The 72,089-nt window shown below is 44.1% G+C and overlaps 2 protein-coding genes across 3 annotated transcripts; both read right to left on the bottom strand.

Moving 5' to 3' along the window:
• Window positions 1-20,870: 20,870 nt before the first annotated feature.
• On the bottom strand, window positions 20,871-25,689 carry LOC122931474. Its single transcript, XM_044285540.1, has 2 exons — window positions 25,008-25,689; window positions 20,871-21,562 (listed from the first exon to the last, which is right to left on the bottom strand). The coding sequence occupies exons 1-2, from the start codon at window positions 25,687-25,689 to the stop codon at window positions 21,453-21,455; spliced, it is 792 nt and encodes a 263-aa protein (XP_044141475.1). The 3' UTR covers window positions 20,871-21,452.
• Window positions 25,690-29,805: 4,116 nt separating this feature from the next.
• Window positions 29,806-60,900, bottom strand: LOC122931115 (coagulation factor X-like). Of its 2 annotated transcripts, none has more exons than XM_044285066.1 (9): window positions 60,737-60,900; window positions 59,255-59,365; window positions 57,056-57,216; window positions 53,232-53,256; window positions 52,562-52,675; window positions 50,521-50,652; window positions 36,018-36,277; window positions 34,384-34,501; window positions 29,806-30,818 (listed from the first exon to the last, which is right to left on the bottom strand). In XM_044285066.1, exons 2-9 carry the CDS (start codon window positions 59,322-59,324, stop codon window positions 30,271-30,273), a joined length of 1,428 nt encoding a protein of 475 aa, XP_044141001.1. In that variant the 5' UTR covers window positions 59,325-59,365; window positions 60,737-60,900; the 3' UTR covers window positions 29,806-30,270. The 2 variants fall into 2 exon arrangements, with proteins under 2 accessions (XP_044141001.1, XP_044141000.1); XM_044285065.1 differs by lacking the exon at window positions 60,737-60,900 and adding an exon at window positions 60,081-60,211.
• Between the last annotated feature and the right edge of the window lie 11,189 nt (window positions 60,901-72,089).

Raw genomic sequence — 72,089 nt, 5'->3', positions numbered from 1 at the left:
TGAGCAGTCTTTGCACCCCGGTTCCCAACCAATTATGCCTGAGGGTCGGGTGTTTGTTGGTCCATAATAGTACGTTCCTGTGCGTCAAGTCACGTCCCGCTGCGGCGTACTATTATGGGCCGGTCGTGAATTGTTTAAAAGTGCCAACAATAAGGGGTCAACAGAAACTACATTACTAGAAAGCAAAAAAACTGCACCCTTTGGCCGCATGCACATGACCGTTTTGTGTTTTGCGGTCCACAAATTGCGGATCTGCAAAACAGGGATGGCGTCCGTGTGCGTTCCACAATTTGCGGAACTGCACAGACAGTCATTAACCACCTCAGCTCCCCTAGCTTAAACACCCTTAATGACCAGACCACTTTTTACAATTCTGCACTACACTACTTTCACGGTTTATTGCTCGGATATACAACTTACCACCCAAATGAATTTTACCTCCTTTTCCTCTCACTAATAGAGCTTTCATTTGGTAGTATTTCATTGCTGCTGACATTTTTACTTTTTTTGTTATTAATCGAAATTTACTGATTTTTTTGCAAAAAAATGACATTTTTCACTTTCAGTTGTAAAGTTTTTCAAATGAAACTACATTTCTATATAAATAATATAATATAATAATATACATTTTTATCTAAATGTATTGTTCTACATGTCTAATAAAAAAAAATGTTTGGGTAAAAAAAAAAAATGGTTTGGGTAAAAGTTATAGCGTTTAAAAACTATGGTACAAAAATGTGAATTTCCGCATTTTGAATCAGCTCTGACTTTCTGAGCACCTGTCATGTTTCCTGAGGTTCTACAATGCCCAGACAGTAGAAAAACCCCACAAATGACCCCATTTTGGAAAGTAGACACCCTAAGGTATTCGCTGATGGGCATAGTGAGTTCATAGAACTTTTTATTTTTTGTCACAAGTTAGCGGAAAATGATGATTTTTTTTATTTTTTCTTACAAAGTCTCATATTCCACTAACTTGTGACAAAAAATAAAAACTTCCATGAACTCACTATGCCCAACACAAAATACCTTGGGGTGTCTTCTTTCCAAAATGGGGTCACTTGTGGGGTAGTTATACTGCCCTGGCATTTTAGGGGCCCATAAGCGTGAGAAGTAGTTTGCAATCAAAATCTGTAAAAAATGACCGGTGAAATCCGAAAGGTGCTCTTTGGAATGTGTGCCCCTTTGCCCACCTAGGCTGCAATAAAGTGTCACACATCTGGTATTGCCGTACTCAGGAGAAGTTGGGGAATGTGTTTTGGGGTGTCATTTTACATATACCCATGCTGGGTGAGAGAAATATCTTGGCTAAAGACAACTTTTACCATTTTTTTAGACAAAGTTGGCATTTGACCAAGATATTTATCTCACCCAGCATGGGTATATGTAAAAACACATTCCCCAACTTCTCCTGAGTACGGCGATACCAGATGTGTGGCACTTTTTTTGCAGCCTAGATGCGCAAAGGTGCCCAAATTCCTTTTAGGAGGGCATTTTTAGACATTTGGATCCCAGACTTCTTCTCACGCTTTAGTGCCCCTAAAAAGCCAGGGCAGTATAAATACCCCACATGTGACCCCACTTTGGAAAGAAGACACCCCAAGGTATCAATGAGGGGCCTGGCGAGTTCATAGAATTTTTTTTTTTTTTGGCATAAGTTAGCGGAAATTTTTTGGTTTTAGTTTTTTCTCACAAAGTCTCACTTTCCGCTAACTTGGGACAAAAATTTCAATCTTTCATGGACTCAATATGCCCCTCAGCGAATACCTTGGGGTGTCTTCTTTCCAAAATGGGGTCATTTGTGGGGTGTTTGTACTGCCCTGGCATTTGAGGGTCTCTGCAATCATTACATGTATGGCCAGCATTAGGAGTTTCTGCTATTCTCCTTATATTGAGCATACAGGTAATGAAATGTTTTTTTTCCGTTCAGCCTCTGGGTTGAAAGAAAAAAATGAATGGCACAGATTTCTTCATTCGCATCGATCAATGTGGATGAAAAAATCTCAGCCAGAAAAAAAAGGAGGGGAAAGGCGTCTGCCAGGACATAGGAGCTCCGCCCAACATCCATACCGACTTAGCTCGTATGCCCTGGCAAACCAGATTTCTCCATTCACATCAATCGATGTGGATGAATAAATCATTGCCTGGATTTTTTATTATTTTTTTTTATATACAAAGTGTTTGCCAAAGCATAGGAACACCGCCACCTTCTCAGCTCATATGCCTCGGCAAACGTATCTTTTACTGCAGAGGAAAAATCTCGTCTAGCAGCGCCGCATACACCGACTTGTGTGTAATCTGACAGCAGCGCAATGCTTCTGTCAGAATGCACATCAGTGCTGCAGCTAGTCGATCGGTTGGTCCACCTGGAAGGTAAAAAAAAGAAAAAAGAAAAAAACAGGCCGCAACGCAATAATTTTATTAACTTTTGAACAGAACATATAAACTTTAACTTTTTGAACTGAACATTAACCTTTTTGCTTACTGGTGATTTTATTTTTTATTTTTGTTTTTTACCTTTATAGGACAAACCTCTCCTTCCCCATGGGACAATGTGCAAAGCGCAAATCGCCCAAAGATGTGGCAAAGTGCGTTATGCACTTTGTCCCAGGTGAAAGGAGAGGTTTGCAGCAGCTCTGTGTGAATGGGCCCTAATAGCCCTGTGTGCCTGTCCTGGTGAGATGTGATCCCTTTGCTAGGTGTACCTGTGTGTGGTACTTCCGGAAACACTCCCCTAAGCATAGGGCAGGGTGGTCAGGGCAGTCAGGACAGAAATAGCGGGTGTCACGCCTTATTCCACTCCTGCTACAGACACGACATTTTTTTCGGGGTGACGGTTGGGTTGAGGTACCGGCAACGACATTGGGGAAATGTCGCTCGTGTAGACGGCTCACTACACTGGTGGATGGGGCCACGGAACCTCCTGGGTACAGGAGGTTCTCGATGATCTCTTCCTGAAATTTGAGGAAGGATCGTGTTCTCCCAGCCTTACTGTAGAGAACAAAACTATTATACAGAGCCAATTGAATTAGGTATACAGACACCTTCTTATACCAGCGTCTGGTTCTGCGGGACACTAAATACGGAGACAACATCTGGTCATTGAAGTCCACCCCTCCCATGTGAAGGTTATAGTCGTGGACTGAGAGGGGCTTTTCAATGACACGGGTTGCTCGCTCAATTTGGATTGTCGTGTCTGCGTGAATGGAGGAGAGCATGTAAACGTCACGCTTGTCTCTCCATTTCACCGCGAGCAGTTCTTGGTCACACAAGGCAGCCCTCTCCCCCCTTGCAAGATGGGTGGTAACGAGCCGTTGGGGGAAGCCCGCGCGACTAGTTTGCGCGGTGCCACAGCAGCCAATCTGTTCTAGAAACAAATGCCTGAAGAGGGCCACACTTGTGTAAAAATTGTCCACATAAAGATGGTACACCTTGCCGAATAAGGGTGACACCAAGTCCCAGACTGTCTTCCCACTGCTCCCCAGGTAGTCAGGGCAACCGACCGGCTCCAGGGTCTGATCTTTTCCCTCATAGACACAAAATTTGTGGGTATAGCCTGTGGCCCTTTCACAGAGCTTATACAATTTGACCCCATACCGGGCGCGCTTGCTTGGGATGTATTGTTTGAAGCCAAGGCGCCCGGTAAAATGTATTAGGGACTCGTCTATGCAGATGTTTTGCTCTGGGGTATACAAATCTGCAAATTTCTGGTTGAAATGGTCTATGAGGGGCCGAATTTTGTGGAGCCAGTCAAAAGCTGGGTGGCCTCTGGGACGGGAGGTGGTGTTGTCGCTAAAGTGCAGGAAACGCAGGATGGTCTCAAATCGTGTCCTGGACATAGCAGCAGAGAACATGGGCATGTGATGAATTGGGTTCGTGGACCAATATGACCGCAATTCATGCTTTTTAGTTAGACCCATGTTGAGGAGAAGGCCCAGAAAAATTTTAATTTCGGAAACTTGGACTGGTTTCCACCGGAAAGGCTGGGCATAAAAGCTTCCCGGGTTGGCGGTTATAAATTGTGTGGCATACCGATTTGTTTCTGCCACAACTAAGTCTAAGAGCTCCGCAGTCAAGAACAGCTCAAAAAATCCCAGGGCCGAACCGATCTGAGCTGTCTCAACCCGAACTCCAGACTGGGCGGTGAAAGGGGGAACTACAGGTGCGGCTGAAGTTGGGGACTGCCAATCAGGGTTTGCCAGCACCTCAGGGATTCTAGGGGCTCTACGTGCCTGTCTGTGCGTTGGCTGCGACGGGGTCACTACTGCACGTGCCACCGTACCCGCTTCAACTGCCCTTCTGGTGCTCGCCACTTCACCATGTTGTACGGCAGTGCTGGTACTAGGTCCAGGATGGGCTGCGCTGCTGGTGTATGCCTCACCACGTAATCCGACAGCGCCAGCCCCACTCTGCTGCCCTTGAAGCGGATCCTGTGTAACCTGTAGTCTAGCGACACGGGGCCGGGTACGCCTGGTGATATCAGGGACTTCAGCCTCCTCGTCCGAACTTTGGGTCAGAGTGCCACTGCTTTCTACAGGTTCCCATTCCTCATCCGACTGGGTCAGAAGCCTATAGGCCTCTTCAGAAGAATACCCCCTGTTTGACATTTGGGCAACTAAATTTAGGGGTATTCCCTGAGACTACCCAAGAAAAAAAGCAAGCCTGTCTTACAAATTGGAGGCTAGCGAAGTACCGGAGGCCGCTGCGGTTGATAAAAAATATCAAAACAGATTTTTTTATCGCCGCAGCACGTGTAAAGTGATTGTGCAGTGATCAAAAAATATATATTTTTTGTCACTGCGGTGGGGCGGGCGTGGGCGAGCGCACGTGTGGGCGACCGATCAGGCCTGAACGGGCAAACACTGCGTTTTGGGTGGAGGGAGAACTAAGGTGACACTAATACTATTATAGATCTGACTGTGATCAGTTTTGATCACTTACAGACAGTGGCGTACCGCCCATAGAGGCAGACCACGCCACTGCTATGGGGCCCGCGGCACTGGGGGGCCCGTAGCGCAGATAAGGCGCACTATTTGGCCCCGCCCACTCATGACCTGCAGCCGGCTATGCGGCTGCTTTTCTCCCCAGGGCCCAGCCCCAACATCAACTCATCTTCCGCAATCTCCGCAATCGCCGCAATCACCGCGCCCCCCCTGACCTGAGGCTGATCCTGACCTCCTCCTGACCGTCTGCCGGAATCAGGATCAAACCAGCTCGCATGTGGCGCTCATGCCGCTGGCCAATCAGCACAAGGCAACTCTGTTGAGGCAGCTGCTGATTGGCCAGTGGCGCAAGGGGGCGGGCGGGAGAATCAGCTCGAAGTGGAACTTCGCCATCGTCGGCCGTCACCAGAGTCAGACTCAGTGCCTGCCCTGAGCTGAGGAGAGAGAGGGAGTCCGCTCAGTCCGGAGGAAGATTCTGAACTCTGAAGGCGAAGCAGTGAGTGCGCACAAAGCAGTGCACCGGTTGTGTCCCTGACCCTGGCTGCTGGCTGGCCTGAAGTAAGTCACTTGTCTCAGACTCAGTCAACTTAAGTGAAGTACTGTTCGTTGGTCCCTGCTGTGTCACTGCCTGCTGCACTCCCTGCAGCAGTGCCTGGCCCGGCCGACTACTCCAAATTCCGAATATATTATAGCACAAGCCACAATGTACAGAGATACTTACAAGTTACCACTCATGGAACCCCAGAAATAGTGCCCCAACCATCATGGGCTGATGTCCCATGTGACAGGTCCCAAAAATCTAGCAGATGTCCCGATTAAAGGGAATCTGACTGTCACTAGCAATTTACCAATTATTATTTTTTTCATGAATCCATGTTTAACAGAGTACCTTTTTTCCATCTGTCTTGTTCTTTTGATTGTGAGTCTTGTCATTTCTTCAAAAAATCGATTCTTATGATATGTAAATGACGCTGTAAGGAGCCCAGAGGGGCGTTATTCTTTCTCCACTGTGCCCAGGAACGCCCCTGTGAAGTGCCGTGCCCGGCTAAATTTGTAAACTAATAACGCTCCTCTGCTGAGACCAACCGACGAAAAGGACCAGCAGAGGAGCAGGGAAGCCATTTAACACATCATATTTACTAATATGATGTGTTAGCTGGCTTCTGATTCGATTTTTTAAAAATCAGCAACCTGCCAGCAACTATCATTGGCTGGCAGGTTGCTGACGAAATACTCCTTGAACTTTTGCCGGCCCGCGATGCGCATGTGCGGGCCGGCTCTGACCGAAATCTCGCGTCTCGCGAGATGACGCACGGATGCGTCCAGGAGGAATGAATCAACCACGTTCCGGACGCATCCGTGCGTTAGGCGGTCCGGAGGTGGTTAATGAAGCTGAGCTGCGATACCAAGCACAGCTTCAATACAATGTACGGCGCTGTGCTTGATAAGCACAGAGAAGACCGCAGTGCTCCCAGGAGCGCCGGTGCCTTCTCAAACGGCTGATCGACAGGGTTCCTGGGTTTTAGACCCCCACCGATCAGATACTGATGACCTATTCTCAGGATAGGTCATCAGTATCAAAATCTCAGAAAACCCCTTTGACATGGCCAAAATCAGGATCAGCCTAGTGAAATCCTTGTCTTCTCTACGTATATAGAGGGGGTAGTATGGAAGCTGAACTCTTCACTCTTTGTTCCTGTTTGCGTATTGATCTGATCTAGTTACTTGTGTACCTAGCTAACTTGCTCAGCCAGTCCATGACCTTAGACTGCTTTACATTACAAATCAATATTTCAGGTATGACATACAGGGATGAGTTTTAACCTCCTCAGGACCGCTGTACGCAGGATTGCGTCCTGCAGGCGGTCCTGCTCTTCTGGGTGGACGCATATACGCGTCCTCCCGCGAGAGCCGAGATTTCCTGTGAACGCGCGCGCACAGGCGCGCGTGCTCACAGGAACGGAAGGTAAGCGAGTGGATCTCCAGCCTGCCAGCGGCGATCGCTCGCTGGCAGGCTGGAGATCCGAATTTTTTAACCCCTAACAGGTATATTAGACGCTGTTTTCATAACAGCGTCTAATATACCTCCTTCCTGGTCCTCTGTTGGTCCCTTTTGTTAGGATCGACCACCAGAGGACTCTGGTAGGTCTGTACAGTCCCACCAAACACCACACTACACTACACTACACCCCCCCGTCACTTATTAACCCCTTATAAACCCCTGATCACCCCATATAAACTCCCTGATCACCCCCCTGTCATTGATCACCGCCCTGTCATTGATCACCCCCCTGTCAGGCTCCGTTCAGACGTCCGCATGATTTTTACGGATCCGATCCATGTATCCATGGATCCGTAAAAATCATGCGGACGTCTGAATGGAGCCTTACAGGGGGGTGATCAATGACAGGCGGGTGATCACCCATATACACTCCCTGATCACCCCCTGTCATTGATCACCCCCCTATCAGGCTCCATTCAGACGTCCGCATGATTTTTACGGATCCGATCCATGTATCCATGGATCCGTAAAAATCATGCGGACGTCTGAATGGAGCCTTACAGGGGGGTGATCAATGACAGGCGGGTGATCACCCATATACACTCCCTGATCACCCCCTGTCATTGATCACCCCCCTGTCATTGATCACCCCCCTGTCAGGCTCCATTCAGACGTCCGCATGATTTTTACGGATCCGATCCATGTATCCATGGATCCGTAAAAATCATGCGGACGTCTGAATGGAGCCTTACAGGGGGGTGATCAATGACAGGCGGGTGATCACCCATATACACTCCCTGATCACCCCCTGTCATTGATCACCCCCCTGTCATTGATCACCCCCCTGTCATTGATCACCCCCCTGTCAGGCTCCATTCAGACGTCCGCATGATTTTTACGGATCCGATCCATGTATCCATGGATCCGTAAAAATCATGCGGACGTCTGAATGGAGCCTTACAGGGGGGTGATCAATGACAGGCGGGTGATCACCCATATACACTCCCTGATCACCCCCTGTCATTGATCACCCCCCTGTCATTGATCACCCCCCTGTCATTGATCACCCCCCTGTCATTGATCACCCCCCTGTCAGGCTCCATTCAGACGTCCGCATGATTTTTACGGATCCGATCCATGGATCCGTAAAAATCATGCGGATGTCTGAATGGAGCCTTACAGGGGGGGTGATCAGTGACAGGGGGGTGATCACCCTGATTACCCTGATCACCCCCTGTCATTGATAACCCCCCTGTAAGGCTCCATTCAGACGTCCGCATGCGTTCTGTGGATCCGATCCATGTATCCATGGATCCGTAAAAAATCATGCGGATGTCTGAATGGAGCCTTACAGGGGGGGTGATCAATGACAGGGGGGTGATCAGGGAGTCTATATGGGTGATCACCCCCCTGTCATTGATCACCCCCCTGTCATTGATCACTCCCCCCCCTGGTAAGGCTCCATTCAGCCATTTTTTTGGCACAAGTTAGCGGAAATTTTTTGTTTGTTTTTGTTTTTGTTTTTTCTTACAAAGTCTCATATTCCACTAACTTGTGTCAAAAAATAAAATCTCCCATGAACTCGCCATACCCCTCACGGAATCCAAATGCGTAAACATTTTTAGACATTTATATTCCAGACTTCTTCTCACGCTTTAGGGCCCCTAAAAAGCCAGGGCAGTATAAATACCCCACATGTGACCCCATTTCGGAAAGAAGACACCCCAAGGTATTCCGTGAGGGGCATATTGAGTCCATGAAAGATTGAAATTTTTGTCCTAAGTTAGCGGAAAGTGAGACTTTGTGAGAAAAAAAACAAAAAAAAAATCAATATCCGCTAACTTATGCAAAAAAATAAAAAATTCTAGGAACTCGCCATGCCCCTCATTGAATACCTTGGGGTGTCTTCTTTCCAAAGTGGGGTCACATGTGGGGTATTTATACTGCCCTGGCTTTTTAGGGGCCCGAAAGCGTGAGAAGAAGTCTGGGATCCAAATGTCTAAAAATGCCCTCCTAAAAGGAATTTGGGCCCCTTTGCGCATCTAGGCTGCAAAAAAGTGTCACACATGTGGTATCGCCGTTCTCAGGAGAAGTTGGGGAATGTGTTTTGGGGTGTCATTTTACATATACCCATGCTGGGTGAGATAAATATCTTGGTCAAATGCCAACTTTGTATAAAAAAATGGGAAAAGTTGTCTTTTGCCAAGATATTTCTCTCACCCAGCATGGGTATATGTAAAATGACCCCCCAAAACACATTGCCCAACTTCTCCTGAGTACGGCGATACCAGATGTGTGACACTTTTTTGCAGCCAAGATGGGCAAAGGGGCACCTTTCGGATTTCACCGGCCATTTTTTACACATTTTGATTGCAAGGTACTTCTTACACATTTGGGCCCCTAAATTGCCAGGGCAGTATAACTACGCCACAAGTGACCCCATTTTGGAAAGAAGACACCCCAAGGTATTCCGTGGGGGGCACGGCGAGTTCCTAGAATTTTTTATTTTTTGTCACAATTTAGCGGAAAATGATGATTTTTCTTTTTTTTTCTTTTTTCCTTACAAAGTCTCATATTCCACTAACTTGCGACAAAAAATAAAAAATTCTAGGAACTCGCCATGCCCCTCACGGAATACCTTGGGGTGTCTTCTTTCCAAAATGGGGTCACTTGTGGGGTAGTTATACTGCCCTGGCAATTTAGGGGCCCAAATGTGTGAGAAGAACTTTGCAATCAAAATGTGTAAAAAATGCCCTGCAAAATCCGAAAGGTGCACTTTGGAATATGTGCCCCTTTGCCCACCTTGGCAGCAAAAAAGTGTGACACATCTGGTATCGCCGTACTCAGGAGAAGTTGGGCAATGTGTTTTGGGGTGTCATTTTACATATACCCATGCTGGGTGAGAAAAATATCTTGGTCAAATGCCAACTTTGTATAAAAAAATGGGAAAAGTTGTCTTTTCCCAAGATATTTCTCTCACCCAGCATGGGTATATGTAAAATGACAGCCCAAAACACATTCCCCAACTTCTCCTGAGTACGGCGATACCAGATGTGTGACACTTTTTTGATGCCAAGGTGGGCAAAGGGGCACATATTCCAAAGTGCACCTTTCGGATTTCACCGGTCATTTCTTACACATTTTGATTGCAAAGTTCTTCTCACACATTTGGGCCCCTAAATTGCCAGGGCAGTATAACTACCCCACAAGTGACCCCATTTTGGAAAGAAGACACCCCAAGGTATTCTGTGAGGGGCATGGTGAGTTCCTAGAATTTTTTATTTTTTGTCGCAAGTTAGTGGAATATGAGACTTTGTAAGAAAAAAAAAATATATAAAAATCATCATCATTTTCCGCTAACTTGTGACAAAAAATAAAAAGTTCTATGAACTCACTATGCCCATCAACGAATACCTTAGGGTGTCTACTTTCCGAAATGGGGTCATTTGTGGGGTTTTTCTACTGTCTGGGCATTGTAGAACCTCAGGAATCATGACAGGTGCTCAGAAAATCAGAGCCGTTTCAAAAAGCGGAAATTCACATTTTTGTACCATAGTTTGTAAATGCTATAACTTTTACCCAAACCATTTTTTTTTATCAAGGACATGTAGAACTATAAATTTAGCGAAAAATTTATATATGGATGTCGGTTTTTTTGCAAAATTTCACAGCTGAAAGTGAAAAATGTCATTTTTTTGCAAAAAAATCGTTACATTTTGATTAATAACAAAAAAAGTAAAAATGTCAGCAGCAATAAAATACCACCAAATGAAAGCTCCATTAGTGAGAAGAAAAGGAGGTAAAATTCATTTGGGTGGTAAGTTGCATGACCGAGCGATAAACGGTGAAAGGAGTGTAGTGCCGAAGTATAAAAAGTGGCCTGGTCATGAAGGGGGTTTCACCTAGCGGGGCTGAAGTGGTTAAAAGGGGTCATTTATAAAACAGAAATACGCCTATATTAGGCTTATTTCTGGCGCAGACTGCGGCGCAAAGGTCCTTTACACCGCAATCTGCGACTTTCCCTGCTCACGCCAGGTCTAAAAAAATTGGGCGTGGGGTGGGCAGGGAAGAGTAGGCCTGTCTCATTTACCATTTTCTACCCCTGTCGTAGAAAATGAAAAAATAGTCTTAATGTAAGACAGCTAAGAAGCTGTCTTACATTTAGAAGTGGTGGTGGATCTGCCAGTTATATAGAGACCAGTGGCTCTACATAACTTCAGCGGATCCACCGCCAGTGCAGGGCTTTATTAAGACATAGGTCTTAATAAAAGCGCCCCACAGTGTCTTGGGTTTTCTAGGGTCCTGATATTGATGACCTATTCTTGGTTACTGCAGTATAGCTCATATTCACTTCAATAGGAACAGAGCTCCAGTAACCCAGCATGGCCACTGCATGTTTCACTCAAAGTGCTAGCTCCTGTGGTGGAGTCTGCAGGTAACAGCTTATCAGTCCGACTTTCTTTAATTGAATATTAATGATCTATCCTGAGGATAGAGGAAAAAAATGCAGCAGCACCCTGCAAATCAGATAAAGTACAATAATGCCAAAAATTATAGTGCTAATGCTACGCTTATTTATAAAGTGAGCTGCTTGGCCAATGCATTTTGTACAAAACCATCTGAGCCCGTCTGCCGAACGTCAAGGCGATCTCTGTTAGACGGGTCCTAACACTAAATACTACCTGCGCCATAATGGCCGCCATAAAGTTCAGGGAGTGTTGGATCCACATGCATGCTGGATCCACTCTGCTTTTTACCATTTTTGGTGCCATAATGGCCTCCATTACAAGGGATGCAGGTACCAACATGCATGCCGAGCCCACTCTATACCTTTCCTTGTGCCAGACAGCTTCCAATGAATGTAGTGAGAGCAGGCAACAGCTTTATACTGAAACTAATTAAAATCAACCTATAGGGCAGACAGGCTAATCAGGAGTGCACGACTCGCTGGAGTGCCACATCTCCAGCATTGTAAATCTGCACAAACAGGTGGTTAGTCAGCACCTCCCAGTGCAGAGGTGCACGCCGCCATGGCAAAGACCTGGAGGAAAAAAAGAGACAATGCAGCAGCACCCTGCAAATCAGATAAAGTACAATAATGCACTCCTGATTAGCCTGTCTGCCCCATAGGTTGATTTTAATTAGTTTCAGTATAAAGCTGTTGCCTGCTCTCACTACATTCATTGAAAGCTGTCTGGCACAAGGAAAGGTATAGAGTGGGCTCGGCATGCATGTTGGTACCTGCATCCCTTGTAATAGAGGCCATTATGGCACCAAAAATAGTAAAAAGCAGAGTGGATCCAGCATGCATGTGGATCCAACACTCCCTGAACTTTATGGCGGCCATTATGGCGCATAACAGGTAGTATTTAGTGCTAGGACCCGTCTAACAGAGATCGCCTTGACTTTCGGCAGACAGGCTCACATGGTTTTGTACAAAATGCATTGGCCAAGCATCTCACTTTATAAATAAGCGTAGCATTAGCACTATAATTTTTGGCATTATTGTACTTTATTTGATTTGCAGGGTGCTGCTGCATTGCCTCTTTTTTTCCTCTAGGTCTTTGCCATGGCGGCGTGCACCTGCGCACTGGGAGGTGCTGACTAACCCCCTTTTTTTGCAGATCTATCCTGAGGATAGGTCATCAATATCATGAGCTGGAAAACGTCTTTACGGCTCATGCGCACGGCTCTTGCTGTTTTTGCGCTCAGCAAATTGTGGATCCGCAAAACACTGATACTGGCCGTGTGCCCTGCCCTATATAGAACTGTTCTATCCTTGTCCGCAAAACAGACAAGAATAGGACATGCTCTATTTATTTATGTGGCCCGCATAACAGATATATGGAGATTTTCCCGCTATTAGGCATTTTTACTTATGCCTAATAGCCTACAAAACGTTTGGAAGATTCATACTTAACTACTTCCTCCCACTCTGGTCCTGTGTCCCGCTCATCCTTCTTCTGGTCCCCAGCTTGTTTTCTTCCAGCTGGACATGGACATGGTCAGGTTCACAACACATCTTCACTGAAGCCAGTCATTGACTGCGGTGACACAGGTTACCAGAAAAGCATTTTTTTTTATTATTTAGCACGTGTGTTGGCATGGGAAAATGGAACATGATCTTTATTGTCACAATTGGAGTCCTGAGTGGTTCTAGAGGAGTTTCTGGATCCTTCATGTTGGAGAAGTGGCCCTGGTTAACCTCTTTCTGTAAATTTGGATGCCATGGTATTAGGGGTGTGTGTATATTTCCTCAAAGCTCGACCTTCCATTGCTCAATTTCAGTTCCAACTCATTGAATATGTTCCTCGCCCCAGGAGGCGTGACAATCATTTACATTTAGTTATAGAACGACAACAGGGATTTTGATGTACTTATCTAAGACCGTGTTGTTTTGCATATGATACTGCAGGATGCCGCCTAGGTAGTATGCACACTACCTCACAATTTTCTTCTCTTTCCCTCTTATCTTTTCTACTTTTTCCCTGTTCTTGTTTTCCTTTCTCTTCGTTCTCCTTTTCCTTTTTTCCCTCTTCATTTCCTTCTTTATTTCTTTTCTCTTACCTCTAGTCTCTGTCTTCTTTTTCCTCTTCTCTTCCTTTCTGTTATTTTCCCACTTTTCTTTCCCCCTCTTATTTGCCTTCCTTCCTCTTGACTTATCTTTTTCCATTTTCTCTTGCTCCCCCCTCCTTTTCCTTTTCTTTTCTCAAATTTTTCTTCCTTCCCCTTTATTCAGATTTTCCTTCCCCCTATTATGTCTCATTTATACTTTACATAGTTTTGTCTCTTCCTTTTCCCTTCATTGTGTTTCATCTTCATTTTACATTTTCTCTGCTTTTCCTTTATTTCATTGTTTATTCATACTTTCTCATCTCAAATTCTGCCTGCAATAATATCCATGTGGATGGCCCAAACAGGTTAATATTTCCTACTTATTTTTTCAGTTTCTTGTAGAGCTGTGCATTTTATTGTTTTTTTTCTACTTAAAGAGGCTCTGTTACCAGGATTAATCTTATTAAACCAGACATACTGGCTAGCAGGACTCATCATGCTAATTAAAACTATGCCTTTCTTCTGTCTGTATGATAAACAGCTGCAGAGATATTTACGTTTTATTCATATGAAAATGAGCAAGTTGGAGCACTAAGAGGCATGGCTAAATAATGTGAGCACTGCTTTGTAACAACCCCTGTGCTCTGCACACTCCCCCCCCCTCCCCTTGATTGACAGGTCTAGACAGCAGGCTGAGGGCAGAGCCCTGTCCAAGAGCTGTGTGTGAGCATGTAAATATCATATCACTAGGTACTATAGCTTCACCACACTGAGATCTGCTCAGAAAGCTAATCTACATATTACCGCTTTATTCACAGGCACAATATATGATTATAAAGATACCAGTGTTAGTTTAAGGGAACAGAAAAAAACTTTGTCTATATGGTAATATTATAACTTGGTGTTATAATGGTCTACCATGCATGTAAGGATCCTAGGTTCAAGTCCCAGGAGAGAGATATTTTTTTCTTCTCTTTTATTTAACCCTTAATGAAACGCTATACTATAATAAATAATATGTAATCATGTAAAAGTAATAATAATAATAAGGCCTTACTATATTGAGAATAGTGTTTTTTTTCTAAAACCTATTAGTTGTTTATTCACAGACATAATATATGATTATAAAGAACCCAGTTATATTTATTCTGAATATGATAAGGATATAGACTTTTCTTATTGGATAAATGAGGAAGAAAAAAATGTGAAGATTCAAACCTGAGATCTTTATATACAAAACCAATCACTTAACCTCTAAGCTGTAGTATTACCACATAGAGAAACATGTTTTTTGGCTTATAACACATATTATTACTGGTGTCTTTATAATCATATATTATGCCTTTAAATAAAGCATTAATATGTATATTAGCTTTCTGAGAGGTGAAGCTATAGTACATAGTGATATGATATTTACATGCTCACTCCTCCTGGTGTTCAAACTTCTCATTTGTATATGAATAAAAGCGCAGATATCTCTGAGGCTGTTTATCGTACAGACAAAAGAAAGGTATAGTTTTAATCAGTATGATAAGCCCTACCAGCCGGTATGTTTGGTTTTATAGGGTTGATCCTGGTGACAGGGCCGCTTTAAAGTTATGCAAAAGTGATGTACTTCTAAACACCAACCTTTTATGATCATAAGATGGACATGTACATGATTACAACTACTGAGTTTTTAGGACTCTCATCTGTTATGACCTTTTATTGTAAAATAAGCAATATTAAAGGATCAGAGACTGAACTAACCAGTACCAGTGTAAACTGGACTTTCCGTTACTGAAGAGAGAAAAAAAGATAATGGAGTGAAATTAAAATGTCACACCTTTCCTAACTGGATCAGTTTGACAAAAGTGTGTTCAAAATGATCTACCACCACCTTATCTAATGGAATATAATATAAGAGAAATTTGAATGGCACACTTGACATATTGCTTTAAAGGGAACCTGTCATCAACTTTATGCTGCCCATACTAATGGCAGCATGAAGAAGAGACAGGTGAGTTGATTTCTTTCTTTCAAAATTATTTTTATTGATTACATATATCAAAAGGGGTCTAGTGTGAAATGGAAACAATGACAAAAAGCATTACCATTTTCATATCAAAGTTTGGTAACATCTGAGCATTATAAAATAAATCAGCTTGCATTGTTGTCCAATATCTAATTATACATCATAACATTGCTTTGACAACTATTGTGGTTAAATAGGTCAGTGTAGCACAGCTGGTTCTACAGATTGAGGAAATCCTCACTTTATCTAGACCATAGTCAATTATAGCTCATGTATAGAAAATTGGGATTAGTTGGTAGGGATGAGAGGGAAAAAACGGGGTGGGAGGAAAGGGAAGGGGGAACTGAGGGAAGTTGCGGAGTAGAGGTGGGGAGGAAGGTTATATGTGGGGGTGGGTAATAACAAATGTTCCTCTAGACTATCCAGTAATGGAGGCTCAATACTAAGTGGTTAATATCAGATCTTGAGATTTATGACTCTTAAATTTTGACTTCTTGAATTTATGACTCAGAGACTTCACTTCGGCTATAACTAACCTTTCTAGTATTCCCGCTATTGCCAGGGATTAGAAGAAGGAGTTTGATTCAAAACCATAGATTGACTATGTAATTGTAGAGTACCTAGTTATGCCCTTGTTTTCTATAGCGTCCAAATCTTTTCAAACTTAGAATGGTTTCTAAGTTCCCAATGGGAGAGTTCCTCCAGTCTGGCTATGTCATTGACTTTGGCAGACCATTGAGATCTAGAAGGTATATCCCCAGACTTCCATTTTGTAGCAATGAGTAATCTGCCAGATGCTAGTAGTATTCTTATCAAACTTTTTACCATATTAGACAGGGAAGGAGGCAAAAGAGAGAGTAAGGCTATTTCTGGAAGACGGGGGAGTTTGCCAACTGATAGTATTAGAATCTTCCTTATCTGGAGAAAGATATCATCTCAAAAGCCTGTTATTTTAGGACAAGACCACCAAATATGGAGGAAGTCTGCCACATGTGTGAGGCATCTCCAGCATTTATTAGAGGTGAGGGAATATATTTTACTCAGTTTGTGTGGTGTCATGTACCATCTAGTGAGGAGTTTGTAAGCATTTTCTTGTATTGTAACACGTCTAGATATCTGTTTTGGGGCGGTTAGCAGAATACGTATATCAGTATCAGAAAAGGTCAGTTTTAGGTCTTTTTCCTATTCTCTAATATAATATAAAGAATTGGGTGTGTCTAGTGAACTGAGATGTCTCGTGACATTGGCAACTATTTTTGTGGGGAGTTTCGTCTGAGTTATAAGTTTTTCATACCAGGAGAGGTCAGTAGTAGACCTAGGATGGAGAGAGTTGATTTCAGATATATATATATATATATATATATATATATATATATATATATATATATATATAAAAATGAACTCCGCGGCACATCCAAGTCGTGAAAAAGTAAAAGAAATTTTAATCACCAAACATGCGACGTTTCAATCCTCTCAATGGGATTTTTCTCAAGCAATGACATAGTGGGCAGTGCTTAGTACATATTTAAACATATTGACATAATAAAACAATCAATTAATAAATTACAATCAATCAAGGTGATATAGTTCAAAACTTATGACAGCAACAGTGTTGCTATTGTAAATTAACATTTCATGAAACTCCATTCAATTTTGCAGTGTAAATGATATCCATATCAAATCCAACATACAGCATGCTGACAAAACGCAATAATAACAATCTTAATGACATCAGGTGTGTACCATTATAATAACCAAACTGTGCAGGTGTACCTCAGTGGAATGGTGAATTTGATTGCAGGGGTGAGCGATGGAGTCAGAGCACAAGGGTTCCAGCGTCTCAAGGAAATCAATGCGCATGTCACAGGACCTTCCTGGGGAATCCGGTCACATGATCACCCATTTTGGTCATTCAATGCAATGCACATGACGCAGGACCTGTGGGGGTGTGGTCACAGCATGTGATCACTCCTCTGTTCATGTAAATCATCCGGTCATGTGCTTCCATTTGTCACATGATCGGATTAGACGAACTTGCAAGTTCATGTGCTCAATGAGGTTTAAAGCACATGAACAAGCATGATTAAACAGATTTGTTCACAAGGATCATAGTGTGGGACATATATACATCACCTAGAATAAGTATTGAATATATAAGGTTTGAAGAAATAGATGATCTTGCAGACCTAAGATAGAAGGATTGCGTATGCAAGCATAAGCAGTAGCGCAGTATATATGGCAGTAGGGCTGCAGCTAACGATTATTTGAATAATCGATTAGTTGCCGATTAATTTCTACGATTAATCGGCAAAAACGACAAAATTACAAAACAGAGAGGTTTATATGATCTTACTTGAAAAAATATGTTCAAAGGCCATATTAAAACAAATTGTGGACGACACTATAATGGGGGATCTGTGGACGACACTATTATGGGGGATCTGTGGACGACACTTATGGGGGATCTGTGGACGACACTATTATGGGGGATCTGTGGACGACACTATTATGGGGGATCTGTGGACGGCGCAGTTATGGAGAGGGGGATCTGTGGGTGGCGTAGTTATGGAGAGGAGGATCTGTGGGTGGCGTAGTTATGGAGAGGGGGATCTGTGGATGGCGTAGTTATGGAGAGGGGGATCTGTGGGTGGCGTAGTTATGGAGAGGGGGATCTGTGGGTGGCGCAGTTATGGAGAGGGGGATCTGTGGGTGGCGCAGTTATGGAGAGGGGGATCTGTGGATGGCGTAGTTATGGAGAGGGGGATCTGTGGATGGCGTAGTTATGGAGAGGGTGATCTGTGGGTGGCGCAGTTATGGAGAGGGGGATCTGTGGGTGGCGCAGTTATGGAGAGGGGGATCTGTGGGTGGCGCAGTTATGGAGAGGGGGATCTGTGGATGGCGTAGTTATGGAGAGGGGGATCTGTGGATGGCGTAGTTATGGAGAGGGGGATCTGTGGGTGGCGCAGTTATGGAGAGGGGGATCTGTGGACGGCGTAGTTATGGAGAGGGGGATCTGTGGGTGGCGTAGTTATGGAGAGGGGGATCTGTGGGCGGCGCAGTTATGGAGAGGGGGATCTGTGGGTGGCGCTGTTATGGAGAGGGGGATCTGTGGATGGCGCTGTTATGGAGAGGGATCTGTGGGTGGCGCAGTTATGGAGAGGGGGATCTGTGGATGGCGCTGTTATGGAGAGGGGGATCTGTGGGTGGCGCTGTTATGGAGAGGGGGATATGTGCACTGTTATGGGCATAACAGTGCACAGATCCCTTTCCTCATAACAGTGCACAGATCCCCCTTCCCATAGCAGTGCCATACACAGATCCTCCCCCCTCCCCATAACAGCCCCGGCCCGATGCTTATAAGTCGGACTAATCACGTCTGCATCTTTATTTTACCTTTTTACAATGACGCTCCTGTAACAGCCAGGCAGAGCGGACGGCGGCGTAACGTCACTCACTCACGTGACGCACCTGCTCCGCCCACCTCATGAATGAAGGAGGCGGAGCAGGCGGAGCAGGCGGGTCACGTGAGTGAGTGACGTTACGCCGCTGTCCGCTCTGCCTGGCTGTTACAGGAGCGTCATTGTAAAAAGGTAAAATAAAGATGCAGCGACCGCCCGCCCGCATAGCAACGAATCGGCGATTATTCGATAACTGGATTCGTCGACAACTAATCCAGTTATCGAATATAATCGATTACATCGATTAATCGTTGCAGCCCTATATGGCAGTATGGGCACCCGTAATCGGATCATTGTCAACCCCAGCGCATCGAATCACGCGGACAATGTCATTCATGAGTCACCAATCAATTCGGGAATAAAAGTAAATCAAAAGAGTATATATAACTGGAAGTACCATTGTTATGTACAGGAAAGCTAAATGTACTAGGCGGAAGTACCGCCGCTATCCTCACTGTGTGCGGACTTGATTTATAAGTTATTAAATAGCCATCTAGTCTAATCGAGTATTTCAGTAAATGTGACTTATGTGGTTATCACAAAGTCCCAACCTGATTTGTCCCCCTGTCAGTTGGATACCATCCCTGGAACTCCAACATGTCAGACTCGGGATCATCCTCTAGATTGCAGGGGCACAAGCTATATAAACATGTCCCTATTTTACCCGAGACTGGTGGCTCAAGAGGCATGTCCACGTGTGACTCCGATCGCATGGGTATAGCAACTCGGCCATCACAGGTTGTCCAACATCACTTATGTATAATTGAATGCTTGCAATACCAATCACAAACAAAGAAGACATAAGTATCGATCAAATCTAAATGTCAGCGCACCAGTATGGGGCACAGTCACACGTCACGCATCGCATAAGGTATGACCGTATACCCAACCGTGCACCGAGGCATGATCCAACCATGAAGCAGGCATTGGCTATTCGTTCAGTCCTATAAGCCTAACCATCCCATAACCTCCACCCCTCACCCAGCCCCATATAAATAAAACACACCACACCACTGCTTGGATTTAATCGGCCACAGCAGCCATTTATTAAATAAATACAACATAAATATAACATGAGTTAACCCCTGACGAGGGAGGTCCTAGAAGCCCCAATAACTTTATAACCACTGGAACACCTGCGTCTCCATCTTGCCCCCAGCCGTTGAACCAAGCTCGGAGGCAGCAACTGATGGACGCGTACTTAGTTCCTATCAGCTCCTCAATGAGAGTCCAGCCCCTCCCGCGGGGCCCTCCCATCCTCAAGTACCACCATATTTCACCACTTCAAGGACCTCCCCCGCCTCCACGACTGCCGCGACATATAACAACCCCCACCTCACAACCACCTCTTCCAATAGGGTCGGGCGGGTGGGCGATTCCGTCTCCTGGCCAGACTGCACTCACTTCCGCCTCGTTCGTTCTTCTCTCCGCTGGCCACGCCCCCCGTCGCCCAAGCAACTCGCGCCTCACCACCGCTCCCGCCCCCACTCCCCACTAACCCTTTCCTCACCAGTCCTGCCCAGCCAAGCCTCTTCATGGACGTCCTCCCCCACCGCTGCGCTCCTCGTCCGGACTGACTTGAAGCAGGCATTGGCTATTCGTTCAGTCCTATAAGCCTAACCATCCCATAACCTCCACCCCTCACCCAGCCCCATATAAATAAAACACACCACACCACTGCTTGGATTTAATCGGCCACAGCAGCCGTTTATTAAATAAATACAACATAAATATAACATGAGTTAACCCCTGACGAGGGAGGTCCTAGAAGCCCCAATAACTTTATAACCACTGGAACACCTGCGTCTCCATCTTGCCCCCAGCCGTTGAACCAAGCTCGGAGGCAGCAACTGATGGACGCGTACTTAGTTCCTATCAGCTCCTCAATGAGAGTCCAGCCCCTCCCGCGGGGCCCTCCCATCCTCAAGTACCACCATATTTCACCACTTCAAGGACCTCCCCCGCCTCCAAGAACGCGCAGCTTGACTACCTCAACCCTGCGCGTCCCTCCACATCCGCAAAGCTATCTCCACTCCACTCTGGAGCCCCAGAGCCCACAAATCAGTACCCACCGCATTCAGGTGCACCCCATCTGCCCTCCAAAACGCACCCTCACCCTTCTCCAATACCTCATGCCGCACCACCACACCACCATTCCTTGCCATAAAACGGCCCACCGCTCTGTTCACCTTAATCCTAGCCTTATTCAGGCTCTCTACCGACCTCGCACCTCTCCACACCTTACGCGGCACAATATCAGACCAGACAACGATAACCCCCGGAAACAACGCCCAAATCCTGAGCAAGTCAAACTTGACATCCCGCACCAATTCCCTAAACGGACGCTTCCCTAAATCATTCCCCCCCACGTGCAACGCCAACACATCAGGAGGACGATCTAAACGAACGAAACGATGCACCTCCCTCAACACTCCGCCCCACAACATACCTCTGACGCCTAACCACCGGACCGTAGCCAACTACGGACTCACCCCCAACTGCCGCCCACTCGGCCTCACATCCGCTCTAATCGCACCCCAGAACACATAGGAGTGCCCCAAAATCCACACCAACGCCGCCGCCATCCGACCTGTGAACACAAAAAAGGGGACAAAATCAACATCACCTCCCACCTCCTTACTCTACAACAATGCAGGCCGCACATACGATTTAAAGCGAACCGACTCCCAACGCCCAATCCGCCTAATCACCTCCTCACTGGCGCCCGCCCTGGCTGCCTCAGTTGCCGCACCAATTCTGAATGAATGCCCAGAATAATCCTTGACCGGCACCCCCAAAACCGTCAAACATTTTCTAAAGACCGCCAGAAACTGAAACCGAGACAAAAAGGAACCATCCTCATGCCTCAGAAACGGGACCTCATCCCTCCCCAGCCTCGCGCCATACGATTCCGCACACCTCACCGGGCACATACTACACCCCGGCACTGCAAACAACGTAAAACGCAGCCCCCTACCCTCCTGATCCGTTTTAGACCTGCGAATCCGAATATGCAACCTATCCCCCACCCACTCAACATCCTCGCTCCTAAGGCCCCCCGCTCTCCTAACACTCCCACACACCAACTCCCCCAAGCGAAAGGCCCCAAAGAACGCCAAAGCAAACGCCGCCTTAAATAGCCCTAGCTCCCACCCCGAACTACAAACACCACTCAACCTGTCCCCCATTCGCACCAACAACTCAAAAGACACCGGCCTCCGACAATCCGGCACCCTGCCCGCACCCCTACGCCAACCCTTCAAAACCTGTCGCACCAAAAAACTCTTAGTCAAATCGGCCAGCCCCCGCCACTTAAAACCAAACGCTATACCTGAAACAAGATGATTCACCCTGGACACCGACCACCCCTCACTCTTCAACTGCCCCAACAACATCAACAACCGAACTTCGCCGTCCACTCCGCCAGCTCCCCACGTCCCATTCCACGCCTCCCAGGTCGTCCACGCCTTACCATACTCCCTCCAAGTACCCGGACTCAACGAATCCCTCAACAACCCCATCACTTCTCTTCCAGGATCGCCCACAGCCACGCCGGACACTGCAGACCCTCCGCCTCCGCTTCTGGCGCAAGAAGCCGGAACCGCTCCCACTGCAAACGAGAAAGAGAATCCGCCACTGAATTAGCCACTCCAGCCACATGTTCCGCCACCAACCACACGTTAAGCGACAAACACCGCAATACCAAAAACTGTAACAGCCTAACCACCGGCGGGGAAGATGCGGACAAACTGTTAATAGCCTGAACCACCCCCAAATTGTCACAATGAAAGCGCACCTTCCTGTTTTCCAATTTCTCGCCCCACAACACCACCGCCATCACAATGGGAAAAAGTTCCAACAAGGCCATGTTTCTTACCCACCCACGACTCTGGCCACGTACCCGCACACCATTGCCCCTGGCAGTAGGCACCAAACCCCCCCCCCCCGGACGCGTCGGTATATAACTTACAATCCACGCTATCACACAACTCCGCCATCACCAAAGACCTACCATTGTACTGACCCAAAAACTCCGCCCACACCCTCAGATCCCCTTTTAACTCTTTACGTAACCTGATAAAATGATACGGCACCGACACACCTGCCGTAGCCGCGGCCAACCTTCTACAAAAAATTCTACCCATAGGCATAATTTGACAAGCAAAATTCAATTTACCTAACAATGACTGCAACTCCCGCAACCTAATCTTCTCCCTCCCAATGGCCCTATCAATCTCCTGACGCAAATCCACCAACTTATCCTGGGGAAGCCTACACTCCATCCGTTCCGTATCAATCACAATCCCCAAAAAACACAATTCTGTCGCCGGACCCAACGTCTTCTCCTGCGCCAACGGAACCCCAAATCGCGCAAAAACCGACTGCACTGTATGCAACAACAAAGAACAAACCCGGGAATTCGCCGGCCCTAAACATAAAAAATCGTCTAAATAATGGATAACGGAGGCACAACCGGAAACTTCCACCACTACCCATTCCAAAAAGGTGCTAAAGGTCTCAAAATATGCACACGAAAGAGAGCAGCCCATCGGCAAGCACCGATCCACAAAATATTCCCCCTCCCAAAAACAACCCAACAATCCCATGCTCTCCACGTGTACTGGAAGCAGGCGAAAAGCCGCCTCCACATCAACCTTAGCCATCAACGCCCCCCGCCCCAACCGCCTCACCCACTTCACAGCCGCATCAAATGAGGTGTAGACCACCGAACAAAGATCAGGATCTATACCATCATTGACCGACGCACCTTTCGGGTAAGACAAATGATGAATGAGCCGAAACTTGTTCGGCTCCTTCTTCGGCACTACCCCCAGCGGAGACACCCTCAACCCCCCAATCGGCGGCTCTTTAAACGGACCCGCCATCCGCCCCAACTCCACTTCCTTCCTCAACTTCTCCGTCACCACCTCCGCATGAACAAGCGCAGACCTGAGATTCTTAAGAACCACAGGCCCCGCCGTGACAACCGATGGAATCCGAAAACCAAACCTAAAACCATCCCCCAACAACCCAGCCGCAACCCGATCCGGGTACCTATCTAGGAACCCCTGCATCTCTTCCACCCGCACCGGCGTCCGTCCCTTTTCCAGAACCATCCCCCCCCTTATTCCGTCCCCCTTTGAAACAACGGTTAGCGCCATGCGCTCCCCCACACCCCGTGCACTCGTGCTTAAACTTGCACTTGGCCCCAAATCTGCAATTTCCTTCGTTGAAAAGGAAACACAACCCTTTAGCCGATGCCGCTGCCAACGCCCCCGGGGAAGATCCCCCGGACTCCCCCCGAAAGGACTGCCCAGCCCTAGGAGGCGCCGTCACCCTCAACCACAACCCAATATCCTTATGATCCCACCGGATATCAGGCCTAACCGCCTTACGCTGCCGGAACTGCTCATCGTACCTGAGCCAGCCCACCCCCCCATAAACTCTATACGCCTCCCCAATAGCGTCCTGGTAGCAAAAAAGCGCCGAACAACATTCCGGAGCCCTTTCCCCAATGACACTTGCTAATATGGCAAACGCCTGAAGCCAATTAGCAAAAGTCCGTGGGATCAAACGGTGCCGCCGCTTCTCCTCCTCCTCTTTTTTTCCTTCGTCCTTCTTTCCTCTATCCAAATTAAACCTTTCTAACGGAAGCAGCGAGAATATCTCCACATACTCGCCCTTCCAAATCTTTTCCCTCACCTCCTGCTTCAAATGAGCCCCCAGCGGCCCCTCAAAGCACACATACACCTCACCGCGAGCCCTATCATCCAACCTCTGCCCCTCCCCTTCTCCACCCGCCTGCGTCTCAACCGACACCGACCCCAACCCAGCCGCAACCCCCCGCGCACCAACCCCCGACCCCGGCCCCACTCCCCACCCAGGCGCCGGAGACCCCCCACCAGCTCCCATCCCCGACAACCATCCCGCCAATCCCCCCAATAACTGCCCCAAACCCTTACCAAACTCCCCCATGGTCCCCCCCCCACCCACCGGGAGACCCTGCCCTAACATGGATCCCCAAGCAATCTCACCAGGCACCACGGGCGCTGTGACTCCCGCTGCCGAAGGTCCTGACTCCTGCCGCACGGACACTGCTCCATCATAGCTCCTGGACGTCGACGGCTGCTCCTCCTGGACCACTTGAACGACCCTCTGCACCACACTGGCCGGACACCGAGCCTCCGCCACTGCAAGGGGACCTTCATCCACGCTGCTCAAATCTTCTCTGGACCTGCGCCGGTATTCGTCCTCCACCAACGCAGTCCGAGGGACCCGATCCTCCTCAAACAGCCGAGTGGACCGCCCGCTAAAGGAGGGACTGGGCCGGTCCACCGTTCCCGGTCCCGAATCCTGCTGCACAGCCGCAGGGAGTGGGGGAAGGGGCGTCCCACTCCTCACAGGGCCCCGCCGCGTATCGGGAGTCCTCCCACGGCGGGAGCGGCTCGCAGAAGCCCTAGCGGCCGCTCCCCGCCGCCGAGGGTCCACAGAGGGGCTCCCTACTCGGTGCCGGGCCCGGGGGGTGACTTCAGGGCTTAGGCGAGCCGGCGGAATACCACGCCGCGGCCGGGCAGCCCGAACATTAGGGGAAGCCACAGGAGCAGGTGAAACTATGCAGGCACCAACCTGCTCCTGCAGCCAGCCAGGCCCCCTCACCTCCGCTTCCCTCCTCAGCCTCTCCAACATCTCCTCTACTGACAGTCCAGGCGCCGACATGCTGCCCCGATTCCGTCTCCTGGCCAGACTGCACTCACTTCCGCCTCGTTCGTTCTTCTCTCTGCTGGCCACGCCCCCCGTCGCCCAAGCAACTCGCGCCTCACCACCGCTCCCGCCCCCACTCCCCACCAACCCTTTCCTCACCAGTCCTGCCCAGCCAAGCCTCTTCATGGACGTCCTCCCCCACCGCTGCGCTCCTCGTCCGGACTGACTATCTTGTTATAAAGAAAATACAGTTCAGAAAACAAAGAATAAATAAAGCTGTAGAAAGCTGTAAAGTAAGTGGTGTATATACATAGGTCCCATCATGATCCGGTGGATGAATCTTCCAGCGCTCAGGGATTACCCTATAACGTTGCTTAAACAACACCTTAACTCTATGCAAGATAAAACACGTACAGAGCTTCTTACCAAGAAAAATAGAAATAGTGACAAACAAAACAAAATAATTCCTTTGGTAACTACCTACACAGAAGACAGTACACATATTCGGCAAATTATCTTGAAACACTGGCCGGTTCTAAAAAGTGGCCATGAGGATATTGAGGAATTTCATTTTCCTCCCCTCATGTCCTATAAGAGAACTAGGAATCTTAAAGATAGATTGATTCGCACCGATATAGGTACACAAAAAGTAGTGGGCCAAACCTTTCTACGCAGTCCCAAATTGGGCTGCTTTCCATGCTTAAACTGTATCAATTGCCGATACATGCACAAAGGCAGTTTCTTTCTGCATCCACTTACGCAGAAGAAGTATTATATCAAGCACTTTTTGACATGTGACTCTTCCTTTGTTATATACATCCTGTGGTGTCCATGTCAGTTATTATACATTGGGGAAACTTCACTGGATTTTAAAAGTAGAATCAATCAACATCGATACACCATCCGTAAAAAACTGATGGATCTTCCAGTCCCGAAACATTTTACTGACATGGAACACAAGGAACGTGACCTGAAATGTATGCTGGTTGACCATATCCCTATACCACGGAGGGGTGGGAACAGACTTGCCCTTTTCAAAAAATGTGAGATGCGATGGATTGCAAAACTAAATACTACAAGACCACAGGGATTAAATGTAGATTACAGACCCTGGTTATTGTCCTAGGTGATTGTACTCTTGATTCTGCTCGTCTGCTCGTATGTTGAGTCTTAAGTGGTTGTGCCCCTTGTTTATTCAACAGGGTGTTCTTATACACAGTTTTTTTTTATTATCCTCAGGAGTATGGTGACTGTTGTGTGTACCCACAACAAAATGTGAGCGCTGGAAGATTCATCCACCGGATCATGATGGGACCTATGTATATACACCACTTACTTTACAGCTTTCTACAGCTTCATTTATTCTTCGTTTTCTGAACTGTATTTTCTTTATAACAAGATTGGTTGGATCATGCCTCGGTGCACGGTTGGGTATACGGTCATAACTTATGCGATGCGTGACGTGTGACTGTGCCCCATACTGGTGCGCTGACATTTAGATTCGATCGATACTTATGTCTTCTTTGTTTGTGATTGGTAATGCAAGCATTCAATTATACATAAGTGATGTTGGACAACTTGTGATGGCCAAGTTGCTATACCCATGCGATCGGAGTCACACGTGGACATGCCTCTTGAGCCACCAGTCTCGGGTAAAATAGGGACATGTTTATATAGCTTGTGCCCCTGCAATCTAGAGGATGATCCCGAGTCTGACATGTTGGAGTTCCAGGGATGGTATCCAACTGACAGGGGGACAAATCAGGTTGGGACTTTGTGATAACCACATAAGTCACATTTACTGAAATCCTCGATTAGACTAGGGGGCTATTTAATAACTTATAAATCAAGTCCGCACACAGTGAGGATAGCGGCGGTACTTCCGCCTAGTACATTTAGCTTTCCTGTACATAACAATGGTACTTCCAGTTATATATACTCTTTTGATTTACTTTTATTCCCGAATTGATTGGTGACTCATGAATGACATTGTCCGCGTGATTCGATGCGCTGGGGTTGACAATGATCCGATTACGGGTGCCCATACTGCCATATATACTGCGCTACTGCTTATGCTTGCATACGCAATCCTTCTAGGTCTGCAAGATCATCTATTTCTTCAAACCTTATATATTCAATACTTATTCTAGGTGATGTATATATGTCCCACACTATGATCCTTGTGAACAAATCTGTTTAATCATGCTTGTTCATGTGCTTTAAACCTCATTGAGCACATGAACTTGCAAGTTCGTCTAATCCGATCATGTGACAAATGGAAGCACATGACCGGATGATTTACATGAACAGAGGAGTGATCACATGCTGTGACCACACCCCCACAGGTCCTGCGTCATGTGCATTGCATTGAATGACCAAAATGGGTGATCATGTGACCGGATTCCCCAGGAAGGTCCTGTGACATGCGCATTGATTTCCTTGAGACGCTGGAACCCTTGTGCTCTGACTCCATCGCTCACCCCTGCAATCAAATTCACCATTCCACTGAGGTACACCTGCACAGTTTGGTTATTATAATGGTACACACCTGATGTCATTAAGATTGTTATTATTGCGTTTTGTCAGCATGCTGTATGTTGGATTTGATATGGATATCATTTACACTGCAAAATTGAATGGAGTTTCATGAAATGTTAATTTACAATAGCAACACTGTTGCTGTCATAAGTTTTGAACTATATCACCTTGATTGATTGTAATTTATTAATTGATTGTTTTATTATGTCAATATGTTTAAATATGTACTAAGCACTGCCCACTATGTCATTGCTTGAGAAAAATCCCATTGAGAGGATTGAAACGTCGCATGTTTGGTGATTAAAATTTCTTTTACTTTTTCACGACTTGGATGTGCCGCGGAGTTCATTTTTTTATACCGTTTGGAGGTGGATCGCCGACTCAGCCGCTGGCACTCCGCCAGTACTATTCTGATAGTGGTGCTGCCCACATTCCTTGATTTTTATATATATTGATATATATATATATATATATATATCAGAAGACATATACATTACAGACCAAAAGTTTGGACCCACCTTCTCATTCAAAGAGTTTTCTTTATTTTCATGACTGTGAAAATTGTAGATTCACACTGAAGGCATCAAATGTATTATATACATAACAAAAAAGTGTGAAACAACTGAAAATATGTCATATTCTAGGTTCTTCAAAATAACCACCTTTTGCTTTGATTACTGCTTTGCATACTCTTGGCATTCTCTTGATGAGCTTCAAGAGGTAGTCACCTGAAATGGTTTTCACTTCACAGGTGTGCCCTGTCAGGTTTAATAAGTGGGATTTCTTGCCTTATAAATGGGGTTGGGACCATCAGTTGCGTTGTGGAGAAGTCAGGTGGATACACATCTGATAGTCCTACTGAATAGACTGTTAGAATTTGTATTATGGCAAGAAAAAAGTAAAGAAGTAAAGAAAAACGAGTGGCCATCATTACTTTATATTTGCATAATACCACTTCCCTCTACAGCTGGATAAAAATAATAAAGCACCATTTGGACTTTTAACCCCTGAAGTCTGAGAGTCTGTCACAAGTACATGAAACCCATGACACATCCTATAAGTGATATACAATACTCAGGTATACTTAGCTATCTCGCCTGATTTTCTAGGAGACAGACAAGGGGAAGATTCAAGGACTCACTCTAACAATATTGGTTAGAATGTGCTATATCTGAAAAAAATGGGCAATGAGACTAAGACGCCTCATACACACGACCATTGTCAGACGGTGCCTGTATTGCGACTCGCAAATAGCTGGGTCTGCAATATATGGGCACTGGCCGTTTGTGCACCGCATCAGGAATGCAAACTCAATTACTTGAAGATGCGTGCCTCCGCACTGCAAAAAAAAAAAGTAGTGCATGTGCATGGATCGCGGACCCCTTTCAAGTGAATGCGTCTGCATACGGCGGCCACATAGTCGGTGACTGTGCATTGTGGACCACAATTTGCGATCCGCAGCACGGGCACAGGCCAACAACGGCTGTGTGCATGAGGCCTAATAATAATGTTGAATCTGTTATATGATTATCCAGTAACTCCTGGTGAACAATTATGAACATTTTTTACAAGAGAGTAAGACACATTACAAGATGTAGTAAGTAAACTTTATTAATGCTGTCCATATATTTCAATATTACTGAATTGCCAAGATAATGCAAAAGCAAACAGTGATCCATGCTTATTAGTATTAATAAACAACCATATTGCTAGAGCTGACATTGCCAGAAGGTCTAGGACTGATTATACTTCGTTGCTTCTGTTTCTTTCGTATTAGGTATGCTAAGCAATGCACTAAAATGAGGTTTGGGGCTGTAGGCTCATAGCCAAAAAATCTGAACTAGTACAATTATTACTTTCCAATTAGGTAAAGACTTGAATTATGAGAATATTTGGACCACAGAAATACATAAAAATTATGTGTTAGTTGCCAGACCTTACAACTACTGAACCATCAAGAAAGTGTTTTAATAAATTGTAGCATATTGACTTGTTATTTGGTGGAGTATATTGGTAAAGCTTCAACGAAGCTGAGGGGTAGCTGGGGTTTTTGGGAAATCACTGGTGTCTTTTCAATACACCTTTAAGCCATTTATTTAATTTGGATACTTTTGTGTACACACCATATTTGCCTTGTTGTGCACAACCTTCTCCCCAACTAACAATTCCTGTCACAAAATAGGTGTCTTTGTATGGGGTGACATGTGGACCACCGCTGTCTCCCTGACAAGCATCTTTCACCTCCTTGTCATAGCCAGCACAAAACATGTTTTCTGTGATTGTGAACTTACTGGATTCTTTGCATGTTTGCCTACTAATGTAGGGTACGTGAAGCATCTGAAGTTTTGTGGCCTGAAGCCCTCTTTCATGAAGACGTCCGAAACCGCTCACCATTGCCTGCCTCTCATTCATCAGGACTTGTTCAGCAAAATCAGGATCAGGGAGGCATGCCGGTATGATGTTATCAGTGAAGTTTATGGCATCTTTCAGTTTTACCACAGCTATGTCAAAGTCATAGGTCAACCTGACAAATTTAGGGTGTATAATTATCTTATCCACCTTGTGTATTGATTCAGTACCATCCTTCTTACGTGTATTTATTTCTCCTGTAAAATGAGGCAAAATAGGGTTAGTCTTGGTTGGTTTCAAATGCAAAGGATGACTTTTATCTATCTCCCAATAAAAAAAAAAACATGTCACTAGTGCCACCTATGGCACCTATGGTGGCTCCCCATGAGAAAAGATCCAACTTTACAACAAGCCTTTACAACTAGCCAAGCCAAATAGCCATCCATAGATGGCTGTTTTGGGGTGTTTGCCCCTCGTCAGTATGGAGTAGGATTCTGTCTGGCTCAGTGCGATGCCTTGGAAGTAGCTTAGGCAGCGTGCTGAATCTGCTTAGAGACCAGTTCTATGTGGAGACTTACTGGAAGTACTCCATGGTAGGGAGACTTATTGGCAATGCTCCATGGCAAATGAATATGCAAAGAAGTTCTACTCTGTATTGACGAGGGGCAAGCACCTTGAAACGTCTGTCTACAAATGGGTAGCTGGCTTGGCTATATTCCCTTGTCAAATCCCAAGGCTTGTTAGAAATACGGATTTCGACTTATCGGGAGCCACTTCCAATAGGTGGCGCTGGCAAGATGGTTCTCTTTCTTGGGAGATACCTCTCTGCATATTCATTTCTCATGGATCCTTGCCAATAAGTCTCCATACCATGGCGTACTTCCAGTAAGTCTCCATAGAGGACTGGTCTCTTTAAGGAGATTAAGCACCCTGCCTAAATTGATAACTAAATAGAGATAAGTGAATTCATTATAAATTAATCAAATTTGTCTCAAATTTCCAGCCGAATCTGAACCTTTTGCGATTTGATTCAGACAAATCTCTCAAAGTGACAACCACTATTTTGCAAGTGAGAAGTTAAGGCATCTGACACCAAAAAGATATACCTTTTGGACTTTTTAAAAAATCCAACAGAGCAGTGTTATTAAACAGGTTGTTTATTACACCAGGTACTATCCTTTTACCCATAGCCATATATGTCCCTCCCTGTCACTTTGACATTACTAATACTTTCTGGGGCATAAAGAGTATGAAAGTGGTTGGATACAGTGTGATACACAGATTTTTAGGGCAATATGAATGAGCACTTTTAATTTGAGTAGAATTGACTAGTTCCTGAATAGAATCTGCCAACCGATTCATTGCAATTCGACCCAAATAGAATTTCAGCGATTTTTCACTCATCTCTATAACCAAAAATTGAATAAGTAGAAAATATATATATTTTTCTTGGTATTATTATTGCTAACTTTGCTTTACATTCCACCATATGCTATCATTTTCAATTACACCAGTCCCTGCACTGATTTTCAAAGCCAACTAAGTGGACAAGAGTATAGATTAAAGGGGAGTCCACAAAATCGTAGATTAGTAAATATGCAAATATGCTAAAATAGTACAAGATGCGGTTGTTGCTTTGTCGGTTAGATCTTATAGCCAATTGGTGTCGGATTATTTTAGTCCCACGAATTCTCAATAGGGCATAGCTTAGAAGCACATTATTTTCACTTTATCTGCCAGTTTCCTTCGGTTTATATTGTTAAATAACCTTTAACACTTTAGTACAACAACAAATTTGACGACTTTGTTGCACTAATACTTCAGTTGTACTGTTGATTGGTGCTTAAGATGTTAATACTTATTTAGTCCAATTAATGCTGTAACAGATTTCAGTTATGCTGTAAGTTTGTAGTTAATATGTGAGTAAGATGTTGGATTCGGCCACATGTGATCAATTCAGCCACATGTATCAAGATATGTCACGGTAGTCACTATGTTCGTGCAGGACTTAATATGTTCCTATAGTACTTACTGCATTTATGCAGCCCTTGATGTTTATGTGTAGTACTCAATACGTACTCAATATGTGCGTGGTGGCGGTCTGTGGAGGGTCGGTTCACAAGGCAGTGTGGATGGAAGCTTAGAAGCACAACTATGGTTATAATTTTTCACCAAGTGCAGGCGTCCCGGAGAATTCAGAGCGCATGCGCCAGAGAAAATCACAGCCGGCTAGGGTGCAGGTCCAGCGCAAAAACGGAACAGTCATGTGCATGAGGCCTTACTCACATATTAACTATGGACTAACAGCATAACTAAAATCTGTTACAGCATTAATTGGACTGAATAAGTGTTGTATTAACATCTTAAGCACCAATCAACAGTACAACTGAAGTATTAGTGCAACAAAGTCGTCAAATTCGTTGTTACACTAAAGTGTTAAAGATTATTTAACGATATAAACCGAAGGAAGCTGGCAGATAAAGTGAAAATAATGTGCTTCTAAGCTATGCCCTATTGAGTATTTATGGGACTAAAATAATCCGACACCAATGGGCTATAAGATCTAACCTAACATAGCAACAACCGCATCTTGTACTATTTTTAGTATATTTTTTTAATTTTACATGCGTGAGCTCTGCATTTAAAGGACTGGGATCACTAAACTGAAGCTATGAATTCTATTTTTTACTAAATGATTCTATGCATTGTATGAAATATAAATGTGTATATGTATTTTATTAATTGTTGAATAAGTAAAGGCACATGCAAATGAATGTGAGCCGGCCTATTTGTCTTCAATGCCATAATTCAACAAAGCTAATGCGGTGCTACCATTCCGAAGTTTCTGACTTGTAGTAAAATGTGGGTATGAAAGGGATGTGGGTATGAAGGGTGACATTGCACTGCAGCAATTCCATGGACAGAGTGGCATCTCACCAAGTTCTGCATGGCATGGATTAAAGAGGTTCCACAGACTAAACATAGTGGATACATCATTAATATCAGATCAGTGAGGGTTGGACACCTGGTACCCCTGCCGATCAGATGTTTTGCAGACAGCTCTGTACGCTGCCTGGGTACCGCAGCTCAGGTGCCATTCCAGTAATTGGGAGTTGAGCCTCAGTTCGCCGGTGCTGGAAACTGCACAGTCTACAGGGCTGCTTCTTCTGCACACATTGTTGGCTTTGGATGCCAGATGTCGGACCCCCTCTGATGTGATATTGATGACCTTGATGATCATTAATTTCTGTACCCCGGAGAACACCACTAATGTAATCTATAGAGGAGACATCATATTTTTGCAGCTTTTATAAACATTTCCCGTGATGCCATTTAATACTACATCTTAATCATTTTATTAATATTTGCAGCAGGATGGCAACAGAATGAACATTTTTATAGGCTAATACCTTCTCTTTACCTCCTGCTCTTACATTTTGTGATAGATCACAGATTTGTCTTATGTCTATATACACCTTTCCATTTATAGGCTCCTCGATGTCCACAGTGTTAGTGTATTATATATTATGTATTCTATACTGATATATATTATGATATATCATAAGACTTCTAACTGTATGGAATTGTTGAAGGACTTTCCATGAAACTGACTAAAAGGAGTCATGAAAAGTTGTCATCTTATTTTCATGTTGCAATTAAAGGGTTAGTCCAGAATTAGAAAAACGGCTACTTTCTTCCATAAACAGTGCTATGCCTGTCCACAGGTTGTGTGGGATATCGCTGCTTATCCCCATTCACTTCAGTGTTTTTCTAACCCTGCTCAACGCACTCAAATAAATACTTGCTGATCGGGATACTTACCTACGATAACTTTAAAGTACTTTGTCTGGTTCATGCAGTGGGCTGCTGTGAGGATAAACTGACTGGACAGGATCGTTCCTCCACAGAATGGCTCATCATCTTCACTGAACAGGACAGCCTGCATTGATTTACCAAATTAGATTTTAGATATACATAGGTTAAATAAATCACTTCAGTATTTTTATTTTTATTTTAACTTAAAGTGTTTGTCCCAAAACAGCTTTTTGCAAGAGTGGGATTCAAATATTGAATATATTCCCTACTTGGCAGACTAAAATATGCATGTGAAGTGCCTGTGGTGTAGTGCACCTAAACAAGTGGCATACTTACCATTAAAGGAAGACCACTTGGCTGCTGTCGGGGACCGGGTGCTGACCTGTTTCTCCTGTTCCCAATTCATTGCATTTTCCATCAGCTGCCACTAGGGGGAGCTCAGTGCACAGAGATTATTTACAGCTTCCATTGAAATCAATGGTAACTGTATACATTCCAATCCACTCAGCTCTCCATAGTGGTGGCTACAGGCAGTTTGTTTTGTGATGCAGGAGATTTATCGCTATATTTAAGCCACTTGTCTGGTGTATATACATTGAGATATTGCTCAAAAATACTTATCAAAGTGATACAAATGAATTTATAATGAAAGTGAGGCGTTAGGAAAGTTCAAGTAATGAATGAAGAAGCAAACTGAAGAGGCACTAAAACTGGAAGCTGTAGGAAAAGCTATATATATATTTTTTATATATTTATTTTTAAATATATTTTTACACCCAAATGAGTAGAATGCAATTATAAAAATGGATTCCTAAGGTGTCCATAGCCTTTAAACAGGTTCCGTCACCAAGATCAACCCTATACAACCAGGCATATATTCTGGTAGGGTTGATCAAGCTAAGTAAAACAACACCTTTCTTCGCAGTATTGGAGCACCAGTAGGCGAGTTCATGCTGTTTGAGCGCTGGTCTAGCAATGCCCCTGGGACTCCATACTAATGCCTCCATTCTTATAAACATGTACCCTCCCCTTAGATTGACAGTGCTAGATGAGAGTCTAGTGCTGATATCTCGCTCTGCGCACTAGGTCCCTAGCATGGTGCATGCGCACCATGTCTTCTAATACTTGCCGAGCAGCAAAGATAATTAGTGCACTCGTGACATAACTGAATCCGGAAGTGGAGGTGCTGTCAGCTTCATCTGCAGTTACCTCCACTTCCAGGTTCGGTGACATCACCTAGCCATAATAGGGAACCAGTGCGCAAGCATGAGAGATCAGCACTAGACTCATGTCAATCTGTGCTGAGGGAGGCATGTTTATAAGGATGGAAGCTTCAGTATGGAGCACCAGGGGTGTTGCTGGAGCGGTGCTCAAACCACATAAGCCCCCGCCTGGTGCTCCATTGACTAACTTGCAAAAAAATAAAATTGCTAATTTCTCCTGAACGCAAGCACATACACTGCAAAGAAAGGTATTGTTTTACTCAGCTTCATCAATCTTATCAGGATATACTGTATGCCTGGTTGTATAGGGTTGATCCTGGTGACAGAGCCCCTTTAAATAAAGCTCTTCTTAGGGCACCAGAGATTGTGTGTTTACAGTCATGAGGTGTATAAATCTACATTTAATCCATTATTTACCTGCCATGGGCATTCTCCAAATTTGCAATCTGTGCCACCCACAATCCTCTCATTTGGGTTGTAGTCGTAGTCTAATTCAGATAAAGATGCATCAGGAAGTCTGTCTTCAGCCTGGAGGTTTTTTTCGGGGGATGTGGAGTCAGCGTGACTTGCAGGAGAGTTGCTTATCTTTGAACCAGCTGTGTGGTTTGTACTGTCCACTTCCTCACTTACTGACCTCTTGAATCTGAAGCCCGCTCTTCTTCCGCAGGGATATTTTTCTGTAACACATAGCCAAGATTAAAAAGTTATGGAAGTGTGCAAATTCTGACAATGACAGCGCAGTAGAAAATACAAGAAACATCTACCTAAAATCGATCAGTTTTATTTCACAGTTATTATATTCGTTTTTTTGAGTCATTCATTGATCATTCATGATGTATACTTTGTATGGAGAAGATAAATGCATGGAGAATTCATATTTCTGTTTTCATGTTTAGGACATGTTAACTAAAAAGGATAATCTTCAGGGAGCATGAGAGAGTGCCCACTGCAATCAATAGATACAATGGAGACCTATTAATTCCAATTGGTGCCTTGCTATGCACTGCAGATCTATGATATGCAGCTGTTTAACTATGCAGCTTCCAAGCTAACCTCTCTCATTAATCATTAGAACAGTGGGTGTACATGAGTAATAACACTCTTTCTGGCCACAATATGACTTGTATCTGGCATTTTTTATCAGTTTTCCTCTGTGCATGCTGAATGTCTAGTTTTCAGTTCTCCCAGGGATGGTGCATGGAGAGTAGCTGGAGAGTAGAGGAGAATCTGCTTCCTACAATTCCCTTACTCACCCAGTATTGTGAAGGACATTACAGAGAAGTACTGACCTGTATGGCTTTAAACAAAGCACTTGAGCTGAGATATCAAATTCCTATTAAGCTGCAGCAGTTTATTTGATGTCTCTCCTGGAGTCCTGTCACACTCAGCTCCTACTCACTCCACCCCCTCCCCTCTCCATAGACTTGTATTGACATGTGTAATGTGATTCTTCTGTGGAGCTGATTCATACTGGAGATATTTTTCAAAGTGAAAGGCAATTAGTGGGGGTAAACAGCTAATAACATGAGAGCTAGAAATTTCTTTCTGATACGCTGATAAGACTTATTGCAAAGTTTCTTATGGTCGCTTTTACTTTTGATTTATGCAAATTTGTGTGAAAAGTTAGTGACCATTTAATATTATTGCAAGGCGCATGGGGTTATTAATTTATCAACCTTATGTACTTCACATTAATTTCCCTCACTTGCCTTACATTAATACTGTTTTGTCTCACAATAGTCCTACTAAAGGTGCATTGACATGATGTAGAATGGTGCTATTAAAAACAATAAATGTAATTGTGATACGCTGCAGCAAAGACTCGTGTTTTGCCATCTCCACCCAATCTGACATCTGCTGTATGCATGCCACCCAAAAAACAGCAAGTATCTTCCATGTGGTCATATTAATTAGACTAGGATATGTTCGTGATACTTGATTGGTATTGGCAGTTGCCTACCTTTTCAAATTAGCCCCCTTTGATAGAACATTGCTTAGCTCCCTAAGGCTACCTTCACATCCTTAGGTGTAAATAGTAAAGATAAAAAATAGCATTCTGGATACAGCTCCCACAAAGATCTTTGTGGTTCAAATTACAAATAAACCCTTTTTAGTCTAAACTTATCCTGCAGTCATGTTTTACTCTACTTCCTCTGCTCCCACAGTGTCAGACTGCATACAAACACACCCAATAAACAAGAAGAAAGGTTGTACATTTATATTTTATACTTTTCTAAGAAGAATAACAGAGTTGAATTGTTAGTTACTAAATGGACAGGTTAGGAGAGCCGACAGGTCCTCTTTATTCAAGTAGTAAGTCTGAATGTTTTCTTGAAATCCATTGGGTTTGTTCTTAAAGATGTCAATTTAGTTAATTGTTATCACTCCATTGGTTTAAAACAATAGCCAACAGCATACATGCTGAAAGATCACCATTAGTGTTGGTCGAGCACCAAAGTGCTCGGGTGCTCGAGTAGAACACCTCGGGATGCTCGGGTGCTCTACCGAGCACCCGAGCACAATGGAAGTCAATGGGAGAACCAGAGCATTAAACCAGAACCCCCTGCTCTGAAGAGGGAAGGGTGTCTTTTTCACAGGAAAAGGTCAGAAATTGATGAAAACACCACTAAAATGGTTCGGGAACTGCATGTAAAGGATGTCTGGATGCATCTTGGACTCCCAGGTCACTGCTGGGAATGAGGTTGTCCGAGTAGTACACCGCTTTTACAGACTGACAATAATACGCACCAAACTGAAGATAAAATCAAGCTGACCATGTAAAAAAGTTTGTGGGCGAGGGCCTGCCGAGCTGACCTCTAAAAAAATGTTGTGGGTGAGGGCCTGCTGCCGAGCTGACCATGTAAAAAAGTTTGTGGGCGAGGGCCTGTTGCCGAGCTGACATCTAAAAATTTGTGTGGGCGAGGGCCTGCTGCCGAGCAGACCATCTAAAAAATTTAGTGGGCGAGGGCCTGCTGCCGAGCTGACCATCTAAGAAATTTCGCGGATGAGGGCCTGCTGACGTAACTAACCATCTAAAAAAATTGTGGGCGAGGGCCTGTTGCCAAGTTGACCATGTAAAACATTTTATGGGCGAAGGCCTGCTGCCGAGCTGACCATCTAAAAATTTTTGTGGGTGAGGGCCTGCTGGTGACCTATAAAACATAATGGGTGAGGGCAGCCTAATAAGCATGTTGATATGATGGAGGAGGAGGACGAGAAAAGGGAGATTGAACCATATACCCTTTTTAGTGGTGGAAGGGCTGCATAGGAATACAGTGTATTCAATACACCATAAAAGCCACATTTAAAGTGCCTTTATGTTCAACCGCTTTCCTCTGGTGGATTAGAGAAGTCAGGGGCAATTCAGGCCTTGTTCATTTTTATAAGAGTCAATCGGTCTGCATTTTCAGTTGACATGCGGATGCGCTTATCAGTTATTATGCCCCCAGCAGCACTAAATACACGCTCTGACAAAACGCTGGCGGTGGGGCAGGTCAGCACCTCCAAGGCGTAAAGCGCAAGTTCCTGCCACATGTCCAGCTTGGACACCCAATAGTTGTAAGGCACACAGGGATCACTAAGGATGCTGACACGGTCTGCTACATAGAATGTGTCAGCAGATAAGAACCATTTGGCCCATCTAGTCTGCCCAATATACTAAATACTATGGATAGCCCCTGGCACTTTCTTATATGAAGGATGGCCTTATGCCTATCCCATGCATGCTTAAACTCTTCCACTGTATTTGCAGCTACCACTTCTGCAGGAAGGCTATTCCATGCATCCACTACTCTCTCAGTAAAGTATTACTTCCTGATATTACTTTTAAACCTTTGCCCCTCTAATTTAAAACTATGTCCTCTTGTAGCAGTTTTTCTTCTTTTAAATATTCTCTCCTCTTTTACCTTGTTGATTCCCTTTATGTATTTAAAAGTGTCTCGTCTTTTTTCCAAGCTATACATGTTAAGGTCCTTTAATCTTTCCTGGTAAGTTTTATCCTGCAATCCATGTACCAGTTTAGTAGCTCTTCTCTGAACTCTCTCCAAAGTATCAATATCCTTCTGGAGATAAGGTCTCCAGTACTGAGCACAATACTCCAAATGAGGTCTCACTAGTGCTCTGTAGAGCGGCATGAGCACCTCCCTCTTTCTACTGGTAATTCCTCTCCCTATACATCCAAGCATTCTGCTAGCATGTCCTGCTGCTCTATGACATTGTCTGCCTACCTTTAAGTCTTCTGAAATAATGATTCCTAAATCCCTTTCCTCAGATACTGAGGTTAGGACTGTATCACTGATTTTATATTCTGCTCTTGGGTTTTTACGTCTCAGGTGCATTATCTTGCACTTATCAACATAAAGTTTTAGTTGCCAGATTTTTTACCATTCCTCTAGTTTTCCTAAGTCCTTTTCAATTTGGTATATCCCTCCAGGAACATCAACCCTGTTACAAATCTTTGTGTCATCAGCAAAAAGACACACCTTACCATTGAGGCCTTCTGCAATTTCGCTGATAAAGATATTAAACAATATGGGTCCCAGAACAGATCCCTGAGGTACCCCACTGGTAACAAGACCTTGGTCTGAATATATTCCATTGATTACAACCCTCTGTTGCCTGTCTCTCAGCCACTGCCTAATCCATTCAACAATATGGGAGTCCAAGCCCAAAGACTGCACTTTATTGATAAGCCTTCTATGTGGAACAGTATCAAAAGCCTTACTAAAGTCTAGATAAGCGATGTCTACTGCACCTCCTCCATCTATTATTTTAGTCACCCAATCAAAAAAAAATCAATAAGATTAGTTTGACATGATCTCCCTGACGTAAACCCATGCTGTTTTTCATCTTTCAATCCATGGGATTTTAGATGTTCCACAATCCTCTCCTTAAGTATGGTTTCCATTAATTTCCCCACTATTGATGTCAGGCTTACTGGCCTATAGTTGCCCGATTCCTCCCTACTACCTTTCTTGTGAATGGGCACAACATTTGCTAATTTCCAATCTTCTGGGACGACTCCTGTTGCCAGTGATTGGTTAAATAAATCTGTTAATGGTTTTGCTAGTTCACCGCTGAGCTCTTTTAATAGCTTTGGGTGTATCCCATCAGGCCCCTGTGACTTATTTGTATTAATTTTAGACAGTTGACTTAGAACCTCTTCCTCTGTAAAGACACATGCATCAAAAGATTCATTAGTCTTCTTTCCTAACTGAGGTCCTTCTCCTTCATTTTACTTTGTAAAAACTGAACAGAAGTATTCATTGAAGCAGTCAGCTAGTTCTTCATCTTCTTCCATGTACCTTCCTTCTTTTGTTTTTAATTTGGTAATTCCTTGTTTTAGTTTCCTTTTTTCATTTATGTATCTGAAGAATGCCTTATCGCCTTTTTTCCCTGATTGAGCTAATTTCTCTTCTGCCTGTGCTTTAGAAGCTCTTATAACTTGTTTGGTCTCTCTGCCTAATCTTATAAATTTGCCTGTCATTCTTGTTTTTTGTTTTTTTTTATAATTCCTAAATGCTTTCTTTTTGTTTTTAATGATTTTGGCCACTTCTGCTGAGTACCACAGTGGTCTCTTCCTTTTTTTGCTTTTACTGACAAGCCTAATGCAATTTTCTGTTGCCTTCAATAGTGCCACTTTTAAGTAGTCCCATTTCTCTTGGACTCCGATGAAACTGTTCCAGTCTGATAGGGACTCGTATACCACTAATCTAATTTTAGAAAAGTCTGTTTTTCTAAAATCTAAAACTTTTTTGTTTTTGTGTGGTGTGACTCAGTGACTGTACTTATAGTAAACCACACTGACTGGTGATCACTAGATCCCAAGCTTTCCCCTACAGTAATATCAGATACCAAATTCCCATTTGTGAATACTAAATCTAAAATGGCCTCCTTCCGGGTTGGCTCCTCCACTACTTGCTGTAGAGATAATCCCAGTAGGGAATTTAGAATATCTGTACTCCTGGCAGAACTAGCTATTTTGGTTTTCCAGTTTACATCTGGAAGATTGAAGTCTCCCATAATGATAACTTCCCCCTTCAATGTCATTTTAGCTATTTCCTCAACTAGTAGATCATCTAATTCTTTGACTTGGCTAGTTGGTCTATATATCACACCTACACGAGTTACCTTATGATTATCAAGCTGCAAGGTAACCCAAACTGACTCTAAATTGTTCTCGCTAACTTGTATCAAATTATATTTTATGCTATCTTTCACATACCACCCCTCCCCCTTCTTGCCTTCTCTGTCTTTCCTGTATAGAGAGAACCCTGGTATTGATATATCCCAGTCATTACTCCCCTTGAACCACGTCTCAGTAACAGCCACTACATCTATATTCTCAGATGCCATTATAGCCTCAAGTTCATTGATCTTATTCCCTAAACTGCGAGCATTTGTAGACAAGACTCTGAGCTTGTCATTTCTTAACCTTTGTGCTACTGGCCTCTTCTAGCATTGTATCGGGGGGCAGTTGGACTGCTGGATTATCACTCTTTTGCCCCCCTTTCCTAGTTTAAATGCTTCTTAGCAAATACTTGGAACTGTTCACCGAGGACATTCGTTCCCTTGAGAGAAAGATGCAAACCGTCACTAAGCCAAGACACCATTCACCAAGCCATACATTGAATTCCTTAATGCACATCTTCCTGTCATGCTGAAGGTTATGCACAGGCAAAACTGCAGAGAATGAAACAGTTGATGCAACCTCCCGTATATCCTTTCCAAGTGTGTGAAAAGCTTCTTTCACCTTTGAAACCTCATTGCAAGCCAGATCGTTTGTCCCAAGATGGAGGAAAACATCCACTTCCCTTTCCTGCTTTGCTTGCCTAACAATATTAAGGATCCGTTGTCTATCCCTGTTAGCAGTAGCACCAGGGAGACATCTCACAACACCATTCTCCTCAAACTTCACACCTCTTATGATGGAATCGCCAACCAACAGCTGCTTACTATCAATCCTCACCTTCTCCTTTTTGTCTTTGGCTGCAGTCTTACATACTTTAGGCATGGGAGATGATTGTTTCTCACCCACTGTGCTTGAGCCATCCTCCATGTTGCTCTTGCACTCTGAAAAGTGCTGCAAATGAATTATGGAGAGCCACAGACTGTGGGACATGCCTTCAACCCACAACTCTCAGTCTACCAGAACTTACAGTAACCCATCTTCCATTTCTAGGGGGCCTCTGTGGCAGTGGCATAGTAATGTTCTCAGCCTGAGTTTGTTTAGTGTTTAATTTAAAAATCTCATATTTCAAAAAGGTAATTTTCTGCTGCATTATGGAGAGCTGTCTACAGATCAGACAGTATCCAAACCTCTGAAGAGTGGAACCTGAAATAAAAGCATAACAATTCCTGCACAGAACCAGGTCTGCTATTGTAAAGAGGGGAAACATTTTAAACAAACAAATCTTACTTGTTTAGATTGTATCCACCTCTAGATTACCTCCTGAGTGTATCCTGAATATCTCCAATGCTCTTGTAGATCAGCTCTTGGTAAAGCAGTCTTAGAAAAGCAGCAAGCTATAATTAGCAAGCTAATACTGTGTGGATATATACAGGGAGTGCAGAATTATTAGGCAAATGAGTATTTTGACCACATCATCCTCTTTATGCATGTTGTCTTACTCCAAGCTGTATAGGCTCGAAAGCCTACTACCAATTAAGCATATTAGGTGATGTGCATCTCTGTAATGAGAAGGGGTGTGGTCTAATGACATCAACACCCTATATCAAGTGTGCATAATTATTAGGCAACTTCCTTTCCTTTGGCAAAATGGGTCAAAAGAAGGACTTGACAGGCTCAGAAAAGTCAAAAATAGTGAGATATCTTGCAGAGGGATGCAGCACTCTTAAAATTGCAAAGCTTCTAAAGCGTGATCATCGAACAATCAAGCGTTTCATTCAAAATAGTCAACAGGGTCGCAAGAAGCGTGTGGAAAACCAAGGCGCAAAATAACTGCCCATGAACTGAGAAAAGTCAAGCGTGCAGCTGCCAAGATGCCACTTGCCACCAGTTTGGCCATATTTCAGAGCTGCAACATCACTGGAGTGCCCAAAAGCACAAGGTGTGCAATACTCAGAGACATGGGCAAGGTAAGAAAGGCTGAAAGACGACCACCACTGAACAAGACACACAAGCTGAAACGTCAAGACTGGGCCAAGAAATATCTCAAGACTGATTTTTCTAAGGTTTTATGGACTGATGAAATGAGAGTGAGTCTTGATGGGCCAGATGGATGGGCCCGTGGCTGGATTGGTAAAGGGAGCTCCAGTCCGACTCAGACGCCAGCAAGGTGGAGGTGGAGTACTGGTTTGGGCTGGTATCATCAAAGATGAGCTTGTGGGGCCTTTTCGGGTTGAGGATGGAGTCAAGCTCAACTCCCAGTCCTACTGCCAGTTTCTGGAAGACACCTTCTTCAAGCAGTGGTACAGGAAGAAGTCTGCATCCTTCAAGAAAAACATGATTTTCATGCAGGACAATGCTCCATCACACGGGTCCAAGTACTCCACAGCGTGGCTGGCAAGAAAGGGTATAAAGGAAGAAAATCTAATGACATGGCCTCCTTGTTCACCTGATCTGAACCCCATTGAGAACCTGTGGTCCATCATCAAATGTGAGATTTACAAGGAGGGAAAACAGTACACCTCTCTGAACAGTGTCTGGGAGGCTGTGGTTGCTGCTGCACGCAATGTTGATGGTGAACAGATCAAAACACTGACAGAATCCATGGATGGCAGGCTTTTGAGTGTCCTTGCAAAGAAAGGTGGCTATATTGGTCACTGATTTGTTTTTGTTTTGTTTTTGAATGTCAGAAATGTATATTTGTGAATGTTGAGATGTTATATTGGTTTCACTGGCAAAAATAAATAATTGAAATGGGTATATATTTGGTTTTTGTTAAGTTGCCTAATAATTATGCACAGTAATAGTCACCTGCACACACAGATATCCCCCTAAAATAGCTAAAACTAAAAACAAACTAAAAACTACTTCCAAAAATATTCAGCTTTGATATTAATGAGTTTTTTTTGGTTCATTGAGAACATGGTTGTTGTTCAATAATAAAATTAATCCTCAAAAATACAACTTGCCTAATAATTCTGCACTCCCTGTATACACACACTCCCACAAAGGCTCCTCCCCCAACAGCAAATTAACACATTACTCGCCTATGCTCATTTGCAATCAGACAATAGAGATATAATGTCTAGCAAATTCCTTACCTCTTTTGAAACACAGTGTCTGAGTATTCACCAGAAACACCACTGAAGTTCTGCTACAGTGGAAAAACTCTGAGTTAGATTAAGTTAGTCTCCTAAATATCTGCAATGCTCTTGTAGATCAGCTCTTTTTAAAGTAGTCTTGGAATAGCAGCAAGCTATAATTAGCAAGCTAATACTGTGTGGATATATATATATACACACACTCCCACAAAGGCTCCTCCCCAACAGAAAATTAACACCTTACTACGTACTCCTTCACCATCTTCCAAAAATGTAGGTGACACTAGGCCCCGGTTGAGGGTGCTGGCGGGGTGTCATAAAACTGTCCCAAGCCTTGGAGAGTGTTGCCCTGCCTCTGTTGGAACTGCTGTGTGTTCCACTCGTCTCCCCTCCTCAGTTGACCAAGGAACTATTTACTCTGCAGCCAGCGTTGTCTGCTGGAAATTTTTGGAGCAATTTTTCCACAAGGACCTTCTGGTATTGCACCATTTTGCTTTTCTTCTCCACCACAGGAATGACAGATGAGAAGCTATCTTTATAACAGGGGTCGAGAAGGGTGAACAACTAGTGACCGGTGTTGGCTAAAATGCGTACAACGCCAGGTTCACGGGAAAGGCTGCATAACATAAATTCAGCCATGTGTGCCAGAGTCCCAACGGACAACACTTTGCTGTCCTCATCAGAAGGATGACTCTCAATCTCCTCATCCTAGAAACATAGAAACATAGAATGTGTCGGCAGATAAGAACCATTTGGCCCATCTAGTCTGCCCAATATACTGAATCCTATGAATAGCCCCTGGCCCTATCTTATATGAAGGATGGCCTTATGCCTATCCCATGCATGCTTAAACTCCTTCACTGTATTTGCAGCTGCCACTTCTGCAGGAAGGCTATTCCATGCATCCACTACTCTCTCAGTAAAGTAATACTTCCTGATATTACTTTTAAACCTTTGCCCCTCTAATTTAAAACTATGTCCTCTTGTAGCAGTTTTTCTTCCTTTAAATATTCTTTCCTCTTTTACCTTGTTGATTCCCTTTATGTATTTAAAAGTTTCTATCATATCCCCTCTGTCTCGTCTTTCTTCCAAGCTATACATGTTAAGTTCCTTTAACCTTTCCTGGTGAGTTTTATCCTGCAATCCATGTACCAGTTTAGTAGCTCTTCTCTGAACTGTCTCCAAAGAAAAGCAGCATCCTCTTCCTCCTCTTCTACCCATCCACGCTGAACAGATGGAATAAAACTTCCATGGGTACTGCCCTCTGTAACAGAGGCAACAGTCTCCTGCTCCTCCTCATCAGAGAGAAGATGAGCTGAGGGTGGTCTGGCTATCACCCTGTGTACTTTCTTCCCTCATTTCCACCTCTTCCACATACAAAGCGCCAGCCTTCATTGTGAGCAGCAAGCATTTTAGTAGACACAAAAGTGGGATGGTTACGCTGATAATAGCGTTATTGCCGCTCACCATCTGTGTTGATTACTCAAAGTTGTGTAAAACCTCACAGAGGTCAGACATCCATGCCCACTTCTCGCTTGTGAAGAGTGGAAGCTGACTGGAAAGGCGACAACCATGTTGCAGATGGTATTCTACTACTGCCCTCTGCTGCTCACAAAGTCTGGCCAACATGTGGAACGTCGAGTTCAAGCGTGTCCTCACGTCGCCCAACAGTCGGTGAGCTGGCAATTGCAATCGCTGCATCGTTGCCAGACTGGCGGAAGCTGTCGATGACTTTCGGAAATGGGCACACGCGGCGCACTTTCACCAGTAGCTCAGGCAAATTGGGGTAGGTTTTAAGAAACCGCTGAATCACTAGGTTAAACACGTGGGCTTGGCATGGTATGTGTGTGAACTTGCCGAGCTCCAAAGCCGCCACCAAGTTACGGCCATTATCAGACACAACCATGCCTGGTTGTAGGTTGAGTGGCAAGAGCCACAGCTCAGTCTGGACCTGTAAGGAAGTCTGCGGTTCCGCTTCCCTTGTGGGCAGATACATTGGAGCGTCCGCATGGGTGCCGGAGGGAGGGCCGCGGGGATCTCGGAGGTAGACTTGCCGGACTGTTGGCAATACGTTGCGGCTGGTCCTGCCTCCGGTTTCTCCTGCGGGTTCCGCTCCAGCAACCATGCTGGCTCGATCCCGTGCCCGTGCCGAGGCAGTTTGGCGTGCATCGTATGCGCTACGTCGGCCACTGGCAGGTAAAGCATCTGTGCACAAATTCAAAGTTGATTAGGGATTTGCTGTGCAGGTGCTAATGAGTAGGATAATCGTATGACCTATGAGGTTCTGACAAGCAGCACTCTGTGATTGGCCAGCAGGTAATTAAAAGGTGATCTCCCTGCCTGATCGGTGCTCACTGTTGTCTCTACAACCTGAAAGTATGCTGGTTCAGATCCACTAAGTTTGTTCCATGCATGAATGCTGTGTGTCTTCAGCTAGTGAATGCCTCTGGAAACCTCGTCTCTGCTCTACAGTTGCACCGTGTGTGGCCTCGGATTGGACCTTGGATACTTCACCGTCTCATCCTTAGGTACCTGGTTTCACTGACTTTTCTGTATGAACTTTAGCCTGGTCTGGCTTTTCTCTGACGTTTTCCCACAGAGGTTATTATTTGGACTACGTTATTTCTGTATGATTTATGGCTTGGACTTTACTGCTGTGTTTTCAATAAATCCACGTTTGTTCAAATCTTTGCCTGGTTGCTTGGGGTTCTGCAGCATTACAGGTCCCTTATCCCCTGCAAAGAGGAGGCTGAGGAGGAGAAGGGGGGTGGGGGTTGCAGCCACTAACGTAGGTGGCAGCGGAAACCCTGATGGAAGTAGGGCCCGCAATCCTTGGCGTCGGTAGCACCTGTGCCTTCCCAGGGTATGGCTCGCTCCCGGCCTCCACAACGTTCACCCAGTGTGCTGTCAGGGAAATGTAGCGTCCATGGCCAAAAGCACCTGTCCATGTGTCAGTCGTTAAGTGGACCTTCCCAATAACTGCGTTGGTCAGGGCACAGATGATGTTATGGGACACATGCTGGTGTAAGGCTGGGACTGTACACTGTGAAAAATATTGGCGGCTGGGGACAGATCACTGCGGGACAGCCGCCGCCATCAGGCGTCGGAAATCCTCAGTATCCACATGCCTAAATGGCAACATTTCCAGGGCCAGCAATTTGGAGAGGTGCTCATTTAGTGCGTGGGTAGGTGGCTGGGTATTTGCGCTTTCGTTCAAAGCCCTGGGGTATAGACATCTGTACGCTGCGCTAGGACACAGAAGTGGATGTGCTAGCTGATGGTGCTTGCGAAGGTCCAGGTGCATGGGGGGAGGTATCCGGGCCCTCGTCTTGGACAGGGTATTGGCTAGCATGTAATACAGGGGAAGAGGAGGCAGTGGTGTGACCCGCAGACACTGGTTGTGGACCCAGGCGTTCGGCCCACCTATTAGGGTGCTTTGATGCCATGTAGCGGATCATGCTGGTGGTGGTAAAGTTGCTAGTGTTCACGTCCCTGCTCATCTTGGTACGGCACAGGTTTCAAATGACAATTCATTTATCGTCTGCACTTTCCTCAAAAAAGAGCCAGACTGCGGAACACCTACCCCTGGCAAGGGAGATTGCCGCAAGGGAGTGCTCCGGGGAACAGTTGCGTGCCTGTTTGGTGTGGCTCGCCTTCTCCCTTTTGTCACCCCACTGCCTCTTCCAGACTGTTGCAGTGCTGCGGATCCCTCCCCCTCTGTACTGCTGTCCTCGCTTGGCTTGCCACCTTCCCAAGTTGGGTCAGTGACTTCATCATCCAGCAGCTCCTCTTCCACTTCCTCACTCTGGTTATCCTCCTTACTTGTTGACCTAACAAAAACCTCAGTTATTGACAACTGTGTCTCATCCTCATCATCAACCTCTTGAGACACTAATTGCGGTAAACTTATAGGCAACTGTGTCTCATCATCATCATCCACCTCGTGAAACACTAATTGCCATTCCCCACCGTCATTTTCTTCTGACTGTGGATGCTCTAGAGTCTGGGAATCGGGGCACATGATCTCCTCATGTCCCTCTTCAAGCGGGCTTAGCGAGAGGCCCAAATTAAGGAATGCGATGAAAACAGCTCCTCAGAATATCCGAGTGTGGGTTTTCCAAGACTCTCCATGGTGGGTGAAAGGAGTATCAGGGTGAGGATTCTATTGACCAGACTCTTGGCTACTGAGACTGGACTTTGTGGAAGACAGGGTGGTGCTTAACCGACTGGAAGCATTATCTGCTGCAATCGAACCGACCACCTGGTCGCACTGGTCTGACTTCAAGAGTGGTGTCCTGCGCTGCCCTGCAAACTGGGACATGAAGATGTGTATCGTGCATGAGTGTGTTTCTTGTGCTATGGCAGCAGGCACAGTTTCACCGCGCCCAGGGCCACGGCCTCTGCATGCACCATCAGCAGCACGGCCACTTCCCCATCCCTTACTGCTCGCCTTGCGCATATTGAATGGTATATATGCTTGCAAGTATGTCACACATACAGTAGCACAGGTTTTATAAGTGTTTGCGCAAATAAAGTACACAGAATTTCACAGATATTTTTAGGATGCGCACACGTTAAATAGGAGGTATAGCACAAGTAATGTCGCTGTCACCACCGGCTAATAAAAAATTACACTGAATGAATGTTACTGATATTTAGGATGGGCAAACATTATACAAGAGATGTAGCGCAAGTAATGTCGCTGTCACCAGCAGCAAAAAAATTAGACTGAATGTCACTGATATTTAGGATACACAAACGTTATACAGGAGATTTAGCGCAGCTAATGTAACTGTCCGCAGCGGGCACCGTCTACAGAAAAAATACACTGGATGTCACATATATTTTTAGGCTGTGCACACGTTAGACAGGAGATGTAGCCCAGATAATGTCGCTGTACGCAGCGGCCAAACAATTGCAAGCTATTTAGCGCAGGTTGCACTAAAAATATACAGTATATTGCTGCCACACACAATAGTCCTTTAAAGGACTTTTGGGTCTATAATAAGTATAAAAACTAAAATATTGTTATTTTAATCCCTACACTATCTTTCCTTTCTGCTCTCCAGCTCTCCCTGACTAATACTGAACCGAACACGTGTCATCGGGTGCTATATAGCACCCGATGACGCGTTACGGCCAGCCAATCACTGTAATGCCAGCAGCCAACATGGCTACGGCATTACAGTGAGGGCAGTACTTACTTGAACGTTTATTGGCTGCGTAGCAGCCAACAAACGCGCGGGGAGGAGACTCGAGCATCGCGCTCGAGCACACGCGGTATTCGGCCGAACACCGCGATGTGCCGAGCATCGCTATACTTTGAGCCGGACTAGTGTTCTGCTGAGCATGCTCGCCCAACACTAATCACCATTTCAGAAGACCACTGAAATCAGGAATTCCTCTATCCAACATAGAGTTTTGAAAAATTGGTCTGCTTTTTTTACCTTAGAAACAGTGCTACTTTATCCATGGAGTAGGTCTACAAGGACAAGAGTGGCCCTGTTTCTGGAGAAAAAGACCACTTTTGCATTGACATATTACAATCAAGTGCTACATGACAAACATCTCCAAACCCCAAGTTACAATTATAATCAAATATTATAGTTAAATGTCAATTACTGTATAACGTAGAATTAATAAATGCATTTACAATTCAAATTAGAATGTAAAGTAGATTGACATTTCTTACCAGTTGCAACACAGGATTTTCCATCATCTCCTAGCACATATCCAGTGGTACATAAACAGACAACATCTCGGTTTTCTACCTTGCAGTACTGGTCGCAGCCGCCATTGTTCAGACTGCACATCTTTAGTACAACTGAAAAAGAATTGATTTAAATATAACGTTATTAACATGTCTATATAGCAGCTATTTTAGAGATTGTTTCAGGCAACCGCTGTCTCCAGCTGTATGTGGACCCTTGGGCACCATAGTTAGTAGATCTCCTGGTTATCCCTCAGTGTAAACTATGTTTATGCTGATTGCCATATTACCCCTAGACGACTCCTGACATCTTCATTGGTGAGCCATGTACTGAAATCTGCCATGCATTTAACCTACAAATCAGAGGAGGGCTAGCAAGCAGTGGGAAAATTACCTTAAAGGGGCATTCAAGTTATAAGAAGTTATCACCTTTCTATAGGATAGGGGAATGCTGCTCCATTCATTCTCTATGGGACTGCCGGAAATAGCTGAGCTCTGTACGTGGCTATCTCCTGCACTGCCATAAAGAATGAATGAAGCTCTATTCATTTTGGGGTACAGGGCCCCCATTGTTTTGATCTGTGGGAGTCCCAGTGGTAGACCTCAACCAATATAATACCTCTCCTATATCTTGAGGATAGAGGATAAGTTCTTTTAACTGGAATACCCCATTAAGGGTAAATCATGTCTTTAAAGGTGAGTTTCAGAAAAGTCTAACTGATCAGTGAGCATGTACTCTGCATCTTCATTCATTCATTCTCTGATACTGTCAGAAATAGCTGAGCATAGTGTAGGGGTACTGGGCCGCACTCTTGGGATTGCTGAGGAGCCCAGCATTTGGACCCCAATTGATTAGTGGATGGAAGATTACTTTTCGGAACTGAACGCCCCTTTAAAGAAATACTAACATAGGATAGGAGCCCCATGGTTCAGACACTTCTACCCTACTAGTATTATGTGGTGTGGGGATCCGCTCTGGTAGGCAGTGGTAGCGAGTGCAGTATAGAGGCAACACAGAATGGTCTTGGTGTAAAACACGATGCTTTGTTTATTCACACGGTGCATATTTGTGAAAGACGGTGCAGTTCACAGGGAGGGTGGTCACACACAACAGCAAAATAATAAAGTCACATAAAGCAAAGTCTATTTAAAGCCAGGAGTAATGTCACCTTTTCCTCCTTGGTGAAGTAAGTCCATGGGTCTTGCTTCTAGCCACAGGACATGGATCCCTCCTGGTTTCAGCTGCAGGATCCTGCACAGTCCTCCACAGGCCTCAGCACACAGCCCAGCTCACCTCCACTTCTCACTCTCACAGCCAGAGAACACAGAAGCTTCACATTGCACACCCCACCCTTGTTGCTGGTCAGGTTTTAACCCTTCCCTGCAAAACCTGGCCTGGACCGTGGGGAGACAGGCACCCGCCCGCATATCTGCCTGCTCCCAATAAGAGCCGGCCCGGATCCGCTGTGTTAACAGCATAACCGCTGCAAAATGCACTTTTCTGGCTCTTACTCCACCGGGGCCAGGACCCCCGGTGGCACGTACCTCCCGTCTACTACCACCCCAGGTACTCTCCTACAGTGGGTACTGTATGTCAGTACCAAAAGACCCCCAAAAATACAGAGTGTATATCATACTTGGGTTTGGAAAACTTCCACTAACATTTTACCAATTAAAAAGAGTCTTTGTAAAAAAAAGTTAATATTGTACAGTGAGAAAACTCCATTCAAACTATACTTCTATTCTGCTGGGATACACAGATTTTGCTAATTGAATGCTAGTCATTTGTTTCTTCTTTCATCTCTTGAATGTACTAGGTGTGAGTTGACAGTGAAAACGTAATTCTAATTAAGCTAGAAGGGACTGTTTCAGCTCAAGAACCAGCAATGAAACTGGAAAGACGTTAGATGATATCCAGTCGTAGAATGTAAGAAGTTGCATTCTGGTTACTATGTTTCAGCCCATGTGTCCTCAAGCTGTGGTAAAACATATCTCAATGGGATGTAGTTAGTCTCAAGCTTACCTATTTCACAAGTTTTGCCCTCAAAACCAGAATTGCAGAGACAAGTGAATTCACCAATTCCATCTTTGCATGACCCGCCATATTGACAAGGATTAGACCCACACTGGTCACCATCTGAAATGCCAAAAAAATGAATAATAATAATTAATTGCCTCTATTATGATATTGGTACCCTCCCCCCGAATACTAGTGTGTAAGCTGGTCTTAAATGTTATAGTGTTGTGATCTCTGTCAGGTTGGCGTCAACCAAACTGTTAATTTGTGTTCATGCTGCTAGATAATTTGGAATCGTGGCCTCCTTTCATTAGCATTGGAGACACTACCCACGCTGAAGCTTAGGGGTTCTTCCTAGTGAGACTCATACCTACTCTTCAATGGTTACTGGAGGTATGTTGAACCCAACTACAAGGATTTGCAGATTAATTTAGCCTACTATAGCTGTTTCTTTTTTTATTACAGCTAAGACATTTATAATCTTATATTTTTAGATTTATTAACTGTTTACAAACTGAATACATTGGGATACTGTCATTACTGTGTTACTTGGTACCATGAAGAAAGGGATGCATATGAACTCTTAACAAGCTATGCTTCTATTACCACCAGATGTAAGAATTGGTACTATGAAGAATGTATCACAATATTGTCTGAAACTATATGCCATACATACCCACATACTTGCTCCAAAATTCTCTCTGTTAAAGATACAATAGAAAAAATGTTAATATATCTTCAGATTAGCAACAAAACACAAAATATAAAATTATAATTTTTTTAGGTATAATTTTTGGTGTGATTGTAGTTGATATGAAACAGAAGAACCAACTGCTCTTGAGAAAAAGACACCAAAAATATCTTCACGTTCCACAGTTTCAGGGAGCTGGACGTGTCTACACAGCAGAGATTTTCCATTGGCAAATCTGCTGTAGACCTTAAAAAATCTTTTGCAGAAATGCACAGTTGAAACTCATACTTCTGCTGCATGTTGTCCATCACCTCTGCAAGCAGATACTGTAAGCCACATTGTTATGTGAAGGAGCTTATCTGTGGCTTTCCAGTATGGAGACCATGTCAATATCAATCTGTAATGCAATCATTATTCTTGCCGGACCTATGGTGAGCTGGAGAAAACATGTAGTCCAGAGCATAGCTACAGTTGACATTAGCATACATAGTAGCTACAGAAAACCAATAACATGTCTGGAAAAGGTTGGTCCACCTTAACCCTTTCAGCCCCTTTCTTTTTTGCGTTTTCATTTTTCACTCCCTGCCTTTCTGGGGCAAAAACTTTTTTTATTTTTCCATTTAGATAGCCGATAGATGAGGGCTTGTTTTTCTACATGACAAGTTACACTTACTAATTTAATATTGCATACAATGTACTGGGGAGCTTGTAAGCAAAAATTTTTAATGGGGTCAAAAAATAAATAAATTCTTTAACAGCTTTATGGATTTTGTTTTTACGGCAAAAGAAAGGTTATGTTCTATCTTCTTGTGGTGTGGAGGCATGGACCCAAAAGTCCACGGAAGCACTTCCGAGCGTTTCTGATCCATGCCTCTGTTGTGCAAAAGATAAGACATGTCCTATGTTTTGCCGTATCTTGCGGATCGCGAAACCATTCAAGTCAATGGGTCCACATCCACAGCATGGAGTGCACATGGCCAGTGCCCATATATTATGAACCCGCCGTTTGTGGTCTGCTGTAAGGGCATAGAGCCCTCATGTTCGTGTGAATGAGCCCTTATACAGAGAAGACTATCATTTACTGATAAGACCTCCCACTTGGCTATTAAGCTCAGAAAGAGCTGGTGAATGAAACAAATAAATTACATATATGTAAAGAATAAATAAATCAAGGCAACCGGACATACTGTAGATTTCTTGAACACATTTCACTCGTTCTTCCAACGAGCTTTCTCAATTCTGAGTGACTGTACAAAAATTCTAGGAATAAATATGTAACTGAATCAACATCTGGTAATTATACCCAGCATTGGATCAAAGGTGTTGATTCCATTATCCTAATTGGAGTCAGTAGGTGATAAAGACTTCGCAGAAGTTGTTGCCTCAGTGTGTTGCTGGGTTTAAATCAAACAGGAATAAACATCACATTCCTCAGCAACACACTGAGGCAACAACTGGTTCACCCCAAAGCTCGTTGGAAGAACGAGTGAAACGGTTTCAAGAAATCCACAGTACGTCCAGTTGCCTTGATTTATTATTTACAGATATACCATGACCTGGATAAATGAGAACCTTTACAGACAAATAAATTACAGGTTTTATTGAATCTTTTCCCATAAAGCTATATATCTGCTTAGCCCCTCCTGCTTATAACCTGCTTCCTGCAGATTGCATTGCATTTTCATGATGACAGGCTCTCTGAAGGAACTATGCGTTACACAGGTGTAGACTCTTTGGTGTCCTTTTGGGTCACTGACTTAGACAGTCTATAAAGGCGTCCACAGATGTGAGATTCTATCCATCTATCCATGAGACATGACTGAGGTAGAAATATGTATGAAAAATTAATTTGAAGTCTAATGCTCAACTGTCTGCAACTAAATTATACCAGAGACCTCAAGTGATCTTTTGTGAACGAAAAAGATTCCACATAGTGGATCAAAATTTTGACAGTGAAAGAGACTTGTCATTTACAAAAAAAAAATTAAATCCAGTTTTTGATTTTTTTTTAACTGCAGCATTCCTTATCCACCTGATTGTGTGTGTTTTTAATCATAGTTTATAGATAAAAAATTCAGAACTGTGTTTGGCTATTGTGGAAAATAAAGCCTCCTCTTCTGCACATTTTTATACCTGACACCTCATATGGTTTCTTAGTTAGTTTTTTTCCAGCTAACAAAAGAGAGAGAGAGAGAGAGAGAGACATTGGGAAGATCTATCAAGGCTTTTATGCCACTGTTGTGGTGTAAAAAAAAGTCTCAAATTATAGCACATGCTTTACTTTTATCATAATTTGCTACTTTTTGTGCCTCTCAGATATACTATAATTTACACCAGAATTTGGCATAAAATATAGTTCAAGTCTATCTCAGCCTTAGCTGAGATAGATTACAGTTTCTGAAGCATAGAGGGCCAGGGATGCACCTAATTTATTAAGAGACGTGGCTGTTAATAAATTAGGTGCATCTCACTCCAGCCCCCTTTGAGCTTTGGGATGTAAAGTTTTCTATTCAGTCCAGCATTCTTCACCCATGCATAGTATTTAACAGCTTGTCCTTTGAAGTTTTGTACAAGAGAATATATCAATAGCTTTTGGGGGGGGGAGAAGCAGGACTCGCAGGCTTCTTCTACCACTCCTGGCAGCATTTAAAGGTTATGTACACCTTTGGGGGCATTTTTTCAGTTGGTCTTTATTAACAATATGGAATCATTTATTGTGTACATAGCTGAGATGCTGTAGCAACAGCCTGTGGATTATGTGTCTTTTCCGTCATCTGAGGAGCAGATGGACTCTTTATCTCTGCTCTCTGACATTATAGACACTCATTATAGCTCAGTTCTTATCTTACTGATAAGAGTGTGACTTAAATAATAGTTTAGAGATAAGGTTTATTAGATGACCGGCACAAAGTGAAAGTGACAAAGTCACAGAGCTAGAAAAACAGTTAATCCTTTGTGACAGAACAGCTCAATATTTCTAATAAAGGTGAATTAAAAATAGGATTTTTAGAAAAAAAATAGCAAAATGCAATTATAAACAAAAAATTCCTCCGAAGGTGTACATAGCCTTTAAACAACTATTTACATGAAAATACAGAATCAGATAACAGAAACAATATATCCCAGAGTTTGGTGCCTCTCCTTCTGTCTGGGGGTATGAGAGATCTGATAAATTCACTTCAAACTGTAACTATCGTTAGAGTGATGCTAAGGAGACACTTTAGGGTGCCTTCAAACATGGCGCATTTAAGGCTACTTTCACACTGGCATTTTGGCTTTCCGTTTGTGAGATCCATTCAGGGCTCTCACAAGCAGTCCAAAACGGATCAGTTTTGCCCTAATGCATTCTGAATGGATAAGGATCCACTCAGAACGCATCAGTTTGCCTCCGTTCCATCTCCATTCTGCTTTGGAGGTGGACACCAAAACTCTGCTTGCAGCGTTTTGGTGTCCATTTGACGAAACGGAGCCAAAAGGATCCGTTCTGACACACAATGCAAGTCAATGGGGACGGATCCGTTTTTTATGACACTATCTGGCACAATAGAAAACGGATCCGTCCCCCTTTGACTTTCAATGGTGTTTAAGACGGATCTGTCTTGACTATGTTAAATATAATACAAACGGATCCGTTCTGAACGGATGCAGACGTTTGTATTACCTGAGCGGATCCGTCTGTTCAGATCCATGACGGATCCGCACCAAACGCGAGTGTGAAAGTAGCCTAATTATATAACTGGCCCCATACAATCTATAAAAATGACAAATCCTGACCCAAACAATATAGACTCATTGGAATATGTAGTTACAGTTTTCTCTTCATCCTCAAACACTTCCCGAGCTTCCTCGTGGCTGCAGCGTTCCTCGTAGCACTCTCTTTCCAGGTTCCCTTTTTTGAACTCTTCAAATGCACTATTTGCACGTTTCCACCTCCTTAAAATGCCATTAGCGTCGTTTTGAGTCACAAAAACTGCAATTCAAAAATGACAGATCATTGCAGTGCACATATTCATTTCCTTTCACCAGAGCTGTATACAGATTATAATCGCTGACTATCGCTTTGTCCCTGTTCAGTGGGGATCAGAATTTGCTTCCCACATGCACAGACACAGGTTTTTCAATAGGAAGCCAAGTAATTTACCAGTATGTTCTAGGAAAGTAGGGGAGATGTGAATACAAGCAAAATATTCCTCGCTGATGTTCCTGGTTAGATTTGAACCCCGATGACGTCACCGAAAGAGAAGACGTCATCTGCGCAGGCGCACTGAGGGAGTGCTGAGGAGGCGAGCCTCCTTATCTCAGAGCGCCTGCACCGAATCAACACAGGCGCGCGATTTTTGAAATGCTGACAGGGCCGGTCGGAGGAGGAGATCGCGGCTGGCCCTGTCAATCAACAGGAGGAGGGGGCGGTTTTTTGCGGCTGCTACCAGCAAGTAGACGCCCTACTTGCTGGTAGACAGGTAATTAGCATATTATAAAAGTGAGTTTTTTGACATATCTACAGAACGAAAATGATTACTAGCATAATGTATAGCTATATCGCAGGATAGGGATTATAAGTACCCCCCAAAAAAATAAGTTTAGTGGGGTGACAGAAGCCCTTTAAGGACAGATAGAGCTTTTCCTCTTTGTTGAATTCCTTTCTGGTTTCAGCTTCCAAAACTACATCGACTGACCTGAATGTGTGGCCGTACACCGTTTAAGAGACCTGTGTTCTAAAATGTACTTAAGGTCGGAAAAATTAAGGGTACATCCACTTGTGACAAGTGAAAATCCACAGCGGATCTGTCTAAAATCTGAAAAGGCAAAATCTGCCTCAAATCATGTGGGAGCTGATTATGATGAGGTTGTGGTCAATGTCATAGGGGCAATAAAGAGGTGTCACATCTTATACAAATAAATGTACAGTAATAAAGTATCACTACACAGGGCAATCACACTAAATCATTTTTTTGTATATGTATTCTATAAATTAAAGGGGTTGTCTAGGCTACAGATATTGATGACCTGTCCTCGGGATGCATCATCAATATCAGATTGGTGGGGGTCCGACATCTCTTTACATCCTCACACATCAGCTGGGTCAACGGAAACTACACAGTATACAGGGCGGAAGCAGAAGGCTCCATACACTATGTAGTTCCCAGCACGGGCATAATGCAGCTTAGCTCCCACCCTGACACAGCCATTACATAGTGTATATAGCAATCTTCTTCCAGCTCTGTACACTGGATAGTTTATGGTGTCAGCAGCCCCCCGAAACTGATGATGGGGTGGGTGGGGCGATTACTGCTTGACTTCTACCGATCTGATATCGATTACCTATCCTGAGGATGGGTCAGCAGTTTTATAGCCTGGAAAACCCTAATGTAACATCACTGCACACAAGAATGTGATGACTTGGTGCAGGTTTTGCATTTACATGTTATACTTAGTACACAGTAGGCTGTAGAGTAATAATCAATGTTCCTGCAGTAACACCAGGCTTTATAAATATCCAATGTGTTCTGTAAACCACTATTAGGCATGACATATGAAACAAAATGTCAGCGTACATTCTATATACTGTATATCATGTAACAGCTCCGGCTGTGTACTTCCTAAGGGATGATGGATAAAACCTTGAACTACATTTTGCAATAATGAGCAAAAACGTTACAAGACCACAAAAAACACACCTTATCTATTCCCTATTTCTCAGGAATACAGCTCACAATGTGCAACAGTGATAGTAGGACATGTTCATGTCAGACATTTCATAATTACCGCAAATACACAAGGTTTTGCTATACAGCCTATATGCAGATACTAGGCAGAGTAGTCCCATGCTCTACTCAATAACGTCATACTGCTTTAGAAGAAGCACTATGCACCGCATAGACCTACCGGACAATTCGCAGAACACAAACCCTATGGAATATTCACTCTATCCAGGCAGTTTAGAAATGATCTCACTTCGAAGTGATGTATGACACCAAACGCAGATAATCCAGAATACGTTCTCTTACCATCTTCTGCAGGTTTAAGGAGGACGACCGGTAGACATAGGAGCAGTAGGAGACACGTCTTTCCAGCCATGATGTGTTATTCAGTCAAATGCTCTTTTTCCTTTTGGGTGGCTAGTGTGACAAAAAGAGTCAAGAGTTCAAGCTGCAGCTTGCAAGGGAAATTAGGAAATTCCTGCTTTGAGTACAAAATACTGGAAGATAACCTGGACGGTCCCTGAGCTATAGGAACATGTCGTTTCCAATTGTTTACTGGCTAAATGCTTTTTAGCGAGAAATGTATAACCACACTTTACAGCAGATGTACCAGTGAGGTCTGTAATGTACAAAAAAAAGTGTTTGCTTGTCTTATGCAATACGCTCCATGGAGTTCAGATCCGCTGTCTTTGCCTTGTTTGCCTATTAGAAGGACAAAGAGCAAAGCATGTACTGACAAGTGACATGGCTACCGTCCAGATTACCTTAGGGGTACCTGCACATGGGTGTGGGTTTGGAAATATAATTTCTATGCAGATTTTTATGCAGATTTTTATGCAGATTTTTCAGCGTTTCGGCACCAAAACCTGCATGTGTTACTTGTGAACTTTGAAGATTTGCCCCTGATTGCAATCTTTGCAAAGCAAAGAGTGAAATCCACACTAAAAATTCACACAAACCATTGAAATCCTGCAGATTTTAAAATATGCAAAGTGCTGATGAGATTTGGCAAATCTCATTCACTTTGCTTGTACTGTATTACACTGCAGTTTTCTCTGCATGAAAATGTGTGTGGAAAAACACAAGTAATCTGTAATATGTACAGGTAGCGTAAGGGTGGTTTCACACTGACCATATTGATGCAGGTTTTTTTATGCAGGATTACAAAAAACAGGAGAAGTAGCTTCTGTCTTGTACAATTTCCTTCACTTTATAATCCACTCCAGACATTGGCTTCCAAAACTGCATCAACAGACACATCTGAAAACACACAACAGTTATGCAACTTCTGAAACCTTAAAGGATAACTGTCATATTTTTATATTTTTTTGCTAAAGTGTAGGGCAAGTGATAGGTAACAATTTTGCAATAGACTTTATTTAGCCAAAACGTTTATTTTTGGTAGAAAACTAGGGCTGAAATGGCCCTTAGCAGCATTCTTCAAAAGAGCGTTGCTAAGGGCCATCCGTCTCCGATTAGAAAAGACGGGCTGTGCAGACATTGTGCTTCTGACTCCCGTGCTTCCCTGGGAGACAGAAGGCTGGGCACAGGAGTCCTAGGGGTTAAAATTACATTTATATTCCCCCTTTCTATGCAATCTAATGCTCCGTAACATTTACTGACCTGCGATCTCTGTGATAACAATTCATGTAGCTGCCGCTGGAAGTAGAAGCACTGTGCGCAGTGAGCCGGCGGCTGGCCATAATTCCTAGTGTTTACTATAGTGTCCATCCACCCAAGAGTACAAGCCACAGTAACCCCATGGAAACCAGGTCATAATATACTTGCCTTCTCTTTGTTCTCATGATCTTCAGTCACTGAAATTCTGGGAGTTACACCCTAGTAGTCAGCACACATAAGGGCGCTCATATGTTCCCAATCATGCACTGAGCTCTGTGAGAGTGCTGGCTCTTCATTCTCTGTATGAGACGGATGGGTCAGTCTTTTGACAGATCGATGCACTTCCTTATTGTGATGCACTTCTTTATACAGGGAAAGTAGGTGGATGCCGATCCTCCATACTTCCTTTCCAGATCTGGGACCTCCACACTAACGCCCTCATTCCAAGGTCACAATTTTTTTAAGGGTAATCCACTCTAGACAGATTTACATACTGACTTCCACTGATTGCTAGAACAAAGAGACCACTGCTTGGTCAGAAGCGCAGCTAAGGACTACTTTCTTCTAGGAAATGTTAGGTTGCACAGTACATGGAGACATATAATAAATCCCTTGACTGTCCTCACTGTACTTCTGTTAAAGATGTGTGAATTTTATTCTATATTTTGTATATCTAGGATTATAATGAGTTAACTTTTTCTACTTCCAAGTGCCCACCCACCCCCCTCTTTGTTTCAAGACTGGAGAGGAGAGAGAGGGGGGCAAAGAGCTGTGCTGTGGGAAGTGTCTGATTTCTCATCTTTCTACAGGTGTCCCATAGAGTGTGGTGGAATGCGTAAGCCAATCATATGGCTTGATGATATGTATATATTATTCACTGCCTATAGAGAAGCACCTCTTTGAAGTGTCACATATGACGTAGGCAGTATTCTTGTTAGAATAAACTCTATTACAAAATGGCGATGGTAACCAGATGTTTACATTAGTTCACATTCCAAAGTAGGACCCAGTGCGCAGAAGCCAGGGTGCTATCTTCTCTCTCTTATCTCTTCTTCCTTTTTGACCAATGAAACAATGTTTTAGCCTCAGTGAGGACTGCCCTCTTCTGAAAATGTATATACACTTACCCCATGTAATTAAAGTTAGAGATTGCTTTGACCAACTTCTGTGTCAGTGTCTAGTCTCTCAGCCACGCGTGGATATTAACCCCTGGGGGGGGGGGGGGTACATTGATCTGGAACACCAGAGTGTATCTAAAATGTCCTAATTTAGGGTGGTTTTAACAAATGGCGACCATGAAGGGATTCTGAGCGAATGTAGCATCAAACAGCTGACAAGACGGGCCCCTGAGCTTGACGAACGGCAGAGGGGAGAGGATTGCAACCTCAAAGAAAGGTGAGAAAACTTTTTATCTCATCTGCCTTTCTGCTATTTACTTCGTCATGCTCAGATAGCTCAGTCTGCTGTGAGGTGGTACCCATGTAAGTATAGTAGTCGGCTGTAATGCTGAAAGCTTAGAGTCTATTGAACCAATAGTCTGAAATCATAGATCACTCTGGTGTGTATATGTTTTGTGTGTGTCTGTGATTTATGTGAGGAGTGAGTTGAGCACAGACGGTAAAACCACAGACAAAGGGAGGGGACAGTAACCTCCTGGTTGGGAAGGGGGCGCAGTAAACTCCTGGTTGGGAAGGGGAAGACTGCTGTGATATTCTCTACCTGACCTGACCCCAGGAAGATGCAACGGAGCCCGTCTGACCCCTGGTTTTGGGGAAGACGTGCAGGGAGTCCCGGCTGACTAGTCAGACGTGATAGTCAAATTTGAGCCAACCAGAGGGGAGGGTGAATCCTTTGTCTGCGGAAGAAAGGGTTAAAGGTGCTGATCACTCCTCTGTTTTGTGTGTGTGTCAGTCTGAAATACTGTTGTTTTGATATGGGTCAGTGCCAGTATTTTGAAGAAGGAGAAAATACAGCCCCTATCTAGTAGCGAGGGAAGAATTGAAAGTTAAAATGTGAAAAAGAATGTTAGAGAAAGTGTAGACTCGGACAGAGGTCGTCCCCTGGCAACAGGGATGAAGATCTGTAAGAATCTGTGAAGTTAGAGCTTATAGACTGTGAGCATCAGAACTTCCGTGATTTTGAGGGGGGGAGTTCTAATGAGTGAAGAAAACAGAGCAGTGTCAGGATGTTAATTGATGGCATTAACAAGAAAGAAAGAAAGTGCCCCAGTGTCTGCAATGTTCCAAAATGAACCGGTTAAGTTTTGTTACCCTAATAATATGTGTGTGTTTAACTAGGGAATATCCTAGAGATTACAGCAGTAAAGATGGTCAGTTAATGGATAGGTGTTGTATCCAGTGTGAGCTACAGAGACTCACTTCCCCCCAGTGGCGTAGCGTGGGTTGCCAGCACCCGGGGCGAGCCATGTATTGCGCCCCCCCCCCTCCCAACCTGTGGACACGCCCCTTTTACAGCTAATGTAGCAGTCCTATGTAACACCACAGATAACATGGTGACAACGCTCTAAGTACAGATGATGTAGTAGATGGGTATAAGGCCCCAGAATTCAGAACACGCACAGTGTGACCTGAAGTCTGGGGCCAGGATGCAGCAGGGATGCGCCAAATTCTCAATCCACCCCCCCCCCCCCCCAACCCTACCGTATAACAAATATGTGTTTGGACATTACATACATCACTACAAAATATACAGTATAATACAGCACCACATACCTCATCCATCCAGTGACGTCTCCTGTGATGTAGACTTTCCTCAGCATCTTCATTCAGAGATAAGACCGCCATGACACCTTCTTTCAGCCACGTCACATCTCTGCAGAGTTTTATTAATATTAGTTATTATTATTATATATAATGCCCCACTCTGTATAATGACCCCTCTGTAATATTAGGATATATAATGGGCCATTATATATCCTAATAATACAGAGGGGGCCATTATATATAATAATTATCCAGAGGGTCCATTATATATCCTAATATTACAGAGGGGTCATTATATATAATAATTATACAGAGGGGCATTATATATATATAATATTAATACAGAGGGGGCCATTATATATCCTAATATTACAGAGGGGTCACTATATATAATATACAGAGAGGCCATTATATATTATAGTTATACAGAAGGGGCCATAATAAATAATTATACAAAGGAGCCATTATATATTATACAGAGGGGCCATTATAATAATACAGAGGGGCCATTATATATTATAATAATACAGAGGGGCCATTATATATTATAGTTATACAGAAGGGGCCATAATAAATAATAATTATACAAAGGAGCCATTATATATTATACAGAGGGGCCATTATATATTATAATAATACAGAGGGGCCATTATATATCCTAATATTACAGAGGGGCCATTATATATTATAGTTATACAGAGAGGCTATTAATAATGGGCCCTCTGTATAATTATTATATATTATGGCCCCCTTGTATAATTCTAATATATAATGGCCCCTCTGTATTATTATAATATATAATGGCCCCTCTGTATTATTATAATATATAATGGCCCCTCTGTATTATTATAATATATAATGGCCCCTCTGTATTATTATAATGGCCCCTCTGTATAATATATAATGACTCCTTTGTATAATTATTATTTATTATGGCCCCCTCTGTATAACTATAATATATAATGGCCTTCTGTATAATGTATCATGGCCCCTCTGTATAATATAAAACGGTACCCATTCTTTAAATATACTGGCCACCTCCATAGTGCCCCCAGTATGGCCCCCAGTACTTACATAAAAAAAAAAAAAAAGTACTCACCTCTCTTCATCACCTCTTGCAGTCTTTGCTTGGGCGTCCCGGCGCAGGCAGTCAGGAAAACATCACCGTGGCCTCCTGCGCCGCGTCATCGCGTCATCTCGCGAGACCCGGCGCAGGCAGTCAGGAACACATCACCGTGGCCTCCTGCGCCGCGTCATCGCGTCATCTCGCGAGACCCGGCGCAGGAGGTCACGGTCATATAATCACGATCTCCTGGACTCCTGCGCCGCTCTACTGCGTTTTAAAGCTTGATGCCAGGCGGAACGGAGGGGATGGGAGCCATAGGCTTCCATCACCCTCATTTTACTGCCTTCTGCCTGGCGCCCCCTACAATTTGGCGCCCGGGGCAACGGCCCCCCTGGCCCCCCCCACGCTACGCCCCTGCTTCCCCCACCTTAACAGAAACATTCCTGAGATAAGGGGAGCAGGCGAAGGAAAAAGGGGGGAGGGAATGAGGGAATGATGCAGAGTAAGTGATGTGTAATATATTATACAAGACAAAGAATTGTTCAATAATTTTCTTTCTTCTTTCCCAAGCAGTGTACTGTGGGAATCCAGCTTTTAACAAAATGACTGTATGATTATAACATGTATATTGTCTTACAGCGACAGACCATCAGCAATTCTGGGTGTGGTGTGGCTATCTGTTTCCAGGAAAGCTGTGTTTGTCTCTGCTGCAAGTTTTGGGATGAAACAATGTGGGTTGGAAGACATAAATGATTCAGTGGAATATGAATGGGTGTGGCTTTGAGTTGTAGTTGAGGCAAATATGTGTGAAGACTGATGGAGGTTTTTAGCAGAGCTGTGAATGCAATTCATATTTTATGTATGAGGGCATGGTTATGGCCTTTTTTTTTATAATATGTGCATTGAGGATTTTATTTGATTTTATTTTTCTTGGAAGTTTTGGTTTTTATTGGTGCCAACAGCATTGATCAAGCTGTACATTTTTATTTATTTATTTATTTTATTTTTAAATTGAAGTCAATGAAAAGTTTCTTATGGGCCCTTTGTGTGTTCATGTCTGTATTGTCAGATCTGTTTGTTTCAATGTTTGAAGTTACGTGTTACATGTTAAGTGTTGTGCTAAACATCAGAGCTTTGTTCTTATGGATAGCTGGCAGATTACTGACAGGCAAAAGGAGGACCAAAGCGTCCGACTGAAGGGGGTGGACTTAGATGACTCAGAGCGGAGGGATGAGGATAGGGGTGGACGTTACAGACAACGACAGGCCTTGTGCCCATCCCCTAGTTACAGACACTCCCATGGAAGATGAGAAGTCCTGTTTTGTTTTCCAGTCTATTAATTCTGCGATAGGAAAAGTTGGATACTTCTGTAAGCCAAAATGCAGAGTAACATCAAGCGGCATTGGGTGGTTCAGTGGTGCCAACCATAGGTAGTGTTCCTTTGGCATTGCTTCAGCCCTGATGTCAAACGCCTCATTGAAGTGAGGGAAAAAGTAAGTCTGCCACCCTATGGTGGGCCTGCAGAGTCTGTGGGACCCAGATCCCAGAAGAGAGAATGTTGTGCTGTGTTTCGTACTCCTCGTCCACACCACACGAGAGGATTGTATTCTATGTTGACCATGCCCGGATCACTGTCCGTCCCCACAGACACCCATGTTTTTTTGTTATAAGGAGAACACAGACAGGGGGGGGGGGGAGTTAGATCAAGATTAGGAAACAGGAAATCCAGTATCGGCTCTACTTTTAAACATTTTTAGCAGATTCAGTCTGGCCCAATGATATCCCTCACTCTGGGTGATAAAGAAGTAGTCCCGTTTTTGATTGATACTGGAGCAGCCAAGACAGTTGTGCACAGCAAACATGGCCTCCCCTGATTTACTCTCCAAGGACACCAGCCTTTGGGTAGAAGTGGATGGGAAAGTAGTACGCTCACTTTTTTCAACAGAAACCATCCATATTAGATTTGCCCCTAACCAAGATGCGCTTGCCCGTTTGCTGGTCAGTGGTAATGCCCCTTGTTGCCTCCTAGGTGCAGATTTGTTTGCAAAAGTACATGCTGGTATCTCACATCAGGAGGACGGCACTGTGAAGCTTACAGGTGCCCTCCGCGACCAAGAACTTTGTTTGTTGGCCATTAGTGATAAAATTCCCTGGTCCATGTTTGTATCAGTACTCCCAGAAGCTGAGAAAAGCAAACCACTCACCATTGGATGGTACATGACCTACATGCCGTTAATGAAGCCACAGTTTCTAACACCCACATCGTGCCCAACACACACAGACACTTTGTCGGCTCAGGTTCCCATTACCCCTACTCACTCCACTGTGATTGATTTGTCCTTTAGTCCCTACCGCCTCACAGATGAGGTGGTAGATGCTTTTTATGCCTAGAACTGGCAATTTTGTGCTCCCCCACACTGAGCCTATCAGATTATTACATTTAGATTGTATTGTTATGAAGTGAGTGGCCATGACTCAGCTGTCCTCACCCCACTGCATGGCCAGCAATAACGCCCCGTAGCATATTATTCAGTCAGACTTGATCCCGTGGCCAGAGGTGCCCCTGTCTGCATCAGAGCTGTAGTAGTTGTACTAGCTATGCTTGATGAAAGCTCTGAGATAGTTCTGAACCACAAAGTGATGGTGATATTACATCTATCCTCATGAACGTACAATCCAAATGATTGTTTTGTTGCCCATTATTGTTCCATTTTGTTGCCTGACAATGTTGCTCTCCAAAGGTGTAATACTTTGGACCCAGCCACCCTGTTGCCTCTGGATCAAGGGGGGAGGGAAGAGTTAGGGCACCGCACTTTAAACTTTTCTTTCAGATTCAAAGGAAGAGGCTCCGGACTGTTTGCAGATGATGTCACAAGAGGTAGAGGGATTTGGTAAATCAGCCATTAGGTAATCTAGATCATGTGCTCTTTGTGAATGGATCGAGGTATGGCCAGTATGGCAGGTACTACACAGGTTGGACAGTGGTGATTAAACGTGAACTACCACACATGTCTGCTCAAGAAGTGGAGCTAAAAGACTCTGGAGATGGCTTGCAGATATGCAGATGGAAAAACAGCCACCATTTACACTGATTCCAGGTGTGCTTTGGGATAGCCCATGACTATGGGCCCATATGGAAAGCCAGAGACTCCCTGATCCCTTCAGGTAAACCCATCGAAAACGGGGAAGCAGTGAGGTCTCTGATGAAAGCCCTCTTGTCACTAACATGAGGGGTGATGATAGCAACGAAAGGCCACTGTAAACGGATGCAGAGGAGGCAAAGGGGAAAGCCATGGCAGATCAGGCGGCAAAGATGGCTGCCAAATTACCTAAGCAGACCCCTGTCTTAAGTGGCCACAGTTCAGGTCCCTGAAATAACTCCTCATGTCTCCCGAAAGTTCTTAAGACCTTACAGAACCAGATGGGGAAGGAGGAAAGGGACTGGTGGATGAAAAAGGGGGGACTACAAATAAGAAGGGAAACTTTACCTTCCCAGGTCCCTCTACTCAGGCAACCCATGGAGTGATGCACCAGACAAAAACTGCTATGTGTGATTTAGTACGTAGCATATGGTACGCCCCAGGGTTCAGCACTGTAACAGTCAGATATACTCAAGGATAAATGATTTGTGCCCCGAACAACGTGGGCAAGGTGGTTAAGGTACCCAAGAAACACGTCTTGCTTTTTGTATCTGTTTCAACGTTTGCAGACTACCTTCAAATACCCATGGTGGGCATGTATGAGTATGTATTGAGATGTGATGACTTGTTTTCAGGATGGCCAAAACCGTACCCAAAGAAGTAAAGAAGATTATGGCCGAAGTTGTGTGCAAGTATGGGGTACCTTAGATCATTGAAAGTGACACAGGTGTTCACTTCACAGGTGAAGTGATTTAGGAGATGACGAAGGTTTTGGGTGTAGGACAGGCCTTACATGCTTCGTACCATCCACAAAGCAGCAGTAGAGTAGGGAAAAGGAACTGAACGGGACACTAAGTTAAAGATTCAAAGCCTTAATAGAGTGCCTGCTGGTAGCCCTCTTTTAGTAAGGTATACGCCTAACTGTGAGACAGGCCTTTGTCCCTATAAAGTCCTTTTTGGGTCGGCCCCTAGAATAGGATTTTACTTCCCACAGCAGCTCCAGATGCAACATGGTTGTCTGACATATTATGTGATCAGTTTTGTATAAGCATTTGACTAAAGTACATTTTCGAGTTTTTGCTTCACTTCCAGGTTTTGATAAAGTACCAGGAACCCACCCACTTGTGTCTGGAGATTGGGTGGTAGAAAAAGACACGTTAAAAAAGTCCCAAAACCCTGGTTTGATGGTCCATTCCGAGTGTTGTTGACCACAAGCACAGTGAAGCTCAAAGAAAAGCATAATTGGATTGATTTCAAGGTTTTCCCTTGTGTGACTGTTGATCATGACTCAAAAGAATATGGAAAAATTGTATGAAAACTTCGATCCAGAAAATCAGGAGCACTGATGACCTCCAGTTCCCCCATATAATGTCAACGCCAGTTAGGGAAAGATCATCTGACTTCCCCGTGCTCAAATCCAGTGTCACGGGAGGCTGTTCGCTAGGAATGGCTTGTCGTGGAAGCTGGTGAAGAGGAGGCGGAGCATTGGGACAGATGTTTAGGTTTAGGGAGAGAATGAAATTCAAGGGGGGACAGTTAAAGATGTTTGAATTTTATTCTATATTTTGTATATCTAGGATTATAATGAGTTAACTTTTTCTACTTCCAAGTGCCCACCCACCCCCCTCTTTGTTTCAAGACTGGAGAGGAGAAAGAGGGGGGCAAAGAGCTGTGCTGTGGGAAGTGTCTGATTTCTCATCTTTCTACAGGTGTCCCATAGAGTGTGGTGGAATGCGTAAGCCAATCATATGGCTTGATGATATGTATATATTATTCACTGCCTATAGAGAAGCACCTCTTTGAAGTGTCACATATAACGTAGGCAGTATTCTTGTTAGAATAAACTCCATTAGGGGGGCGTGGCCGGCGGCGCATGGAGCAAGACGCACACTAGCTGAGCTCCGGTGCCATTAAGCCTAAATAGCGGCTCATAGCGTTACTCTACGGTTTTTCAGTGAGCTGAACTTTTCCCCAGCTTGAGACGGAATCGGAACAACATGGTGAAGCCAAAAAAGAAGCCGACATCGTCCAAACTCACGAGTTCTTCCCGGCGGTAAGCGGCAGCCAAGATGGCGCGGGTGGAGGGGCGGCCCTGTGCACCGCAGCGGACCATATCCACATGAGCCCGGCAGCCTCTCCCTCGCTACAAGCGAGCATCGGATCCCCAGCGATTCGGATGATGACACCCCAGTGTGACCTTGTTGGCGCTCAGAGTGCCGTTACCGCAGCTGTGGTCACAGGTAATGGGGGACAGCAGCATAGCATGCTAAAGGGGCAGAGCGAGAGCCCAGGGGCACACAGCAGGTCAGCTCTGTTGAAGTATCAGGAAGAGCTCCTACTTCCCTCTGAGTCAAGAAGGGGAGATAACCCCCTGACTGAATCTATGCTTATTACATTGATGGGAGACCTGAGGAAGTCCCTACAAGCGGACATTAAAGAAATGATTGTGCCCTTGCAAAGGGAGATAATGGCTGTCGGACACAGAACGTCTCATCTGGAAAATAAAATGGCGGAGTTTGCCAGATCGCATAATGATCTGGTTGATACACAGAATGAAAAAGAAGAGGAACTAAAGTTTCTGAGAGCAAAAGTAATTGCATTAGAGGACCGTTCTCGTAGAAATAATATTCGGTTCCGCGGCATTCCCGAAACGGTCAAGCAAGAGGAGCTACACGTTTTTCTAACGGACTTATTTGTGGCCTTATTACCGGACCTGTCGCAATCTGAGTTATATATTGATAGGGCTCACAGGATCCCCAAGCCCAAAAGTCTGCCAGCTGAGGTGCCAAGGGATGTCTTAGCGCGGATTACTTTCTATCACGTAAAAGAGAGAATAATGGCGGCTGCCAGAGAGAATCCTAACTTGCCTGATAGATTTCAAGCTGTATCCCTATACACGGATTTGTCAGCTGCCACGCTGACGAAGAGGAGAGAATTTCAAGAGGCGGCCAGAATTCTTCGGCATCATGGCGTTCAATACCGGTGGGGATTCCCGGCGAAGCTTCTCATATCATACAGAGGCAAGAAATTTGTGGCTTCAACAGTGGATGAGGCCGTGTCGTTATTAGACAATTGGAACTTGTCAACAAACATTCCACAAAGATCCAAGGCTCCTTCTCCGACTAAGCTGGATGGCGAGTGGTCTGAGGTGACCAGTGGTCGCACATCAGATACCTGAAGCGGTTGTATGCAGGGATGAAGGATTCAATTCCGTTATTGCCAATTCACAGACACTGTGTCATTGTTAGGCTTAAACGGTCGTTGGTGGTTCCTGTAACCCCCGTTAGGACGCAATGTGGTCGGCGTCCAGATTTGACAAAGTTGAGGTTTACTTGTTTAATTTTTTGTTTTTTCTTGTGAACCATGGTCCGGACTTGTGTACTCGTATTATGCATGCTTACTATATGCAAGGCTCATTGAAGAGAGTCGGGAATGGGGAATGGGAGCCTATATTGAATAGCTCTTACTCTCACTGTCAGAATGGTGATTAAGCTTACTACTGTGAATGCAAAGGGTCTTAACAGTCCCTTTAAAAGATCTCAGCTGTGGAGAAATACGCTACTGGATAATTCAGATGTCCTGTGTGTGCAGGAGACGCACTTAGTCACAGCTGATGTACATAGATTTAAACATAAAAAATATCCGTATGTGTTCTCATCCACCCTAAAGGATAAGAAAAAGAGAGGAGTATCAATAGCCATAAAAGATTCCGTGGCATTTAAGTTGGTTGACTCAAAAATAGACACTGGGGGGCGGTATATTATATTGATATGTGAGATCAATAACATTCCATTTACATTGGTAGCACTATATGCGCCAAATAAGGGGCCTTTGAAATTTATTCGTAAATTGCTTAACGTGGTCTCAGGTCTCAAAACTGGTTCCTTATTAGTTATGGGGGATTTTAATTCACTGATGTGGCCAGCGCTAGATTCTTCGGCCGCAGAGAAGGAAGACTCGCCCTCCAAACTTTTCTTAGCCTCGCAAAGGGAAGGATTAGTTGATATCTGGCGGGCCAAACATGCTGATGAACGGGATTATAGCTTTTTCTCCCAGAGACATAAAACTTATTCTAGGATTGATCTCATTTTCTCTGATTTGGACACTCTGCCTAAAGTTATCTCTTGTGACATAGGTTATATTAGCTGGTCTGACCATGCCCCAGTTCATGTTACGCTTATGGAACTGTTTAGGTCAGGCACACGCACGGCATGGCGTTTAAATGAGAGAATTCTTCATTCAGCAAAATATACTGAAGGGTCGCATAGATCTATCAAATAATTTTTCTCCTATAATGACACAGGGGAAGTTAATATCAGGTCGGTATGGTGTGCCCATAAAGCTTTTGCTAGGGGGCACTTTCTTAGTTTAGCAGCTAAAGACAAACGAGAAAGAGAAGCTCATAGGGCACGGCTGGTTAACTCTATCATTAGGCTTAGCTCCCTAAATAAGAAAGTGTTTTGTGCAACGCGCGAACTAGAACTGAAACAACTGAGACAGGAATTACATGACCTGGATTTACACAAGTATGATCTGGCGCTCAGGCGGATGAAGGCCCAATACTATGAAAGGGATAATAAGGCGGGTTCTTT

Source organism: Bufo gargarizans, chromosome 3, assembly GCF_014858855.1.
Source record: "Bufo gargarizans isolate SCDJY-AF-19 chromosome 3, ASM1485885v1, whole genome shotgun sequence".
Classification (NCBI taxonomy): Eukaryota; Metazoa; Chordata; class Amphibia; order Anura; family Bufonidae; genus Bufo; species Bufo gargarizans.
This window is presented reverse-complemented; position numbering and strand designations above follow the sequence as displayed.

Bases quoted from the DNA above. Each gene is read 5' to 3' on its own strand.
- LOC122931115 (XM_044285066.1), bottom strand. From the start codon at position 59,324: ATGGCTGGAAAGACGTGTCTCCTACTGCTCCTATGTCTACCGGTCGTC. The intron at 53,257-57,055 runs GTAACTACATAT...TATCTTTAACAG, and splicing joins TTGAGGATGAAGAGAAAACT to AGAGAATTTTGGAGCAAGTA. The intron at 30,819-34,383 runs GTAAGTATCCCG...CTCATTTTACAG, and splicing joins GTACTTTAAAGTTATCGTAG to GAGAAATAAATACACGTAAG.
- LOC122931474 (XM_044285540.1), bottom strand. From the start codon at position 25,689: ATGTCGGCGCCTGGACTGTCAGTAGAGGAGATGTTGGAGAGGCTGAGG. The intron at 21,563-25,007 runs GTGAGATTGCTT...TTGTGTTCACAG, and splicing joins CACAGCGCCCGTGGTGCCTG to GTCGGATGGCGGCGGCGTTG.